The 72,089-nt window shown below is 37.9% G+C and overlaps 1 protein-coding gene and 4 non-coding genes across 5 annotated transcripts; all 5 read left to right on the forward strand.

Moving 5' to 3' along the window:
- Positions 1–16,431: 16,431 nt before the first annotated feature.
- Positions 16,432–28,299, forward strand: LOC143608886 (glycine-rich RNA-binding protein 3, mitochondrial-like). Its single transcript, XM_077083802.1, has 6 exons — positions 16,432–16,614; positions 17,714–17,791; positions 26,891–26,996; positions 27,542–27,610; positions 27,686–27,792; positions 27,916–28,299. Exons 1-6 carry the CDS (start codon positions 16,432–16,434, stop codon positions 28,027–28,029), a joined length of 657 nt encoding a protein of 218 aa, XP_076939917.1. The 3' UTR covers positions 28,030–28,299.
- LOC143608890 (U1 spliceosomal RNA) lies at positions 19,676–19,836 on the forward strand. The gene has a single exon (XR_013149342.1). It is a non-coding gene; the product is annotated as a U1 spliceosomal RNA (small nuclear RNA).
- On the forward strand, positions 23,838–23,998 carry LOC143608892 (U1 spliceosomal RNA). The gene has a single exon (XR_013149343.1). It is a non-coding gene; the product is annotated as a U1 spliceosomal RNA (small nuclear RNA).
- Positions 28,300–29,574: 1,275 nt separating the features above from the next.
- Positions 29,575–29,735, forward strand: LOC143608888 (U1 spliceosomal RNA). Its single transcript, XR_013149340.1, has one exon. It is a non-coding gene; the product is annotated as a U1 spliceosomal RNA (small nuclear RNA).
- A 4,003-nt stretch (positions 29,736–33,738) lies between these two features.
- Positions 33,739–33,899, forward strand: LOC143608889 (U1 spliceosomal RNA). Its single transcript, XR_013149341.1, has one exon. It is a non-coding gene; the product is annotated as a U1 spliceosomal RNA (small nuclear RNA).
- The last annotated feature ends 38,190 nt before the right edge of the window (positions 33,900–72,089 follow it).

Below are 72,089 nucleotides of genomic sequence, written 5' to 3' on the forward strand. Positions count from 1 at the left end.
TTGAGGATGTTTTGCACTTTCTCTTGGTGTACTTTGGTTTCTTACCTTAGATGCCATGTTTGTTTCTTTTGTATAGGCACTTTAGGCCTAGTATTATGTAATTTAGATTAGTATTTTGTATTTTGGGTTGAAAAGCAAAACTTATAGGTGCTAGGAATAGTGCACCAAATTTTGGTTGTAATTTTTGGAGCTTTTCACCTTAAAAATATTATTATTAATGTTATGGTTATGTTATGAATTTTCTTGCTATTATGTGATGTTAAGATAATAATCTAACCTTATGCTATCATTGTTGATATAAAAATAAAAGAAAAATGCCACCGAAGACAAGGAGAGCCGCCGCAAGTCTAGGGTCTGGATTACCATCCACCCAGGAGGAGTTAGATCAGCTCATTGCCCAACGCGTTAATTCAGCTCTTGAGCATCGAAACGATGATCGTGATGCTAACCCAAGACAGGATGCCCTTAATGTTGTCGAAACCGGAGCCGGAGCTAGAACCGAGAATCTTACCGGTAACCCGTCAGGTAGATATAAAAGAATAAAAATCATTTACAAAAATCCATAACTGTGACTAGTAAGATTCAATAATCGGTGATGATTTTTGAACAAACTATGTTAACAAGGAATCCAGTATCTAGTTGTACCTACGGTACATTTCAGAAATGTAATCCCAAGACTTTTATGGAGCTAAAGGACCCCTTGAAATAGTTCGTTGGATTTAGAAGATGGAGTTTGTCATGAAAATCAGTAACTGTAGCCCAGCTGAGAGAGTTAAATATGGAGTCTGCTCTTTTCAAGATGAATCACTCGAATGGTGGAACTCTCTAATTCAGAACATGGGTGAAGATGCAGCTTATGGTCTGACATGGTAAGAGTTGAAGGAGATGTTGATCAAGGAGTATTGTCCGAGGAATGAGTTACAGAAGATAGAGTTGGAATTCTGGAATTTGACCATGAAGGGTGCTGATATCGTTACATATACATCTCGATTTAATGCTTTAGCAAGACTAGTACCACGACTAGTCACGCCCGAATATGTTAAGATCGAGTGATATGTTTGGGGATTAGCACCGGAGATTCAAGGCATGGTCACATCTTCGAAACCTGACACGATTCAGTCTGCTAGAGAACTCGCGAGAACTCTGACCGAAGACTGTGTTCGTAAGGGAATATTGAAGGATACCGGAAAGAAAGTTAATTCAGCAGAACCCGAGAACAAGTCATGGGAGTTTAAGAGAAAATCGGTAGGAAATTCTGGAGGACAGTTTAAGAAAAACCAAAATTCGGGTCGCATGTTTTCTGCTAATGTAGGGAGAGATGGGGGAAGTTCGAATAAGATAAACCGATGTAACTCGTGTGGGAAGAATCATGGCGGGGAATGCAAGAAGTGCGACCGATGCCACCGAGTCGGCCACTTATCCCGCGACTGTTACGCAAAAATGATACCGCCAGCATCAGGTAACCAGAACCTGGGATGTTTTGAGTGTGGAGTAGTGGGGCATTATAAGAAAGACTACCCGAAGATCAAGAATCAGAATAAGGGAAGGGCATTCGAGATGAACGCGAAGAAGGCACACAAAGACTCATCCGTTTCTTTTAAATAATCATTACGCTTATGTACTTTTCGATACCGGAGCCGACTTAAGCTTTGTTTCCAAGCAATTTGAACCCCTCCTTGGTATTAAATCTATCGATCTAGACAATAAATACTTAATTGAACTAGCTAATGGAAAGTTAATAGAAACTAGTCAAGTTGTTCATAATTTTAGTATCACATTAAGAGATCATCAGTTCAGCATCGATCTGTTACCTGTTGAGCTCGGAAGTTTCGACGTTGTTGTGGGAATGGATTGGTTATCCAAAAACAAAGCTGAAATTGTTTATTCAGAAAAGATGGTTCGCTTACCCCTTCCAAGTGGTGGAGCGTTAGCTATTCAGGGTGATCAAAGCAATTCGGAGTTGCAGCTCACTAGTATTATGAAGACTCGAAAGATATTGCGGAAAGGTTATCCAGCATTTCTTGTTCATGTATTTGATTCGAAAGCTAAAGAAAAGAAAGTAGAAGATATTCCTATTGTCCGAGACTTCCCAGAAGTATTTCCTGAAGATTTACCTGGATTACCTCCACCAAGGCATGTTGAATTCAGAATCGATCTTGTGAGAGATGCAGCACCGGTAGCCCGATCTCCCTACAGATTGGCACCGTCTGAGATGTAGGAGTTGTCTAATCAACTGCAAGAGCTTTTGGAAAAAGGTTTTATTAGACCAAGCTTCTCACCGTGGGGAGCACCAGTCTTATTCGTAAATAAGAAAGACGATTCATTTCGTATGTGTATCGATTACCGCGAACTCAATAAGCTTTCCATCAAGAATCGGTACCCACTACTGAAAATTGATGATTTGTTTGATCAGTTGCAAGGATCTAGTTACTATTAAAAAATCGATCTATGATCTGGATACCACCAGCTGCGAGTTGCAGAAGAAGATGTTCACAAAACTGCCTTCAGAACCCGCTATGGCCATTATGAGTTCTTAGTCATGCCGTTTGGTCTAACTAATGCACCGGCTGTGTTTATGGACCTCATGAACCGAGTTTGTAAGCCATATTAGGATAAATTTGTGATCGTGTTTATTGATGATATACTTATTTTGCTCGCGAACCAAGAAAGAGCATGAGCAACATTTGAAGATAATTTTAGAGTTGTTAAAGGATGAGAAGTTGTACGCTAAGTTTTCTAAGTGTGAGTTTTGGCTTAGAGAAGTCCAGTTTCTTGGTCACATTATTAACGAAGACGGTATTTATGTTGATCCTTCAAAGATTGAAGCAATTAAGAACTGGGAGACACCAAGGTCACCCACTGAAGTGTGACAATTTTTAGGATTGGCAAGTTATTACCGACGATTCTTCGAAAATTTCTCCTCCATAGCTCAACCCCTAACCCAATTAACCCAGAAAGGAAGGAAATACGAGTAGACTGGGAAACAAGAAGAAGCTTTTCAGTTACTTAAGCAGAAGTTGTGTAGTGCACCTATCTTGTCACTTCCAGAAGGTACTGATGGGTTCATTGTCTATTGTGACGCCTCACGCCTAGGTCTTGGTTACGTGCCTATGCAACGAGACAAGGTTATAGCCTATGCTTCCCGACAGTTAAAAGTGCATGAGAAGAATTACACTACACATGATCTGGAATTAGGAGTTGTTGTTTTTGCCCTTAAGATTTGGAGACATTATCTCTATGGTACTAAATGTACAATCTTCACTGATCACAAGAGTCTCCAGCATATATTCGATCAAAAGGACCTTCATATGAGACAGCGTAGGTGGGTAGAATTACACAACGATTACGATTGTGACATTCAATACCACCCAGGTAAAGCGAATGTTGTGGCTGATGCATTGAGTAGAAAAGAAAGAGAAAAACCCTTGCGTGTTCGTGCATTGGGATTAATGATTCGATCAAAATGTAAAATCTTCACTTATCACAAGAGTCTCCAGCATATATTCGACCAAAAGGAACTTCATATGAGACAGCGTAGGTGGGTAGAATTACTCAACGATTACGACCATGACATTCGATACCACCCAGGTAAAGCGAATGTTGTAGCTGATGCATTGAGTAGAAAAGAAAGAGAAAAACCCTTGCGTGTTCGTGCATTGGGATTAAGGATTCACACGAGTCTTGCTACTCGAATGCGTGATGCCCAACGCGAAGCCTTGAAACCGCGAAACGTAAGAGCTAAAATATTGCTAGGTCTTGAATGCGAATTTGTGACAGAGTCTGATGGTACACTTTATTTGATCGACCGAATTTGGGTACCAAGATATGGGAATTTGAGAAATTTAGTGTTAGACAAAGCCCACAAGTCCAAGTATTCCATCCACCCAGGATCGACTAAGATGTATAAAGATCTCCAGGAAATTTATTGGTGGCCAAATTAAAAAGGTGATACAGCTGTCTATGTCAGCAAGTGTCTGACGTGTTCAAAAGATAAAGCTGAACACCAAAAGCCATCTGGATTGATATAACAACCCGAAATCCCTAAGTGGGAATGGGATAACATTACCATGGATTTTGTAACCAAACTACCACGTACCCCTAGAGATCATGATGCCATTTGGGTAGTAGTGGATAGACTGACAAAGTCTGCACACTTCATTCCTATCCGAGAGAAGGACAGTATGGAGAAACTAACTAGGCTTTATCTTAAGGAAGTCGTAGCAAAACACGGCGTGCCAGTTTCGATTATCTCCGACAGAGATGGTCGATTTTTTTCTCGATTTTGGAAATCTTTGCAGGAATCCTTAGGTACTCGTTCGGATATGAGCACTGCTTACCATCCTCAGACAGTGGTCAGAGCGAAAGAACTATTCTGACATTGGAGGATATGTTGCGAGCATGTGTTCTCGATTTCGGCAAAAGTTGGGACACTCATCTACCACTAGCTGAGTTTTCTTATAATAATAGCTATCACTATAGTATTAAAGCTGCTCCGTTTGAAGCTTTGTACGGGAGAAATTGTCAGTCCCCGCTTTGTTGGGCAGAAGTTGGAGAAAAGCAGCTGACGGGACCCGAAATTGTTCAGGAGACTTCTTACCAAATTTTTCAGATCAAAGACAGGTTAAAAGTTGCAGCCGATCGACAAAAGAGCTATGCTGACAATCGTAGAAGACCGTTGGAGTTTCAAGAAGGAGACCGAGTTTTGTTGAAAGTCTCGCCCTGGAAAGGAGTCGTCTGATTTGGCAAAAAGGGCAAGTTAAGTCCTCGTTATGTTGGACCATTTCCGGTCACTGAACGAGTTGGCACCGTAGCTTACCGACTCGAATTGCCGAAGGAGCTTAGCGGAATACACGATGTATTCCACGTGTCTAACTTGAAGAAAGAAATGCCTATCCGATGAGTCCTTGATTGTACCCGTTGAAGATATTCGCGTCGAAGATAAGCTTCGATTCATTAAAGAACCCGTAGAACTTACTGATTGGAAGATTCAGAAATTAAGGCAGTTGTGAATAAAGTTGGTCAAAGTTAGATGGAATTCAAAGCTTGGTCCCGAATTCACATGGGAAAGTCAGGACCGAATGAAGCAAAAGTACCCTCACCTTTTTTCCGGCAGAGTCTGACACCAGTACCACTTCCTAAATTTTGGGACGAAATTTCTAAAAGGAAGGGAGAATGTGAAACCCCGAAAAATTTAGCCTTAACCCGCGACTAATGTAACAGTGCTTATCTGAATAAAATATTGTAATAAATAAAATAATTATATTTTATTCCAAAGTCTTCAAAATATGTGTGTTATATATATTTAAATTCAAAAAGGTTAAATTTGTCGCTTAGCGAACACTACGCCTAATGAACACTGGCGATACCCCGAGAAGTTGAAAAGTCCAAAATAGTCGGGACCAACCCAGAAAATTTTATTATTAGTAAAAATAGTGGACATAAGTGATGAACTTATTTTTAGAATTTTTCGTTGCGCGAAAATCAATAAGTTTGTAGCTAAGAGCCAGTAGCGGACACCGTATGGACCCGAAACCCAACACCACCAAAAATTATGTTCTTAGGCTTGTTGCGTCAGGAATCTAAAATCAGATAAAGTCTGACAAAAATTATTGAAAACGGAACTCGTTTGATTAGTTAAATTATACAAAACGTTTAACTAGTAAATTAAAGACTTTGTTTATAATACCCAAAAACCACCAAATCTTTCCTTTTCCACACCTTTCCAGCCGAGATCCCCATCCTTCCTTTTCACTTTTAGCCAATCTCCATGAATGCAACTTAATTATGAAAAAATATTTTAGAAGGATCTTGTAGAAGCCACCAAATATTATCAAGCCTCCACATAGCCACTCTAGTTAACAACTCACCCTATCTACATTCTCTTTCCTTCAATATAACGACCCACCATCTTCTGATCTTCTCCATCCCTTCATCTTTCAAATTTTCTCAAGTATACCATAAGAAAAGCATCTATGGAGTTTGATAAAAGATAAGAACACCACCATCTCACCTCACCACTAACCAAACACCCTTTTCCCTACTACCACCACCACCAAGCCGTCGGCCACACTACCCCCACCCCCACTTCACCTTACATTTTTATTATTACTCTTATATCATCTTTCCAAGGTTTAAAATAGCTCTAAGGGTTGAAAAAAATCATAAGGGAACTAGGAAGCTTATTAAGGGTCTAGGAAGCTCAAGATTCATCTTTTATTTTCTTTATTATCTCACCCAAAAACCAAGGTATAATTTACTACTAAAGTATTGTTGATATAGTTTTGCAACTTAAGGTTTCACACATATAATCAAGGATTGACATTTAAAACTAAAAGGTGATATATATATATATATATATATATGCATGTTTGGTGTTAGCCATGGGATTTTATATGAGTGATGTGTGTAAACTGACTTTTTATGTGTGTGTGGTGGGTGTCGAGCCCAAACCATATACACACATGCATGTTGCTTTTCCTTTGGGTAATATGATGAAACATGCATAATTATTATTATCATTATTATTATAATGAGAATGAATGTGTATGTGTGCTGTGAATATGTGTGTGGGTGTGTGGGAATCCAAAACCACATGCATGCATACATACACATGAGTCTATGATTAATATGCTCGGCTTTGGTTTTTTAAAAGTTAAATACATGCATGCATATATAAAAAGATATGAATAAAGATTTATTATTGGACAATAAAAACATGCATTGAATCTTGATGATATAGTGTCAAACACTTATTGTTGTGATGTTAATATTAAACAAAGTGATGAAAAATTGATTAGAACATGTAGTTGGATTTTTGGGTAATGGAAGAAAGAGAAAATGAGAGAGAGAGTGAAAGAGAATAGGAGAAAGTATGTAAGTTACTTTTTAAATAATCAATGTAGGTAATATTGTTATGATTGGTATTGTGTGGTTGTAAAAAAATTCTCATTGTTATATTTTGATAAAATGATGATTTAGCCTTACACATGAATATAGGTGTACTTGAAAATTATTAATATTAATTAGATCCATGTTAGAACTCAATATTATGGTTATATATGATACGGAAATGGTCTTTTACTTTGAGTGAAATTATGGATAAAATATTGACTAGAAGATGATATGTTAAAAATAGAAACTTTATTTTTTAACAACTTGTAAACCTTTAGTTTTGTTTAATAATGTTGAGTGACTTAAACATATATGATTGAAGTATGACACTTTAATAAACATGCATGTTAACTTGATTGATAAGATGATTATTTGGAATAAATGTTACATGCTCACGAAAGAATCTTGGACAAATTGTTAAGTAGTTATGCTAGAAAATTTGTCACATGTAAAAAATATGAAAAAGTTAAAACTTGGATTATATGAGATTGATATAGACATGACAAAGTGGGAATAAAATCTGGAAATTTAAGTGAAATTAATATACATTGATTCATGAGTATTGGTTTGTTTATTCCTTACCACATTTAGTAAGTTAAAACATGTGCATGTTATACTTGAAATTGCTAAAAAGTGATGCTTTGTGCTAAGTTCTTAAATCTGGAATTTTGGTTCAAATTATACATTATAAATATGTGTATTAAGTATACAAAGTGTTTGGCATGTTTAATATTGCTTAAATTGCTTGTCGGTAGCAAAAACGGTCGAAAATGCGACTTTTAACGCGAACAGACAATGGTTTTGGGAACTATTTTAAAACAACCCGTAAACACATATAATATATATACCTTACATAAGTAAATGTATATATTAAGGTCAAGAATGAATAAGTTGATATTTGACAGTTCGTGGCGCGACAAAACCGACCCGAAGACGTCAAAATTGCTAGTTTTGTGAAATTTATATATAAAAAGAAATGAACTATGTTAATAAAATAACTTATAAAACTTTTGCATTAAAAATAGTTAAGAACTCAACTTTATAAGAAAAGTTAACCGGTTCACCGATTAACATAAAACCGACCGAACCGGAAAAACGATTTTTATAAATGTAATAAGTATAAAGATATGAAATATTAAATATTCCAGCAACAAAAATATAAATTTATAAAACTTAATATTAGTATATAATATTAAACAATATTAAATAATATAATAATACATTATTACTTGTTTATTTGCTAAATAGAATATTTATGCATAAAATGTGTCGTTAAAACTAAAATAAACACACAAACAAAAGAATAACATTTTTTTAAGAATAAGATGTGTGAAATATTTTAAGTTGAGCAAATAACTTAAAATATGAATGAATTATTAATCCTGTACTATATAATTAGGACACGAGTCGAGTTGGAATAACCGATCATCTACCGAAAACGGTGAGTTTTCTCGTAAATCCCCACTTTTAAGTGTTTTATTGATTTATAAATGTTTTTTTTTGGGGGTGGGGGTATGTAAATTAAAGAGATATATATTTACAAATTGTGTTAAATGGGATGAATCATTATAAAAGGAAAAACCATTAACCTAAAGAGAAAGGGAATAAAAATATTGGTAGATCTATCGGGGCTACGCCCCCCACTCTTCTAGTCGCTCTGGTTGAAAAGGTGGGAATATTTTGATTTTGGTATGTTTCGAGTTTATTATATTGATAGTCATACATGTGTTGTATTCTTTGCTCGTTAACAACTAACACGTTTTGTTTAAGAAATATATAACTATGTTTGGAAAAGTGGAAATTAAATTCTCATTGAAAAGAATGGTTAATAATAAAATTTATCATTGATAAGAAAGATAAGTAAATGGGTGTAAAAGTCGAGAGATGTTACATCCCGGTTTTAAATTGAGAAACTCACCAACATTCGTGTCGACAAAATTATTTTTAACTTACTTTTCAAGTAAATGAGAAATATGGAGGCATCGCGATGGATGGATGGGATGGAACCGAGAAAGCGTGTGTTTTGATGATGTGGAACTGTAGGCTTGTAATAATAATAAACTATGTAAAATAAGACATGTGCACTTTGATGAATAAACAAGCCTTTATATATATATTTAAGCGTTCTATTTCGTGATTTGGCTATTAGCATCTGTCATAACCCCAAATTAACTTAGTTAAGTCTTCCGCTGCTAAGATAAGATTTTCGGGGTGTGACATAAACGCTAGCTCAACATATTTCAAAATTCAGTTTTACTTAATAGTTCATTTGTGGTTTACACAACTCATCAACTCATTTCTTGAAAATCGTGTCATTATTAATCTTAAAAGGTTTTAAGTAAGAAATCTTTATACTAAAAATTAATCAACTGTTCTTCTATGGTCACTCACATAGTAATTTCAATTCAAAATGTTGAAAGCAATCAAATCCAATCTTGTGCGTTAAGCTAATTTTTGGAAATATTGACTCATTTACCCACTGCTTATCCTGACCACCAACATTGGCAAACATCGTTAAGCTATACTATTCATCGACAACCCACCCCAATCTTAGTGTCTTAAACGAGATGATTTTATGTCAAAATTCACCGATATGCTCCTTTTGTATCTACCATCATCCCATTTCATCTTATGTTATAAGATAGGTGGTTAGACGTAACGACCTAGTAGCATGCTTAGGGTCCCTATACGTGCACCGTACTTGTTTAAATTTTTGTACATAGCTTAGCATATTTATATTGTTCATCATATACAATTGTACACAAAAGCACACACCTAATCCGAGGCTATGCCTCACTCTCAAAATTGTTTTCAAACTTTATGACGATTAATTTAAAAATAGGAAATTCCTTAAGAAATCCCGTCTTTTCACTCCCCTCTTCTTGAGGAAGATTCGTGTAACGGATATGTAGTAAACTGTAAGAGTGACACACTAGTTTATCGAAAACTTGACACCAAGGCTGCGAGCCTAAGGAAGTGTAATGCGCATAAATCTCAATCAACTGCGAGACCCGGTTGCCTTCCTGGAGTGTTCGGTAAGGGTGTGAAACTTATTAAGCCAAAGCATATCACAACAAATGAAACCGAATCTACTACCCTCATTGTATCAAATGTGGTCATGTGACGATCACACTCTTGTATTTATAACCGAATTCACGGTGATTCGTGGCTAAACTCGGTTTTTCCCGTATTGTGTTTTGTTGAACTGATGGATGAAGTATGTAAATACGGGGTGATTCCCGAATTACTTCAACCGTCTACCTCAACACCCCCCCCCCCTAATTCGATTTTTAAATGATTTTATTTGAGTTTTCAATGTTTTTCATTTTGTTGGAAGGACCCATGGTGGTTCATGCAGCCCTAACCAACAAATGAATCCATTTACATTTTAAGATTTTGTTTCATAATATTATAAATGACAAGACTTGTATAATCACAACTTTCCCTAAGTAATGAAATCCTAACCTCAAACTACTATTATAATATACGAGTATCAATTTACATCAAATACTTATTTACTAAATCACTTTTGAATCAAGATCTATTGATTCGACCCATTCTTACACTTAGAAATATTTTTTTTTCGTCCACATAATTAGATACAAATTCCTCATTCATTGAGACTTGACTATCACGAGTCAATCCAACAATTTACACTCTATTATTGAGTTGATCTACATCTATTTATTTTATCACATTACTAAAACACCAACAATATTATTACATAATTTAATAATCGAATGACTTTCTCATACTCATGGTATCACACACATAAACTATTTTCAAGTATTCAACCTGAGATTTTTTTAAAATTTGTTAAAACTTATCAATTTATCAAACTTTGATAAAACCCATTCGTCAAAATTATCTGATTAGTTCTCAATATAGATTCTAACATATCCTTAAGTTATGAGTAAACGCTAGTTCAACATAATTAAATCGTGTCATTATTAATCATAAAAGGTTTTAAGCAAGAAATCCTTGTACTAAAAATTAATCAACTGTTCTTCTATGGTCACTCACATAATAACTTCAATTCAAAATGTTGAAAGCAATCAAACCCAATCTTGTGCGTTAAGCTAATTTTTGGAAATATTGACTCATTTACCCGCTGCTTACCTCACCACCAACATTGGCAAACATCGTTAAGCTATACTATTCATCGACAACCCACCCTAATCTTAGTGTCTTAAACGAGAAGATTTTATGTCAAAATTCACCGATATGCTCCTTTTGTATCTACCATCATCCCATTTCATCTTATGTTCTTATAAAATACCTTCACTAAGAAAACCAACGTTTCATCGTCGTTTGTCAGATTCGCGCAACCGCCTTATGGCTGCTATGATCACCAAAGAGCTTGCAGCTACTATACTAGCAATCGTGACACGAGTTCAGAGCCTCAACTCTAATTGTGTTGCTAAATCATTTGTTCCCAAAAAGACCAAAACCGACGCATCCGCTGACGCTAAAGCCGAACCAAAATCTTCTTCAATTAACAACAACCGCAACAACAAGCGTAAAGTCAATCGCCAAAATCATGTTGTTAATCAAACCAACCCTCAACCTTGACAACAACCAAATCGCATTCAAAAAGGAAACTGTACATCGGTACTCACCCGTCATCACCCTGCTCAATCCCCGTGCCAGCTATGCACATATTTCAATCACTATGGCCACTTTGCTAGCTTTTTCCGTGCCCCGCCCAGTGCACGAGCCATCCCACAACAACCTACCGCTCATACTCAAACCGGTGTTCTTGACACCCGCACTTGTTACCATTGTGGAGACCCAAATCATCTTTGTAATATGTGTCCCCAACTTGCCATTGCTCATCAAGTTCAAACATATCAACCCCGCATCCTTCAAGGTACTTTAGTCAATCAAGATCCTCATTACCTAATCCAACCCTACCAAATTCCATACCTGCAAGCTCAAGTTCACCGATTATACTCTATTGGAATTCCAAATTGCGCAACCCCTTCGAGCTCAACCTATTCAAGCTATTCCGAGATAACTAACCTACCCCGACTGCTCAAACTTTTATGGATTCAATTTCTCTTGGTGCTTAATGTCACATCAGCCTAGCAACTCAATAAATCCGAAGACTTGTGTTGTGTCCTTAGTCGGTCTTAGTTATTTTGGTCTTTTATTTAAGTTATGAACTAGTACCGCCTGTTTATGGCATCGAATTATTTCAGTTTGAACTAATGATCCTTCGCGTATCGTATAAATAAAGTTCCTTTTATTTAAGTAGATTGCTTATTAAAGCCTGCATTTTCCTTATTTTATCATCCTCAATCATCACAACCCATTTTATTGATCTCGACTACTAATAAGTTATATTTATAACTTTAAGTTAAATAATGTCTTAGAAACTTCTGTACTTTTTCCTAGTTTATAGTTAAACATTTTAAAACTTATGTTCCTTCACAAAATAATGTTTTCCAATGCTTGGTAACCCACACGATGGGGAGAATTATGCGGACCATCCGACAACCTAAGTAATTATGGATGCATACATAATTACCCAAGTCCTCGCATGGAAATCATAATACGTACAATCGTGTGTCATAATCCTAGAACCAATGGTAGTTTGGGATAACGGTATAATGTTGAGATGATAAGAACATGGTGGATACGCCGCTGGTACATCCTATATATAAGTGTTCTTATCGGATTGTCATTTGTAGCGTTATTTCTATTACTTTAAGTTCCGGGTTATGATAAATTTTAGATTTTAAAGTTTTTTCCTTCCATGTTACGATTAGTTTTAGATTTCAACTATTCAAAGTTCTATATTATTTTAAATCATAAGTTAAAAAAAAATTCTTTTACGGTGTAGATATAGTATTCCTTAATTTCGGGACTAGACGTAAAAGTCACATTAAATCCATTTTTGCTCAAACTGTGTCACCATCCAATCTGACCTTCAATATCGCATCCTCGATACACAACACGTCTCCGTCACCAAAGGTAACTTATACGACGAGATGTCGTGTGGCGCCGAACTCCAACTTGAAACCAAACGTAACGGTTTACTCTATTACTTGAACCGTTTATGGGTTCTTGATCGTGACGATCTTCGCATAATCATCCTTGATAATTCATAAATCACGATACACTATTGATCCCGATGCGGATAAGATGTATGCGGGTTTTCGTTCCTTATCGCGAGAAGTACCCTATGAGCAACTTAGCCCGGTTGTATGTCAAGAACATCATTTGCCGCTATGGAACGCCTTTGACCATTATTTCCGATCGTGATGGTCGGTTTACCTCTCATTTTTGGAAATCGTTGCAAACCGCCTTGGGTACCTGTATTGATCTAAGCACCGTTTATCACCCGCAACCCGATGGTCAATATGAGCGAACAATTCAAACTCTCGAATATATGCTCCGCTCTTGCATACTAGACTTTGGTGGAAATTGGGATACTCACTTACCACTAGTAGAGTTTTCCTACAATAATAGTTTTCACACTAGTATTGGCATGGCACCATTTGAAGCTCTCTACGGCCGAAAATGTCGTTCCCCGATTAGTTGGAACGAGGTTGGTGAATCGCAAATCACCGTTCCCGAGCTTGTTCAAGAAACTTCTGATCGAATCGCTCTTATTCATCAAAACCTTCTTGCCGCTCGTAGCCGTCAAAAGAGCTACGCCGATAAGCGCCGTAAACCTCTAGAGTTCAATGTTGGTGATCAAGTTCCCCTTAAAGTATCTCCTTGGAAAGGGGTAGTTCGTTTTGGCAAAAGGAATAACTATCTCCTCGTTTTGTTAGACCGTTTGAGATCGTTGAAAGGGTTGGTAAAGTTGCGTATCGTCTCAATCTCCCCGAAGAGCTCTCCAATGTTCATCCAACTTTTCACGTTTCCAATCTCAATAAATGTTTTTCCGAGGGGAACCTCCATATACCCCTCGATGAAGTGCAAATTGACGAATCTATGCGTGCTATCGAGAAACCTTTTGAAATCGTGGATCATATGGACAAAGAAACCAAGCGTAGCCGTATTCCGCTTGTCAAAGTTCGTTGGGAATCTAAACGTGGTCTCGAGTTCACTTGGGAACGTAAAGACCAAATGGAGTCCAAATACCCGCAACTTTTCGTTACGTCTTAATTTCTAATTTCGGGACGAAATTTCCTAAAGTAATGAATGTTGTAACATTTCTGGTTTTTCATTTTTGTATTCTTGTAATTTTACCCGACCCGTTTAAGGGTTCGGGTCACTCTTTTAATAAAAACGTCTCATTTATTCAGTATTTAGTTTGTTTTAGCTTTACTAAATTTTTTTAAATTTATTTAATAAACATACAAAACTTGACAATTTTCACCCAACTCCAACTTTAGCCCAAAATAGATTGCATCCTTACACTTCAGGGGCTAATCTTGTAACTATGGTATTATATTATTAATATTTAATAAAAACCAAACTCTAAACCCACCTAGTCCGACCCGCCAGTTGACCCAAACCCGACCCGACGACCCCAAACCATTTAAAAACCTTCAATTTCCCATTCGTTATGATCAATTAAGTTAGGCAATTGGCGTATTCCACCAAATAAACGCGTAACCGACACTTAATTATAGTAAACACGCGTTAATTCGTCCATAATTTGATCAATTAACCATTTTAAGCCAAACCGAAACCTAATTTTGTGATCTTATATAATCCCTTCGTTATGGATCAATTAAACTTGCAAGAACCTTCTCCTCCCTGTCGTCAACCTTTCCCCCATATCAGTTCAAGCTTACAATCTCATCCCGTCACCCAAATTAACCCACTTCTGGCCGCAACTTTCTTGATCAAGTTCACCATTTACCAGTTGTTATAATTCAATTAATAGGTATGGCTTGAATCGCGATATCCAGTAGATTGAAAGCCCCTTATTGAATTAACAAACATGGATCCAAAATCGCGATTGAATCCTAGGGTTCATATGCTCATATGTTATTGTGTTTATATTTTTTCCAAAACTGTTTAATAACTAAAGAATCACATAGTCCAGTTGGTTATGTGTGTGTGTGTGTGTGTCTCAAAATGTAAGGTCGCAGGTTCGAAACCCGACAGACCCTTTTTTTTATTTCTTATTCTTCTTGATGTTTATGTAATAAAATATTTTTTAATCATTTAAATAAATACTTAAACCTATAAAACCGACAACCTTAAGTCGTGTTCTCGTCATCTAAAACCTGGTTTTGATTAACTTTTATTAGTACTATTACTATTAATATTTATTATTATTATTATTGTTATTACTTAGTAATTATTATCATTATTATTACCACCATTATCATTATTATTAATAATAAAAGGGATGACAACAACAACAATAACATTAAGAAATACTCTTATAATTAACGAGAATGTATCTAGTAATATTTTGATGTTACACAACCATATCGAATCTCAAAACCCGTCATAAATCTTAGTATTTAGCTATGAGTATATTTAATTCTTGATATCATTATCATCTAGGAATATTTGTCGGTGAACCTCGGGGAGCTTGACCGCTTTCATTCTAGTTCTTTTATTATCTCGTTCTCACTTAGTCACTTGTTAAGGTAAGTAAATTCACATCCCTCTGTTTACCGCTTTACAAATTTTGGGGGCGTTATGCGTTCAAAATCAACTTATTGTTTTCACTACAATTCCGTTATATGCATAATTGTAATTGCTTGATTAGTTGTTATGTGCGAATATGACTATGTGTTTATTTTATGTTGGTTGGTACCTCATCCTCATCCTCATTAGTATGATCATACGCCGTCAGAGTAAACCCTTATCTATGTGATTTGGTTGAAAACACAACTTTTATTTATTGTTACACTAATTGTAGTGATTTACGATTATCGCATGGAATTGTCATTTTATTATTATATATACTCAAAACCGTGGTTTACTTGCTCAACTTTATGTTGACAAATATATATATTTTCACGCATGGCACAGGTAAGCTGTCTTGGATGATTTCAAGAATGTTGAAGTAGATGATACCATAGGTTGCTCGATGATTTGAAGAACATTAGTATATTTTAAGTTTAATCATGTCGAATGTTTTGTTTGAGAACAATGTATGATTGTGCTTTGATGTATGGTTTAATTGAAAGAATAATTTAGATAATGACACGTGTAATTACATAGTGTCTTATGAGTTATGATACAATCAATGTCGCGCCCCGGCATGTTCCGCCGTAGGTTGGGGTGTGACATATGTAATATCACAAATCTTGCTATTTGCAGTTAATATGTGACCCAGATAACATGACTGATGAAGACCTAAGCTATAGGAATCACAATGGTAAGTTTTTTTTTTCCTGTTATTAGACTTTATATTAACAATTAAAAAAGATTGGTGTTTACTTGCATAATTGATTATTAAGTGATAGCCTATATGGTGGTAAGGTTGTCGTATTTGGAGGAGACTTTAGACAAATACTTCCGGTTATTACTAATGGAAGCAGACACCAAATAGTGAATGCGTCACTAAGTTCGTCCTACATCTGGAAAAATTGCAAAGTGCTTATACTTACAAAAAACATGAGGTTAACTGTTGGAAGTAAAGATCCCAACATTAAGGAAACTAGATTGTTTGCTGAATGGCTTTTAAAAATCGGGGAAGGAAAACTTGGTGGTCCAAATCATGGTGAAGTGCAAATAGATATTCCTCGTGATATTCTTATTAAAGATTCTGTTGATCTGACTTCTGATTTAGTTGAATTTGTTTATCCGTCAATACTTCAAAATTATAAGAAGGCTTTTTTATCAAGAAAGAGCCATACTAGCACCAAAAAACGAAGTTGTTCAAGAGATCAATGATATATTACTAGCATGGTTTCCTGGAGAGCATATGGAATACCTAAATTCTGATAGTATTGATAAGTCGAAAACCGTAAATGAAGACTTTGATCCTGTTTTTTTCCCACGGGCAATTATTTGTTGCGTTACACGTGGTTTTCTTTACTCTTACACTCTTCTCTTTACTCTTGTAACTTTCTGACCGGAAATAACACTGCCATCACACCGGCGTTCAAGATCATCATTATCTGATTCGTCACTCTTCATCTCATTCCGGAGTCGTTTGCATCCTTCCGACGATGTGTGATCCTTTTCATCTATGTTCCGTTGATGGTTGCCGCTAAATTGCTGGTTTGATGTTATTTGACATTCCTTTTTCTTCGTATGCTGCTAATGCATGTATTCTCTACTGCCTGCTCGACTGGGTTTCTTTGTTTGTTTTTTTAACATATCAGTTTTTTGGGTGCCCACCAGGTGTTTGATCATTTGCTTATGTGTATTTGTAGTTTCCATTTCATATTTAGACATAAGATAAATTTTTTTGGGTGTCTGCCAGGTGTTCAATAGGTTAGATTTCCGAACTTGAAGAAATTAATTTTGTGGTTTTCATTATTCAATAGGATTGTAGTTGCAGTTTCTTCGTGTCCGTAGATCTATTTGCTATTTTAAATGGTTTTATTTGTTGTTGATCTTTTGATTTAGTGAGCAAAACCATCTACTAGACACCGATGTTCTTCTGACTTCACCGACTCACGGCGCTAGCGAAAATCAAAATACCTTCAACCGTGCTCCCCCAAAATTGAGTTACATTCAATATATCGGAAGGATATTGCAGGTTCGACGTTGATCCATCACCCATATAAAAAATTGAGTATTTAATACACACTTAATAATATCACAGGTTGTATTTCTCAAGTTGTACAAGCAATACATTATTTGATTATACTACATGTAAGTAATTTGCATTTGTTTAATCATATTGCTTGAATTTTGAAATCAAACTCATTGTTCCATCACTTTATAGGTTGTGATTGGAATGGATGTTTCTGCATCTGAGTTTTGTGAGAAGGACAAGAACTATGTTCTTAAATTCATGGAAAAGGTAAAAGTGGAACATATGAAATAAGTATAATTATTTTCTCATGTATATATTTTTTTAGTAATTTTTGCAAAACAACAATGACAAAACAAAGATTTCAGGAGAAGATGAGTGGGCCACTAGGAACACTATGGCAAGATGACTGCAGAATGTGGTGAGCATGTACAAACTGTGGGAGATGATCTTTTTGTCACTAATCCCATGGTTAGATTCATCTATCTTCCATTGACCTTTGAACGTTTTTTTCTTTCCAATTTTGATCCTCTTTTTACCTTTATTGAATGATTTCAAATTGTATATACAGAGTTAAGAAGGCAATTAATGAGAAGACATGCAATGCTCTTCTTATGGTATATAGTCATATCATTTTTAGTAATTGTTGGGCTTATATGTAAACATATATTTATATTTGTTACATTTGTTTAGTGAACGATGCATGAAAACAATATATTTATATGATTACATTTTTTTAGCATGCAATGAATGAAAATCTACAGTTTTGTCATGTTGCTGTGGAGAAAACACGGACACCTTCATTGTTGATCTTCAGCTGGTTTCCAAACGGCAGTTATTCGCTTTGATAGAAAGTTATATACAAGTAGCAGGTCCGTGGGTCGAGTAGCAAGTCAAAACAAATCACGTCAAGTAGCAAGTCCATCAAAGTATTTATCAATGATTTGGATGTTATGCGATTTGATAGAAAGTTATATAAGCGGGCCTGTTTGACCCAGTAAGGTACAATTTCATGATAAACCACTTACATATATGAATTAAATCATAAAGATTTTTATTCTATTTCATGTGTATCCCGCAAAATAGAATTTCTTGGTTATGAACAAATGTGTCACCACTAATTCCGTCACAGCTACAATGCTAAATTTCTTGATCATGAGAAAGAACAGCAATCATCAGAATGTACAGGCAATCCTTTCACCAACTTAAACCTGCGCCGCGAAGCGCGGGTAATAATACTAGTTAATATATAAATTAATAGTTGTCTATTCCATTCATTACTCCCAACCAAACATGATCTCATGTTCCTTCTCTAATCTTCTCATTCTCAGAAGATACACATCAACACCTTAAGGTCAGCCCTGCATATGGGCGAGTCTACATCATAATCTATGGTAGCAGGGTTTGCTACGTGCAACCGTACGTAATACTACGAGTTAGATTAGTTAAAGCATTTTTTTGTTTAAAACTTGTTTAGGACCCCTTGAACAAGTTAGCTTGGATCTATACCGAACCACACACGAGGTTTTGTTAAGTGAACTCTCATTGTTTGCAAACTTTAGGCTATATTTAATTATTGGTTAGCTTAAAGAGCAAGAGTTTTGAACATTACTTTCTTTATTGACAATACAATATGATATATCTCATTAATGGAAATAAATCTTATCTTATGCCCACATCAGTTATGTTAGCATCAAGTGATAAAACTATGACCCTAGCTCATAACGTCGATTAGCTGTTCAAAAAAAAGTCATAGGTTTTTTTTTTATTCTTCGAAATTGCTATATGTCTTGTTCTTCGTTCATTCGTGGGATGGACAAAAAGAACAATATGAATCCTCATTAAACCCCATGGATTCACAAGGACATCAATATGCTGTTGACTATGAATTACTTTCACGAAACCTTAAAAAGTCCGAAATTTTACACAATACCATTAATCCATGAATCGATTCGGGAATACTAACATCTAATTTGGATGAAGAAATATGGAAAACAAAACTTAATCCTAGGTTGGAATTACAAAGAGCTATAGCTAAAAGGATATGTGAAATTTGTGTAGTGCAATGATCATTTGAAAGTCATCACATTGGTATAGAGAAAAAAGAAAAGGGTTGGAAAGGTGAATAAAAGGTGAAAGATTGAACTGGATTAATCACTTACCTGGATGGGGTCAACGGGTGATCAAGAAGGTCCATGGCCTAGGTTAGTGACCTCCATTGCACGTAGGAGGGGTGCTACCCTAAGATCGGTCCAAGTGATCAAGTCTACATCATAATTTGTGGCAGTGGGGGCTTGCGTTCGCGCAGCCCCTGCACAATATAACAATTTAATAGAATTAAACCTACATAATATTTAATTAGTCACCATTGATATCGACACATTGACGGGTGGTCCATGGGACACCCTTAATTGATTTAAAGCCGTAATAATCATGTTTTGAATTGGTTTATTTGTTAGAATTAGATAACTAGGGCGTTGTTGATGAATTGTAGGTTCAAAGGAGGTTCCGGGGCTACTATGATGTATATTGAAGAAACTTAAGGAACCGGGTACGCGAGAGATGATAAAAAGAAGTGAAAACAAGAAAATGGGGCTGAAGTCCACCGTGACCCACGGTTGAGACCGTGGACCACGGTCCAATATTATCAAAACGGACAGAGGCCATCGTACCGTGGCCTCTGTTCCACCGTGACCCACGGTGGAGACCGTGGACCACGGTCCAATATTGCAAGAAGACCACCGTGACCCACGGTGGAGACCGTGGGCCACGGTCCAGATCGTAACTGCCGAATTATTTTTAGTTTATTACTTGTTTTTGGGCTGTCTTTTCAATATCTTTCATTCTAAACACTTGGGAGACGAATTCTGGAGAGCAATGACAAGACTTTGGTGATTTTAATCATTTGTTTGGGTTTATGATTCGTTCGATTAACCTAATTGATGTGATGATTAATCAAACAATGTGTGGCTAGTACTCTTATTGTTCTCTCCCGAATTGTAAGGTTTTCTAATTGGATATTTGTTAATCGTTTATGTTATTGGTGAGATAGTATTGTGATCATATGATTATTGTGCTATGGTATTGTGTGTTTGTTTTGTAATTGTTAGTATGGTATAGTTCGTGTTCTTAACTATCCGTTCTGGGTGCCATAGGCAATCGAGATTTAGTAGAAGAGAATTATGGTTTGCAATACTAAACTGATTATTGAGTGACAACCTTGCATTTTTGTAATCCAAGTACTTGACGTGAGGTCGAAGACTCACTAAAAAATAAACCAAATACAACTAATTAGATAGCGGTAAGTGGGTATCGAACACAGGGAGTTTGTGGAAAATGTGTTACTGAGTAGCTTTGTAATTTAACTATTTTAAACTAAATGCAGAAAATAACTTCAAAGATTTGTTTGATTGGTTTGATTAACAAAAAGAACTAAAAATACTTTAACGAGTTTTAAACAATATGAGAAAATATGTCTTCCCTCGGTTTCAGGTTTCTATGACTGTTAAAGTAAATGTTTAATCTGAGACGAACTATAAAGAAATAGTTCGTGCTTATACGAATGATTGTAATAATTGAATACTAAGTACTTGGATTAGAAACGCAAGGTAATCACTCAAATATCAATTAGTTTATCCAACCCCGAATCCCTCCCGATTAATCTAGATTGCTTAAAGCACCAAGAAATGACGGTTTAGAACACAAATTAAATAAACTAACAATCTATCAATCAATGCATAAACACCATAATAATGAAATCAATAAGATCAAACTATTATCTCAGAAATTGCATAAACATTCAATCAACATTCATAAAGAAACCTTAAAATCCGAGGGAAAAAACAAAGAGAATTAGCCAAGCATGATCTGGTTCATCATCCCTTCGATTATAGTAATCATACGAATTAAAAACACCAAATCAACAATTGGAATCACCAAACTATTGTTCTTGGACCCAAAAATCGCCCCTAGGTCGTTCCAAAGTGTTAGATATGTCAAAAGACAAAGAAAAACGGATTAAAAACAAAGAAAAACGTAAGTTACACCTCTCGGACCATGGCCCACGGTGGTCTCCACGGTCTCTCAAAGCTCATGGTACGGTGTAAACTGTCATTTTTTGTTAGTTGGACCGTGGCCCACGGTGGAGCTCTTTCTCATTTTCTTGTTTTCTTCATATCTTTCTCGTTTCAACTCCGTTTTCTTCGCCGTTTTCGCCCACGTTCTCGTGATTTCATCCTCTATCTCCTCATACCTGAAAATAACCACACAACAGTAGTTATCTTGTTCCCATGAAATTAACACTTAATACATAGATTTTTATATCATTTAAGCACACTTACGGGTCATCCTCCGATGCACCCGTCAGTACTTAGTTCTTGCTTATCACATCCAAACGCATTTTCACGAACTATAATTGTGTAGTTCATCTCACAAGTAAATATTAACTTTATCAACATTGGAAACCTGAAATCGAGAGAGAGCATTCTTTCTTATATTGTTTAAAACTCGTTTATTGTTTTAGTTATTTCTATTAATCAAAACCAAACAACCAACTCTTTGAATTTACTTTTGCACTTACTTTAATATAGTTTAATCATAAAGCTACTTAGTAATACATTTTCCACAAACTCCCTGTGTTCGATACCCGCTTATCGCTATCTAATAGTTGTAATCGGTTTATTTTTGAGTGAGTCTTCGACCTCACATCACACATCTCAGAAATGTTCGGGAGTTCCTCTATGTAATCGCCCACCGCTACAATTATGAGTAAAAGATAATGACATGGTGACAACATGATGCAGTGAATATTCAAATCCACCCAAGGGGCATCTAGTTTGGGCTGAGACCAGTAGCTGGCTAAGAGAATGTAAGTTGCGACTTGCGAGTATAACATCAAACGATAGCATCCTCATGATTATTTTAGGATAAGTTAACGTTGTGCACATGTTTTAAAATTTTTGCTAGTAGGGTTTTGTGTTCGTGCAGCCTCAACATATTACACCAGCTCAGTTGGTTAAACCAACGAGTAAACAGTTAACAAACTAATGGGTTGATGACGTATGTCACTATTGGGCTAACCATATGGAGCGTAAGTTTCATCTGTAGACACACACATAATGATAAACTCAATACATCAAATATACTATGTTTATCTTAATAATAGAAGTTAAGGAAATGTATCATGCGCGCAGCCCCACTGCCACATATTATGGTGTAGACTCAACCACTCGGGCCGATCTTAGAGTGGCGCCCCTCATTCTAGAACCATCTCGAGCAAGTTTCATTGGATCCATTTAAAAATGAAACTTAAAACTGAACCGTCAATGTCTGCTTAAGGAGTAAAGGTTCATTCTAGTTAATGACTACAAGGTAACAGAGGGTTAAAGGGTGATCAAGAAGAAGACCCATGACCTAGATTAAGGGTGGGGGCGTGTTTGTGTGGCCATGGTAAAGGACAACATTTCAATTAATTAAATCATTTTTGAAGGCGTTAACCTTGATATAGATTGTTTTAGTTAATTCAGTTATAATTATCAAGTTGTTAGATAATTATTTGTTTTTTTTAATTCTAAACAAGTTAGAATAAGTATGGCTCCTTTATTTAGTTTATTTAACAGATGTCGGGTCGGGTCGTAATAGGTTTAGGATTGGTTTATTATGAACAGGTTTGGGTATTTTTCCGGTTTATTCTTTGTTAATAAAGAGTCGATCAGGAGTTTTGGTCAGAATTGTGTTTGTGCCATTCGTGTTTAAATCAATTCTGTTTAAATCTTGATTAGAATCCTCTTGAACAAGTTAGCTTGAATTCACATATAATAAAAGCCCGACGCGTCGTAAAGTGAACTGTCATTGTTTGCTATATATGGGACGGGTCGATTACACATGGTTTGTTCTTTGTTCATTTAGTGGGGACTGGAAGGGATTCGAATGAACTAAAACAATATCAACAAGAAACTTGGTAACCCATTGTTGGCAGGATATAGGCAGAGATCTCTTTTTATTAGTCTTCTTTAAACACATGGATTCACAAGGACATCAATGTATGTTGTTGACAATGAACTACTTTCCCGAAACCTTAAAAAGTCAAGTTTTACAAATTGTCGCTTTACATTAAAAACCAATTTGGATTAAGAAATAGCTTTTCAAATAGAAAACAAACTCTTATTACTAGGCAGGAAAGCAAAAAGCTAAAGCTAAGAATGATGTAAAATTTGTCTAGTGGAATGAGCATTTTGAAGTCATCCCACATCGTTAAACAAGGAAAAAAGAATTAGAGTAGAGGCTGAATAAAAGATGAAAGATGGAACTGGATTAATCACTTACCTGGATGGGGTCAATGGATGATTAAGAAGGTCCATGGCCTAGGTTAGTGACATCCAATGCACACAGGAGGGGTGCCACCCTAAGATCGGTCCAAGTGATCGAGTCTACATCATAATTTGTGGCAGTGGGGGCTTGCGTTCGCGCAGCCCCTACACAGTACTTGAGTCTAAAATTTTAGCCGACTCTCTTATACAAGATACACAATACCTGCAGTGAACTGCCATTGCTTACTAAATGTTGGCCAACTTTATTGACTACTTAGTTCAAAGTGATAACTCTAAACAATTAGTTTTTCCATTAACAATACCAATACAAACACACAAATTAGAAATAATCTTATTTTTTTGCTGATTTTTGGAAATTAGTATTTATACTTATCGTCCATTTATTCACTTTTGAAGCAAACTTTATCTATACTATTAGATCCATGGCTAGGTTGTTGACCTCCATCGCACTATGGAGTTGTACTACCCTAAAGTTGGTCAAAGTGGTCGAGCCTACATCATAATATGTTTTAGCATGGGGATTGTGTTTGTACAACCAACACAACCCCGCTCATATAATTAGTGTTCAGATTTTCTATTTCTTGTGTTGGGTTAATACAATGTTTTCATGGTGGTTTATAATTTCCATCGTGTTAACTGTTGGTTACTTGAACTAGATTAAAGTTGTGCTATGGGTTTGCTTAGAACTATCAACTGTAACAAGCTTAGATATGGTATGCTAGAACTTTGATAAAAAGGTAACAGTTTGGGGAATTCACAAAAACGTTAGGTTAGTACAAGCCTAAATTTGTTAATATTCACGAGTTGACCCAATTTTGAAAATTAGTCAGCCGAAATAGCTAATGGTTATCACTTAATATTGATCAAAATGGCAGCCCCAAAACAAAGAAATTAATATAACTCAAGCCCATATATCCCTTAACCCACAAGCTAGGTAAACCACGTAATGATAAACTAATCAACTAAGTTAACTAACTGAATTAAGTAAACAAAATGACCCAAATATCCATCATTTAATCGATCAAGTCTTTAACCCACCACATCCATTGACATCAACCGATTAATTCCAGCAGTCACCTGCTATAATTGTCACCTCTATAATTATGAGTAGAAGATATATACTGATCGACATGGTGAAGACATTATACAAATATGTTTGGGCTGATGATACAAACTCGGTTATGGGTGATCTTCGCACGAAGGATACGAGTCAGACCCGAAACAATTAGAGATCGAATTCAAGCTAACTCAATTCCCGCCGCATCCTCTGGTTGAAGCAATTTTGTAGGCAATAGCGTAGTGGGGAAGTTGTTATCTGTTCTTTACCAAGTATTAATACCTTAATATCCATCTATCGATCTCTGGCTCCTAACAACGGATGCTTGTCATTAGTCATTATTAACCATCGCTATATAAAATTTTTTTCATCCGGTTCGATCATCGAGTCGGACCGAATTGCGTCGGTCATATATATATAGAAAAAAATGATAATCAAACAAAAAATTATATAACAAAAGAAAAGTACGAGAAACTTTATTATAAATGCATAATTATTGAACAATATATCTAGCTTTGTTATACGCGGGCTTTCATTTTCTGAAATATAACCAAAACATCATCTAGTTTGACATTTATAAGCAGGTTGTTTTTTAATGAAATAAATAAAGTCATCGTTTAAACTCTCATCACCCATATGATTACGTAAATTGGACTTCAGGTACTCCATCGCCGAAAAGCAAATTTCAACGCATACGGTTGCAATGAGTAATAATGATATGAGAGGTAATTTCAATTAACGAATAAACAATACACCAATGCAAATGAAGTAAGTGAGCAAAATAATGTATAGCTGAAACATTTTTTTAGATTAAAACACTTAAACCGTCATCATACTCCTTTTTTTTAATTAGCTTAAATGTAGATTAAATTGAGAGTTTGAGACTTGTGCTCATATATTGAGCATAGATTAATTGAGCATTTGAGCTTAAACTTGTATTTTAATTATTTCCTACTAAACTCAAATTTAGTTGGTATATTATTTATATACATTTATATAATTAAACTTGTAAATATGTCAAATAAATATTGTTGGGGTCGGTCTCAAATTTCATAAGGTTGTTCTCGAAATCCCAACAGGGTCATTGTGCCGTCCTCAAAATCACACAGGGGTCGGGGTCAAAATTATACAGGGGTCGGTCAGGATTTTAACACATATATACTAGTAAAAAAAAATTTTCACAGGGGACGGAGGACACCCCACCTCAAAGTGTGGCTACGCCACTGTTCATACGTATTGTCCCCACATCTTAGAACATTCTCAACACGTCCCCTATAATTACGTGAGAGAAATTTGCAAATTATAGGGTGAGGTTGTGAGTGTAAATTATAGGGTGAAGAGAGAAACTTAGTGACATTTTGTAAATTTGAGGAAACTTTGTTTGCCCCTATTTATTTTGTAATATTTGTTGAATTGTTTGTGAGTACATGAGAGAGAAAACTGTAATGATAAAAGTATAAAAAATATTATTCAATTGAATAGAAGATAGAAATGTAGTGCTTTTTAGTGTAATTATAGAAATAGAGGTGAGGGACATGCTGAGAACGCTCTTACGTCACCAATGTGTTTTGGGCTTAATGCTAGTGGAAGAGCGAAAAGCTCCACAGTTAAGTTTGCTAAGGAGAAATTAAATTGAATAAATAAATTAGAGCAAAAGGCTTGGATTTAGATTGAATAAATGAAGAAGGTTTGATTTGTAATTTTGATTTTGTAGTTTTTTAGCGCCCCTCTAACTAGCTTCTTGTTAGTCGGTTGGTGGCCTTGTTTTTGTTTAATGAAACATGAGTAGCAATAAGCTAATAATAATAGCTATAATAATGTTAATAAAAATAAATAAAATAATAAATAAACCGAAAAGATTAAAATACCCCTGACTCAAGGTTAAAAATTTAATGGTGTCGTTAACGAGTTGAACGAAATTTGGAAAAACATCCGAATGTAAAATAAAAAGGTTATTGGACTACATTTGGGTAATGGCCAAAGCTTAAGAGACTAAAAGTTAAAGAAATAAACACAGGATATCAATCCTTTGGACATCCGTCTTCTCTTATTTCACGTAGAGGCATTGCTTCCAGGCTTTATGTTGCTGGTTTGCCTCTTTCATAATTTTATTTAGCTTTAACTTCATTATCTTACTAATTAACTCTTCTCTAACTTCATCTAAGACTTGACTTGATTATTACTGGTTATATATAGACTCTGGCATTGTGCTTGTAGATATCTTAATCATTAATTTTATTCATAGTTGTTCTTATATAATTTATCTAAGACCCCATCATTATCTTAATGCTTAACTCTTCTCTAATTTTATGTGATTGTTTATTGAAGAACTTGATGTCTGGATAGGAATTAGAGACTCTGGTAGTATTGTGTTTGTGGGTATCTTTTTGATTCATATATTTATTTGGACTTACATGTTGCATTTCATTAGAGTAAAACTGAACCTACGGTTTGGTTTTGGGCTGGTTTATTCGGTTTGTTTTTGAAGTTATAAATAATATATCAGTTGGTCTATGATTTAGGTTATAGAACACTCACAGATGATAACCGAAATTGGTATATGATATAATATCTGATATGTTAAAAGACTTTTGTGCGTATTTGTTCACTTGCTCATCGTGTATTTACTTGCAGGATTATCCTTTTATACCACAGAAAAAGCATTACAAGATGCATTTTCTCAATATGGTCAAGTTGTTGAAGGTACGTACCCTAAGTGTATTTTTAACAATCTTTATTAATCAGACCGGTAAAATAACAGTAAACAATACCTTGCAGCCAATGTTATGATGGATAAAGTTTCAAGCAGATCAAAAGGATTCGGGTTTATTACTTATGCATCTGCAGATGAAGCTGAGAAAGCGATCACTGAAATGGATGGAAAGGTTCTAATTCTAAATTCTTTATATTTTTTTAATTAAATAACTATTACGCGTTTTTCATTTTATAGCTTATATTAACATAATCACTGCCTATTCTGATTTTGGAATGCATACGGTTTCTTGCAGACACTGCACGGTCGCATCATTACTGTTGAACTGGCAAAACCTTGTCGGGCACAATACAATAGTGGTATGCCAATAGCTAGAGGACCCCCTGAACCACCTACAGAGAAGCAGTAAGCACTTGTACGTTTTATTGGCAGATAGGGTCAATATCACAAGTACTCACAGCATGGATTTACAAGTGCTTTAAGATTACGATACTACCCTTGTTGCTGAGGTGATCTGATCTTATGTGTGTTTGCTACTTGTTGCGACAAACGGCGCTACAATATTAGTTTGCAACATATTATTGATAGCGGAATATGCTTCTTGCTTCTTTGTTTTGATTATTAAACATTCAAAATTTGAATTTAAACGTTTGTGTAATGTGGATATTAGTTTAAGAAACATTATTAGTCGCGAATACATGCATCAGTGAATCATATAAAGTGAGTATTTGGTGTTGAAGTTAAGCTAACCCAGTTAATTGAGGTATCATGCACATTCAATAACTGAAAAACCAAGGAACACATATAAAGATGATTAGGTTTGAAACCTTTTGATAGCATCCACATATCTGAATTAACCAGCCGAACGGGTCTACTTCTTTGAAGTAAAGAATTGAACCTGGTATCAGAAAGATTTTTTTTTTCCAAAATCAAAAGTTCATGCAAAAATGTATTTTGCCTTGATGGTTTTTATATCCATAAATCAAAAAATTCAAATCTGTATTAAATATCTGTTCAAAATAAAAAATTCATGCATCTGTTGCCTGCAAAATGAAATCCGGTGGTCCATGAGTTAATACTTGACCAATAATCCAAAACCGAAACTGACCCAACTGATAGTTTTCTGACAAGGTGATAACCGAAAGTTTTGATTATGGTTTAGTTATAAACAGAACTGAACTGAAACGAACTAAATCGTTCACAAACTTACATTGAATTATCGTCACGTGGATAACTGAATGGAACATTTTCTAGTTTCCACAACTTTCAATTTAATAATACCACAAGAAGTCCTGGTTTCACAACTGACTTGATTTAGCATCTGTTTGTTGGATCAAAGGTCACTAGTTTCGGACAACTTAAAACCCTCTAATTAAAATAAACTTGGAAGATTATAGTTTAACAAAATCGACATTACCAAATATGAACGCACTTTAGTAATGAATGCATTCCTATTCTGAAAAAAATCATCGAAGGCGAAATATCATACTTGAAGCATTTACTTAATAAAATGTCATCCTATTCCTGACAAGTCTTACACGAACGTTTAAAAATCTGAAATCTTACAAAATGTTGCTCTAATCCACAAAACGATTTGATTTGGATTAAGAAATAGCTTTTCAATTAGGGGGTGTTTGGCTAAGCCTTTTCTTTTTGCTTTTTTGCTTTTGGAGGGGTAAAATGTCCAAAATACCCCTCCAAAAGCACCAAATTAAAGCTTTTTTGCTTTATGGAGGGGTATTTTAGACATTTTACCCTTCTAAAAGCAAAAAAACAAAAACAAAAAACTTAGCCTTAGAAAATAAATTATTACTAAGTAGGAAAACAAAGAGCTGAATGATATGTGAAATCCGTGTAGTGGAATGAGCATTTTGAAGTCATCCCACATCGGTAGGCAACGAAAAAAGAACTGGAGCAGAGGCTGAATAAAAGATGAAAGATGGAACTGGATTAATCACTTACCTGGATGGGGTCAATGGACGATCAAGAAGGTCCATGGCCTAGGTTAGTGACCTCCATTGCACATAGGAGGGGTGCTACCCTAAGATCGGTCCAAGTGATCGAGTCTACATCATAATTTGTGGCAGTGGGGGCTTGCGTTCGCGCAGCCCCTGCATAATAACTGAGTTCAATGTTTTGGTGGTTTATTTAGGAAACCATTGTTATAGTTTTACCGAAGGAGACGCCCAATGTTGTGGTAACTACCGAGGAATCAAACTACTAAGTCATACTATGAAGCTATGGGAAAGAGTGATTGAGGTTAGACTTAGACGAGAAACTCAGGTTACGGTCAACCAATTTGGCTTCATGCCGGGGCGTTCCATCACAGAGGCAATACACCTTGTAAGAAGATTAACGGAAAAGTATAGGGAGAAGAAGCGTGATCTACATATGGTGTTTATTGACCTAGAAAAGGCCTACAACAGTGTGCCACGACAGGTGCTCTGGGAGTGCTTGGAGGGTAGAAGAGTGCCCAGGAATTACATAGAGATAATTATGGATATGTATACCAGGAGTGAAACAAGTGTCCGTGCGCCAGTGGGGGATACTGATTTCTTTCCTGTAGAGGTAGGTCTTCACCAGGGATCAGCGTTGAGCCCGTTTCTTTTTGCAGTAGTCTTGGATGAGTTGTCAAAGTCGATTCAGGGGACTCTCCCGTGGTGCATGATGTTCGCAGACGATATTGTGTTACTTGCTGAGAAAAAACAAGATCTAAACATGAGGCTTGAGGAGTGGCGAACAACCTTAGAGACAAAAGGTTTAAAGATTAGTCGATCTAAGACGGAGTACCTCCACTGTGATTTTGGTGGGATAAACGACAATGAAGACGCACAGATCACAATTCAAGGGCAGGTGGTCCCGCAGGTAACGAAGTTCAAGTATTTAGGATCATTTGTACAGAGCGATGGGGAATTAGACAGTGATGTGACCCACCGAGTTTAGGTAGGATGGTGTAGATGGAAAGCAGCCACAGGTATATTGTGCGACAAGAGTTTCCCGACTAAACTAAAGGGAAAATTCTATAGGGTGGCAGTTAGACCTGCAATGCTATATGGAACAGATTGTTGGGCCATCAAGAAGGCACAAGTGCGGAAGATGAAGGTAGCTGAAATGAGAATGCTACGTTGGATGTGTGGGCACACAAGGCTAGACCGAATAAGAAACGTTGTGTTTCGCGAGAGATTAGGGGTGGCGAACATAGCAGACAAGATAAGAGAGTGGAGATTGAGATGGTTTGGACATGTAAAGAGAAGACAGACGACGAATCCTGTTAGATCCGTAGAAAACATTACTATAGAGGGGAGGAGGGGTAGAGGACGACCGAAATTGACTTGGGATGAGAGGATTAGGCATGATTTGACAGACCTAAACCTCTCCGAGGACATGGTTGAAGATAGGAATTCGTGGAGAAGTAGAATTAAAGTTATGGATTTTTAGAGAGAATTGAATACCGGGCTTAGACTTAACTTATTTAGGTTACATACCATAATGGTATTTCCCTTACTTATAGTATTATTATTATTATAATTATTATTAGCTTTTATATAGCTGTTAAACTGTGATCTTATTATTAATATTATTATAATTAGTAGTAGTTTTTATATAACTGTTAAACTTTGATTTCCTTTATTTTGCTTCATACACATGTACTTAGAGCCGAGGGTCTCTCTGGAAGCCACCTCTTTATTCCTTTGGATAGAGGTACGGTGTGCCTACATCCCACCCTCCCCAGACCCTACTTATAGCTTTGCTGTCGGTGGGATTTTACTGGGCATGATTGATTGATTGATTGATTGTTATAGTTTTAAATCCGTAATTGTGTGCAGGCCTTGAAAAGCTTATTTCATACTGGTTTTGGTCTATTTGTTTTCAAATACACATTAGGAAAAAGTGAGCATATTCATTCGTTCTTTCGGCTTTTTTACCCCCTTCTATTGCTCGCCCCTGGTTTCCAGTTTCTGTTTCCTCAGTTTGGACTTAATGAAATAATAGTTAGTTAGGGAGTCTGACCTGTTCTTGACAGAAAAAATATTATTTTGATTATGATATGCAACGGTAAACTCATACCCATTAAACTTAGGGAGTCCAAAGTCCAAACATAGGATAAGAAAAAGGAAATATATCGAATGCCCATTTTAAAGCCGTAACACATAGAGGAAGGGAGAGGAAGAAAATTTTAATATAAGAGGCGAGAAATTAAGATTTAAGAGCATAGAATATTACAATGGGTAACAAGGAAAACCCATTCCCATTCTTAAGTTACTTCCATTGCACTTGGGACTTGGGCTGCTATTTTAAGGTCGGTTCAAGTGGTCGACCCAACATTATCAATTTTGGTAGTTGAAGCCTCGTTAACTAGCACGAATCCTATATAGTCTGCTGATGTGTTCAACCAACAATATTTTGATGTGTTCATCTGTTGCCATGAGCTGAAGAGACAAGTTTTGAGTTTTTAAACCACTTAAAAATAAATTTACACTCTGCGTAGGTGTGAGATTAAAACTCGACGAAGGTGTTTGACAACCATATTGGCTTGTTCTTTAGAAACATCTCCTAGGATAGTTCTCCCATAACTAAGCATCTTTTCATTCTGACTTTCATTTCATACATAATACTTACTAATATTGATTTTTCATTGCTTTTATTTTAAGCATCTCTTGTTCTACTAATCTACAAGAACACAAACCCATAAACTATGATACTTAACTACTAGCCCTCAATGCAGAAACTTTTAACCAATATCTCTTGATCGCTTCACTCATAAATTTTGGACGGAAGTTGAGAGTAGAGAAGTTCATTTATATTGTTATTGACATCGGACAAGTGGATACAACCTTGTGGTGCAGACAGTAGACTACCTGGCGTCTTGAAGACTCGACGTATGCTTTTATCAATTTTAGACACGTCATGCTTGAAATTTTAACATTTCATTTTATCATTGTAACACTATTAACACAACTGTCTCAGATAGATAAACTCCATAGTCATATTCTCTTCCTAATTCTATTTACCATCATTGGCCACTATACGCTCATATTCGAATGAAGAAACACCTAGGGAGTTTAATGCCGGCCCAATAGTAATACTAGGTGAAGCTAGGGCTTTAGGCCTCCAAAAAAATAGGGCCTCCGTTTAAACGTTTAGGTATTTATGTATATGCATAATCGCATATTTAATACATTTAACTGATATAGTAACAAATCTTGTTTGTTAGCCTGGTGGTTGAAGTCCATATCTTCTTTCTACTAAAGGTTATCCACGCAAGTTCGATGCTCAATATCAGAATTCCTTTTTCATTTGATTGTTTCATTTGGTACTTGTTAATTATTTTGTTTCTAAAATTCTTTTTCATTTGATTGTTTCATTTGGTACTTGTTAATTATTTTGTTTCTAAAATTCTTTTTCATTTGATTGTTTCATTTGGTACTTGTTAATTATTTTGTTTCTAAAATTCTTTTTCATTTGATTGTTTCATTTGGTACTTGTTAATTATTTTGTTTCTAAAATTTTTCCAGGGATATATATATATACCTTGAACTTGTATTAAAAGATAAATTCCATTCAACTTTTATAGTAAAATGAGTTCTAAACTTTATAATTTATATACGGAACACGTTGCTCGGTAAATTTTAAGTAGAAGTATGTAGGTATATAGATTCCCTTGATATTTGTATTTTCTTATACGAAACACGACAATCGATTAGTAAATTTTAAAAATAAAAGATATATGTTTTTAATTTCATTTCTCTAACTCTCGGTCAGGGCCCCAAGCTTTTCATCCGCTTTAGGCCACCAAAATGGTTGGGCCGGCAAGTTTATGACTAATGAGCATTTTACGACCAACTAAATTTTGCTTTTATCTTGTGCACCATTTATCTTTGTTATGAGCCACATCTGATTTGGATAAAGAAATAGTTATTCAATTAGAAAATGGTAAACTCAATGCCAAAATATGAGATTATTATTAAAGAGAAAAAAAAAGTAGGAAAACAAAGTTATGTGAAATCTGTCTGGTAAAATCGTAAAATGAGCAATTTTAAACGATCCAACATCGGTAGACAGATAAAATGAAAACAGGATGAGAACGAATAAAAGGTGAAAGAGGGAACTGTTCAAATCACTTACCTGGATGGGGTCAATGAGCGATCAAAAAGGTCCATGGCCTAGGTTAGTGACCTCCATTGCACACAGGAGGGGTGCTACACTAAGATCGGTCCCAAGTGATCGAGTCTACATCATAATTTGTGGCGGTGGAGGCTTGTGTTCGCGCAGCCTTTGCACAATACTTGAGTTTCAAGTTTTATTCTACAGTTTTAAAAACCTAGCAATGCTGTTTAAATCTTTAACCATAAGAAGTTCACTTAGTTCCCATGCCATTTTTAGCTTTACCCAACAATTTAGTTTGTGGGACACTTTAACTCACCGTTGTTGCTATGGTCATCTCTCTTTTGTTTGCTTGCTATTCATATTAGGCAAAAGTGGCAACCATTGGTTGCTATTAAGGGTGTTCATTGGGATCGGGTAACGATTTATTCGGTTTGGATTGTTCGAATCTGAAAATTTTAGAACCTATCCGAATTATGGACATTCGTATCCGATTCGAATTAAATTCGGATCGGATCCGAATAATCCGAATAATCCGTATAACACATAAACAAACTTAAGTTTTACTAAATAAACATACAATACTGGAAAATAGATATAAAACACTACAAGAACATGGAAGTTGGGTAGTGTTAGAGAGTACAACGACGGAGTGTTACGACATTTTTGTCAATGGAGCGTTAGGTTGATTGAACGAATAATGAAGTTATGGTTATAAGGTTATTGTAAATGTTAATGGACCTGGCTATATACACTAATAACATTTTATATATTTGGATATCCCAACTATCAGGAATTTTTGAAATCCATATCCGAATTAGTTATTCGGATATTGATCGATCCGATCCAAATATCCGAATAAAAATTCGGATTGGATTATTTGGGTTTTGGTTCCGGTTCGGCTTTCCCTAGTTGCTATACAATAAAGGACTGCTTGTACATATTGATTTTGAGGTTGAATTTGTTTCACCCAATTAATTGATGTTCATTGCCCATTCAATCAAGATAAGCCCTCAAAATGAAACCCACTCGTCAATGACTTAGGTGAACAAGTTTGTATATTTAACCAATGATCATTTTCGAAATTAGTCGAACTCATAGTTCTCCAATAACCGAAACTTTTGAATACGATGTTGGAAAACTTGTATTATAAATTCCAGAAAATTAAATGAAAATAAACGAGACAGTAAAACAATTCCCTTAAACAGATTCTCGGTCTGTTCCCAGGGTACTCCGGTTCGAAACAGAATCGGTGCTCTGCCGGACTCAGACACTTGCCTGAAACGCAATCGGAAATAATATTGCTGTAGAGAAGTAGAAGAAGAAGTGTGTTTGATTTTGGTGTGTCTATGTTGGTGTATGATGTCAGTAGTTCAGTGTCTAGTGTCTGTAATCGAGTTTGTAATGTTTTGTATTTGATGTAAGCGAAGTTAGCTAACAAGTTCGCTTATATAGGCGAACTTGTTAGACAAGCGAAGTTAGGGACAACTTCGCCTGAACATGCCAGGCGAAGTTGTCGTGTTATATATTGATTAGGTTACGGCTTAATCAAAAAACAACAAACATTAAGAAGTTTTATTATTCGAGTTTACGAGTCAGAGAGTCCTGTAATCAGTGATTGATATCACGTGTTTAAGGTTGCAATATAACGAGTATTTGTTTATTGTAACATGTGTTCGATTGTGTTAACTCGTATCGTCTTCTACGCTCGTAACGTCTTACGTAGGGATTCCGCACCTACGTAGAACGAGATATCTCGTGTAGATCCGACTGGGAACCTACAATTGGTATCAGAGCTTTTGCTCGATTGTGTGGTTCGGGATTATCACGCGGGTGTAGAATCCGTTCCGTTCGACTATTCGCGGGACGAGTTTTCTGAGTTTTTTTTGTTATACTCACCTCCTACAATCATAAACAACCCATAACACCTTCACAGACCTCGTAAAATCCAGAAATCTAACCTGCATATTCATCGTGTTCATCAGGCGAAGTTGCCGTCACTGTTCGTAGGGTTTCAGCGAAGATATAAGGTTAAACGAAGTTATCCACAACTTCGCCTACCTTCTCAAGTTCGCCTGTATCAGCGAAGTTACCCACAACTTCGCCTACTTCACAAGTTCGCTTACCTTAAGCGAAGTTATATACAACTTCGCCAAATCAGGCGAATTTAAAAAGAAAGCGAAGTTCAGAATCAGCGAAGTTCAGACTTAAGCGAAGTTATCCACAACTTCGCCTACAGTACTGTTAAAAATAAAATTTTTATTTTTCGGGTTTCTGTGTGTTTCGTGAAAGATGTCTTCAATCAACATTACGGAACTAGTTAAGATGGAAGTGGAAGCGGGTTCGGCTACAAAGGCACCGAAGATGCTTAAGAAAACCGATTATGTAGCGTGGAAAGATCGTTTTGAACAATATGTCAAGTACCAAGATGCTAAGATGTGGGTATGCATACAAGATGGTTACATTCCACCTACTGCTGAGTATGAGGGTCGTGATCAGATAAAGAAATACAAAGAGATGGAAGAAGAAGAGAAGAAAATGTATGAGCCTGAAAGCAAAGCTCATGCTGCGATTACTATGGCTCTTCCACAAGAGATTCTACACACCTTCAGAAAGTATAAGACTTCTAGAGAGCTTTGGGAAGCTCTTGAAAACCGTTTTGAGGGTAATGTGGGAATTCGTGCTTCAAAGATTAAACTACTTAAAACCCAATTCTCGGTCTTCAAGTACTTGAAGAATGAATCACTTGATGATATCATCACTAGATATTATCATCTGATGACTGAACTCAACAATTATTCAATTGCTTACAAAGAAGATGAAATTGTTGAAAAGCTTCTGGATGCTCTCCCACCGAAATGGGAGATGTACACTGTGTTGATGAGAGAAGACAAAGACTTTGCTGACTATGACCTGGAAACAACAGTTAACAAGCTACGAACTTTTGAACTAAACATGGTTCGAAAAGAGACACCTACTGATCAGGTTCAAGATCCAGGAATGTATGGTGCAAAGGTTAATACAAGTTCAAGTTCGAAGTCTGATTCGTCTGCTTACTACTCAAAGGGAGAGCCGGGCGCTAACTCAACACATGAAGGTCATGTATCTCTCAACATGAATGGTGATGTATGCTTTGTAGCTGGAGGATCAAATGCTTCTAACCCTCAAGCAACCAAGAGTAGTTTTACCCCAAGTGTTTCGAACAACAACTACTCAAGGATGCCCATGAGTGTTAAATCTGCTGAACAACAGTTTGCTCTCTATGCATCCTTTATTGCTTCGTATGAAAATTACATTCAGGGTAAGATTGTTGATCCAGCAATATTGGAGGAAGACTATGATCAGATCGATGCTGATAATCTGGAAGAGATGGATCTGCAGTGGCAGATGGCAATGATTGTGAGAAGGGTTAAGAGGTTTATGAAGAAGACATGAAGGAAGTTTGTTGGTGAGAGACCGGGTTTTGACAAGTCAAAGGTGCGCTGTTACAACTGTCAACAGAATGGCCACTTTGCGAAGGAGTGCACGAATGAGACAGTTGAACGTAGTCAGAACAGGTCGACACACCAGAATGGGGGTGGTAATGATAATAGGGCCATGATTTCCAGACAGAATAGGGAATATAACTGGAATCTGCATGTTGAAGAAGTGTTCGAACATGCCAATATGGCGAACATCGAAACTGCAGATACTGAGGAAGTGACTGGCGAAAGTGAAGCTTACATGGCAGAGGATCAAAATGAAGCTTGTATGGCAGATGTGAAAGATCAGCTCACCGAGGTAAGTACTAAACTCCCTTGCACTAAGTGTGAAAATCTGTCTGAACAATTGACAACTATAACTGATCAGTATGTTAGTTTGGATGCTCAATTTAAAACCTTAAAAGAAGAACATCATTTCACTAAAGCTAGAGAAAATAGTTATAAAGTAAAAATAAATGCTAGTGAAAAAGATATTAGAAGTCTTAAAGCAAATCTAGCTGAAAAAATTAAAGTAATTGATCTGAGCGATGAAGTGTTAGAAGAAAAAACCAAACTAATAGCTGAAAAGGATAAACAGATAGCTGATCACCAGGTGAAAGTGGTGGAACTTAACAGGAAACTTGAGAAATTTAGAAATTCCACCGCTATACTTGATCACCTCGTTAGTGATCAAGGTTCCCCAGTTAAAAGGGGAGGAATTGGATATCATGAAGTTCCGCCACCGTACAATCATAATTACACTTATGATCCTAGTAATCAGAAATCTGTTGATGTTGATTATAGTCAGACAGTTCCGGTTAAGGTAACTAGTAAAGAACCAGAAGTTAGTAAAGGCGAAACAAGTAAGCCTGTTTCAAATGTTAAGATTTCTGCTCCAAGTCCTGTCTCATCAAACTCGGACAAGTCATCTGAGTCGTGTGAGACAAAAGAAAAGGCAGTGTTACCAAAAAGTGGAGAGAAACATAAAACAACTGTAAAGAAATCTCCACTAAACCCGTATGTCCCACCATATGTGAGACAAACGGGCAGTAATGCAGCCTCATCATCTAAAACAACTGTTGAAAAGAAAGTTGAACACAGGAGTTGTTTCAGATGTAATCAATTAGGACACCTAATTGCTGATTGCCCTCTGAAGCAGAGATTCAGAGGTGTGAGGCCTTCAAAAACTGAAAACAGATCTAACAGTAACTATAATAGTGGTAAAACTGAAAACTCATCAAAGTTCAGAAATTGGACTAATTCAGGTTTTCAAAGAAAAAGATCTCAGTTTTTCACTGCTAACAACCAAACCATAAGTAATAATTCACTTAATTCTAGAAGGTTTGGATGGCCTCATAGTCAATCTCCAAGAAGGTATCCTTTCAGGACTTACAGAAACTATTCTGATACTAACTTTGGACAGCCAAGGTATGGGATGTATCGACCCAAGACCAATAGGTCTTGGGTCCCCAGATTTTAATCATTTGCTTTAATCGTGCAGGAACAGTTGAACAGGGCTGCAAACAATCAATGGGTTGTGGATAGCGGCTGTTCCGGCACATGACGGGTAACAAGAAATTGTTACACGATTGGAAACCTGTTCAGGGAGGAAGAGTGAGTTTCGCTGGAGAGAGCGGTGGAAGGATTACAGGAATTGGGACGGTGACTAACGGAAAGATGACGTTAGAGAAAGTAAATTTTGTTGAAGAACTGAAGCACAATTTGCTGAGTGTTTCGCAGATTTGTGACAAAGACTACACCGTGCATTTCACCAAGAATGAAGCGATCGTGCTATATCCTGGTTTCAAGATACCAGAGGATTGGATTGTTATGAAGGCTCCAAGAAAAAAGAATACGTATATAATGGACATGAGGTCGACTGAGATGACCACAGAAGAATCGTGTCTTCTGTTGAAAGCAACTGAATCGGAGTCCGAATTATGGCATAGGAGAATGGGGCATATTCATCTTCGAAAAATGAACTACCTTGTCAAGAATGGGCTTGTGCTGGGTGTTCCCTTGAAGAATTTCAACTTTGAAGATCAATGCTTATCGTGCAAAAAGGGAAAGCAACACAAGAAATCCCATCTCACCAAGAAGGTTAACTCAATTGTCAGTACCCTAGACTTACTTCACATGGATCTCTTTGGTCCCGTGAATGCAAAAAGCCTAGGAGGATCATCTTACCGCTTGGTGATCACTGATGATTTCTCTCGATACTCTTGGGTATATTTCCTGAAGTCAAAGGATGAAACGGTTCAGATGGTGATAAATTTGATTACCAAAGTTGAGAACATTATGGGAAAAAGAGTTAAATACATCAGAGTGATAATGGGACTGAGTTCAAGAACTATCAGATGGAGCTCTTCTGCTTACAGAAAGGAATCGAACATCAGTTCAGCGCTCCGTATACTCCGCAGCAAAATGGAGTGGCTGAGAGGAAGAACAGAACGTTAATTGAAGGAGTCAGAACCATGCTGGCTGATTCGAAACTTCTTGTGGTGTTCTGGGCTGAAGCTGTTGCAACAGCCTGTTATATCCTTAATCGAGTGTTAACCGTTAAAAGATTAAATAAAACATGTTATGAACTTATGCATGGGAAAAAGCCCAACTTGAGTGGTCTTGAACCATTCGGGTCCCCGTGTTCGATATTAAAGACAAATTCTAAATTTGGTGAAGTAGCCGACGAAGGAATCTTAGTCGGATACGTTGTTGGGACTCCCAACAGACGAGTCTTTAATACATCGACCAGTAAGGTTGAGGTGGTCTGTAACACTGATATCACAAGTTACAAATCACCAAAACCAAGCACGGGACCCGCTGGGGTTTTCGACTATGATAGACTTTTCAAATCTTTTAATATACCTTATTTGGATTGTGCAGAAGTAGATGAAAGAATTGCTTCGAAGATGATTTTTGATGAGGAAGACAATTATGTGCAAAGACCGAAGTATGATGAATGTCAGCCTTCCTCATCAAATGCTGTCAATACCCCTGCTGCCTATACTGAAGAGGAATTTATCAATCCGTTTCACTCTCAACAACAATCACCCACTGATGAGCTACCTTCGAACCTGGAAGACAATCTAGATGTCAGTGCGGTTCCGACTACGAGAGTTCACAAAAATCTCCCATTGGAGAATGTGATAGGTGATTTGTCCGATGGTGTACAAACAAGACAAAGCTTGAATGAGCACACCTGTGTTTATACAAGCATTAAAGATTCAGGCATAATCAACGAATGCTTGTACACCTGCTTCTTCAGCCAGATTGAACCAAAGAACTATCAAATGGCTCTCAAGGACAACTCGTGGGTCGAAGCCATGCAAGAAGAATTAGCCCAGTTTAAAAAGATGGAGGTATGGAACTTGGTTGCAAAACCAAAGAATGTGCATGCGATTGGCACAAAATGGGTCTTCAAATGCAAGAGAGATGAGAAAGGGATTATTATCAGAAATAAGGCGAGGCTGGTTGTAAAAGGTTTTAATCAGCAAGAGGGGATTGATTAAAATGAGGTGTTTGCTCCTGTGGCAAGATTGGAGGCCATTCGTTTGTTTTTGGCATTTGCTGCACATAAGGAGATGAAGGTTTTTCAGTTGGACGTGAAGAGTGCTTTCCTTAACGGTAAAGTCGATGAGGTTGTGTACGTTGAGCAACCTCCGGGTTTTCCTGACCCAGACTTTCCTGATCACGTATACAAGCTAAGTAAAGCACTGTATGGACTACATCAGGCACCTCGTGCCTGGTACTCAACGTTATCCGACTACTTGCTTGAGAATGGTTTTGAACGGGGAAAGATTGATAGCACTTTGTTCTTTAAAAGAAAAGGGAGCGACTTTCTACTGGTGCAAGTCTACGTGGACGACATCATCTTTGCTGCATCAAAAGTCGCCATGTGTTAGGAGTTTGAGGCCGTCATGAAGAAGAGATTTGAAATGAGTGCTATGGGTGAACTAACATTCTTTTTAGGACTGCAGGTTGATCAGAAGAAAGATGGGATGTTCATTCATCAGAGTAAGTATGTCCATGATGTTCTCAAACGCTTCAAGATGGAGGACAACACTCCATACGATACTCCAGTCTGCGTCAACCACAAATTGGGTGCTGATTCAGACAACGATGCAGACTTGGACCCAACTCAATATCGGGCAATAATAGGTTCTTTAATGTACTTAACTGCTTCTAGGCCTGATATAATGTTTGCTGTTTGTCTTTGTGCTCGCTTTCAGGCAAACCCAAAGGAATCTCACTTGAAGGGTGCGAAGAGGATTCTACGATATATCAAAGGCAAGCCTAAGCTGGGGTTGTGGTACACGAGAGGAGGAGACTTGGAGTTGGTCGCCTATACAGATTCAGATTATGGAGGGTGCAATCAGAGTCGGAAGTCAACTATAGGTGGATGTCAGTTTCTTGGTGGCAGATTAGTGTCATGGCAATGCAAGAAGCAGACCTCAGTCGCGATTTCAACCTGTGAAGCAGAATACATGGCAGCATCTAACTGCTGCTCCCAGGTTCTTTGGATTCAACAACAGTTGCGCGATTATGGTCTGAATTTCACCCATACTCCTATTTGCATTGATAATACTGCTGCTATCTCAGTAACTAACAATCCCGTAAAACACAGTAAAACTAAACATATTGACATCCGTCATCATTTTATACGGGATTGTGCTGAGAAGAAACTGATTGTGCTCGAAAAGGTTGATACGCTAGATAATTTCGCTGACATGTTTACGAAAGCGTTTGACAAAACTAGATTTCAAAACCTTGTTGAACTGAATGGGATGATCAATCCCGAGTAACCCTGCTTTTTGTTAAAAAAAAAAAAAAGGTCACTATCGCTTAAAATTATGTCGGTTGCCTCAGTTTGAAGGACATATCTTCGGATATGTTTGGTCCTCATTTCTACTTGTTGAATATAAGGATAGCCATTAACCAGATGACTGAAAGTGATTGGGGCGGTTTATGATGTGTTTTTATTCTTTCGCTGAAAATTAGTCGATCCTACTTAGTTAGAGGGATACATACTCGTATGTGGTCAGTCCAGCTGATCCATTGGATCTTCAGGATAGCCGTTTACCTGAAGACTTTGACTTGATCAGGACGATAGAAGTTAAAAATTTTTTGGGAGATGAATTATTTTTCAAGTCTACTACTTCGTAAGAAGTTCCTTTACTATGTTTAACAGAAAATTGATCCAACCTTGGAAAGTGATAGATATACTGATTCTGTGTGCTTAACTAGTGAAGTTATTAGGCCTAAAAGACTTTAGAACAGTCATTGTATGTCATGGTAGCTTTTTATGGTGCGTAAAAGAGAAGTGATACTAACTAAATCTACTCGATTTTACGTGGAAACTTCTTAACAATTGTGCATGTCTCCATATATATCTTTCCGAATGATAGGCAGAAAAGCGATTACCCAGTCATACACGAGCCCGTGAATGTTCTGATTCCCGTGAAGATAGCGTGTCAAGAAACTGCAGTGATCCAGATTCGGGACTTGCAGTAGTTTATCTGAAGTTTGTGTAAATACTTAAAAAAAAAATGTGTGAGTTATTGAGACATTATAGAGTTCATAATGATAAGACTTCTCAATCAAGATGCAAGATAGAGAACGGGAAGAAGAGTCTGACGATCGAAGAGCATTTACTATTTAATCAGACACTACGGGTCGAGGTCAACTCGGGGTGACTTGGGGAAAGCCAAATACGCTTTGAGAATAGATAGGAGGTATCATAATCTCTGAGTTGTTGCCCACTTAAGTTTTGAGCTTAATTGAACCTAACCCGTATCACAGAAACGATGAAAACCATTTTAAGTTAATTACCTGCTTACAACCTGTCTCTTTATGTCATAATAAAGCTGAACACGGATCTGTGTGACAGTCACGTAGTTAGTATGATTCCTGTTCGGATCTTTTCTAAAACATGGTAGTCCCTATCAAGACTGAAATTTGATCCCGTGTACTTTAAATTTTAAAATTTTTCTACTTATGTAGTTGTATGATTTTATATCTGGTTACTTGGTCTTGATCGTATCAGTTAACACATTAAAGGTTGTTTTTAAAACTTAATTGCAAATTGTTCAAATTATAGGGGTTTTTTTTGAAAATTTTAATACCGGCGAAGTTGTCCATAACTTCGCCTGCATTAGGCGAAGTTATCCATAACTTCGCCTGCATTAGGCGAAGTTATCCACAACTTCGCCTGTATAATTTTGACCATATATAAAGGAAATTAAAGGTCAAACTGGTTCATTATTTTCAAAACTCAGCGAACTTAACCTCTAAACCCACAGCGAACTTATCGATCTTTCTGTGTTCTCTCTTCCTTCGATTCTAATCCGTGTTTAAAGGTGTGTAGGGTAATCGAATCGATTAATCATGTTCATTAACGTTTATCATCGGTCGATTCGAACCGATTCACGTCCTCGTTTTTTCGAACCCTTAACAACCGATTTTCAAACGTATCTTTACATGTTCATAATCAATCTAATCGTCTAAATCGTCATTAAATCAAGTTTTACGAGATCCGCAAGCTCAAAATTGACCAAATCACGTCGTTCGATAAACCTAACTGATGCCGTTTCATATTCGGCGAAGTTACAGTTTAGGCGAAGTTGTCCGTAACATCGCCTGAGGTTTAACTTCGCCTGATAATTATTTTTGAAACAGTTTATGAGGCGATGTTGTGGTTAGGCGAAGTTACCATTAACTTTGCCTGGACTTTTTTACTTAACAGTTAACAGACGAAGTTAAAGTTGAAGCGAAGTTGTTTCCCAACTTCGCCCCACCTTTAACTTCGCCTATACTGAAAAGATCACAACTTCGCTCATGGTAACAGGCGAACTTGTGATTTGCTTTGTCGCTTATCTAACTTAGTCTGTTTGGTGCAGATATGGCTGCTATAGGTGGTGCAGGCGGTGATGACGGTGGTGATAACCAGAGACAGTTCTTCCCGGGTCACAACATGTATATAACATTAGACCCGGAGGCGAGCGGAGTTGATGATTTCCGTGAAATCATCACGTTCCTATTACGCTCGCGTATATTCCACGCGATTACGACAACTCTGCCGATATCCTTACCCAACATTGAGGATTTTTGGCAGACCGTGGAATATGATTGTAGGGTCGAGCCCCCGGTGATGCGAGCAACAGTCAACAATAACATTGTTCAGTTCTCATTTGAACAGATCCGGGCGGCTTTACGTTTTGGAGATGAGACTAGGGATGACCCGACAGACTTTGTAGCTCCTTTCCGTGATGGAGCGTTTTTGAGGATGGGATACTCAGGTCCATTGGGAGATACCCAGAGAAGGAAGGGATTTTTGCTTGACCAGTGGCGCTTTCTCATGCATGTCATGATTGTTTGCATGTCAGGGAGAAAGGCGGGCACTGATGGCATGGGAGCGACCATGCAGTCGGCAATGACTGCTCTGACTTATAATAAGCGTTACAGCTTTAGTCAGATGGTCTTCTACGAGATCGATCGACAAAGAAGAGCGGTGGCGCGTGAGAGATTTATCATGTATCCAAGATTTCTCCAAATGATCTTGAATCATGTTGCTCCAACGCTACCTCAGCTCCGACCAATCCGATACGTAGAAAGTGTGAGCAAAAGGATCTTTGCCCAATGCAGATCCTCCAGTGCGAGGAGCAAACCTGAGCTCCGTCCTCGACATACTCCACTATTCGGGTACTTAATCAACCCGGGGTATGTGCCTGCTCGTGGGGACGAGTTTCGGGACCCGACACCACAACAGGCAGGAGCACCTCAAGCTTTACCTGCTGCTCCTGTTGTGTCACCGGAGGAGAATGTTGACCTTGACGCAGAGTTTGGCGGTCAAGGATTTTTTGACATGGAGAGGGTTGATCCAGAGGAGATTGTGCAAGTCTCTGTTGCACATGCTTCGGGTGTGAATGTTACTAGGGCAGCTACAACGGTGGCTGGCTCATATTCTGATTATGAAGTGGCCGAAGCAAGACGGATTTTGGTAACACATGAACGGACTCATGGGAAAAGGAAGAGAACTGATGATGATAGCGAGTCAGACTATGAAGAAGAAGTTCAACAGTTGATTCGCAGATCAAGAAGGGAACGGGCAGGTGCAGGATCGGGAGCTGGTGAGAGCTCGAGGGTGGTACGTTTCACCCCACCCGCACTGTCCGGTATGACAATGGTTCCCTCATCATTACAGGTTACAAGGCCAAGCGCCACGGACATTCCCGTGGTGGCTACCTCATCCTCATTTTGCCTCCCACTCACTTCATTTCAACTATCGGCTCCGGAGATTGTCTCGTTGCCACCTCCAACTCTTACTCCAACGGAGGTTGTGGCACATTTTATTGAGTCGACGGTTGTGGCCACTGCAGGGTTATCGGTGACGATACCAACTGCGGTTACGTCTACTTCTGAGGTCCCGGTTACATCGGAAATCCCTCCTCAGTACACTCAAGATATATCACATCTGAGGTTTGATTTCGATGCAACCTTATCAGACTCAGAACGTATAGAAGCACTTGAACAGGCCGTGGCAGAACAGTCAAGGATTAATCTTATCCAGACCCAGGCTATTCAACGCCTAGTTGCAGAGAATCAGATGCAGTCGTCCCTGCTGGTAGAACATGGAAAAATCATAGATGCTCTGAAGGAGTTCTTGGCATCTCAGGGGGAGACAAGCTGTAAAGGCGATGAGTTGAGGACCAAGAGGAGAAATGATCGAGACGATGATCTCAATGCATCGAAAGGTGCAGGTGGTGAGTTGCCAAGAACTGTACAAGCTCTTGGGACTTCCACAACTCAGGGGGAGTCGACAACTGCAGCTGGTGGTGATGATTTGGTGGTAGTGGAGGTTGAGGAGATGGATGATGACTTTATGTGTGATGATGATGTATTACCGAGTGATGAGATAGAGAAGATTGGTGAACAGATTGTGATTGATGATGAGATAGAAGAGGGAGAGATAGTAAAAGAGAATGTAGAGCATGAGATTCCAGAAGTCGATAACGCAGATATGAGTAAAGAGATGGGAAATGATGAGACTGAATGGGAAGAGCAGCCTAGATGGAAAGAAGGCTATGCTCAGTGGTTCGTCAAAACGAAGAAACCAGCGGTCCCTACTATGTTTAAGAAGACTTACAACATTAGAGGCTATGCTGAAGCGAGAAAAGGGATTATTTGCTGGATATACGATGAGCAGTTGAGGCTCTTCGTGATTAAGAGATATGATGGTATTCAGTACTTCAAAAGAATGTTGAGATCGTTGAACACACTGCCAGAATGTGAAGTGAAAGACTTAGCCAGATTGGGATTGATAAATCGAAGTGATGATAATATGGCTAGGGTCATCGGGAAGATAGTATGGAAGGAGAGTATAAAGGAAAAGAAGTTCGAGCTGCTGAAACCACAGAAGGGTAAACTTATCAAAGATAAAGATAGAGGGTTGAGAGCAGATGGCAAGCCTTGGATGATTACGAAGTATAAACCGATCCGGTGTTTGAAAGAAGTGTCGATGAAACAAATGCCCAAGGATGTGCTCAAAGAGTTGAAGTGGTGGTATGTAGATTGTGAGACAGCTGAAGCAGTGATGGAAGATGAAGATGAACAAGAGCTGCTGAGAGTCTATGATCCGATGCATCTAGTGAACCTGTCTCGAGCTGATCTGCAGGTGCTGAATGAGAAGAAAATCTTTTATATTCCTGCTTGGAAAGACGAAGCGAGGAAATATCAAAGAGTTGTGTCGGTATGTGTACGAGATGGAGTGAATGCTTAAAGATGAAGATTCAAGATTGTTGAAGATTACAAGACACGTGCTTGAAGATAAAGAGATGAAGCTACTGCCAAGGGGGAGTCTGTTGGTGCATGATGTCAGTAGTTCAGTGTCTAGTGTCTGTAATCGAGTTTGTAATGTTTTGTATTTGATGTAAGCGAAGTTAGCTAACAAGTTCGCTTATATAGGCGAACTTGTTAGACAAGCGAAGTTAGGGACAACTTCGCCTGAACATGCCAGGCGAAGTTGTTGTGTTATATATTGATTAGGTTACGGCTTAATCAAAAAACAACAAACATTAAGAAGTTTTATTATTCGAGTTTACGAGTCAGAGAGTCCTGTAATCAGTGATTGATATCACGTGTTTAAGGTTGCAATATAACGAGTATTTGTTTATTGTAACGTGTGTTCGATTGTGTTAACTCGTATCGTCTTCTACGCTCGTAACGTCTTACGTAGGGATTCCGCACCTACGTAGAATGAGATATCTCGTGTAGATCCGGCTGGGAACCTACAGTCTACAAATGAAGAATGGCCATGGTATTTATAACCAAAACTCATAACGAGATAAATTCTAATTTATGGCCATTCAAGACTATTAAAGAATAATAATATTCTTATAATGACCACCATTATTACAGAATAATAATAATCATAATCATTAATGGTATTGACCAGACCAACCGATTTGAATTTCAAAAAATCGTCTCACGCGGGCTCGGGTTTTTGGAGTTGCATTCGTGTCCGCAGGACGTGCGGGCACGCCCGAGTTCGATGAATTTCTAGTCTAGAAACCCAAATTTGCACCCCCCTGCGCGCGCGTAGAACTTGTGGTAAAATATGTCACAAAGAATTCAAATGGGTGTAAGGGTTCTACATTATAAACCATTAATTATTTTGTTCCCAATCCGATGTGGGACAAACATGTTACCACTTCCTTCATTCACACACTTAAACTTCCAACAATCCCCCACATGAAAGGAGGTCGAAATAACAAAATTATTCCGATTAGATTTTAGCAGTTGAATCTTGCATACAATAGGTAGGTGTTATCCTTTGAACATTTGCTTATGAAGCATACTTAGCCCACTGGCTCTGAGTAGACTGTGATGTCTCTGAACTCGTCTGCCGTTTGTGTAGACGACAACACACTTCACACAAGACTCTCCCTGACAAAGTCAAGTCCTCATAGTTATGTTCGTTATGGTCATGAACATGCGCTTGGTTCTGCAAGAGCTATTAAGTATTGTGCCCAACAACACCCTTCGAAGCGACCCCACTTCTCTCTCACATAGGTGATTCACCATGTATGACTACCTTGGTCGAATCATTAAAAGCCATTTGCTTAGCCTCACACTTGTCACTTTTAGGAATGGACTAGGAATGTTACCTTGCCACGTGGTAAACTCCCTCTTAAAATTGTAGGGTTATCCCCCCCACAGTGACCACACTAATTCATACAAGTAGGTTTTCCTATTGAACTCAACTTTTGGGATCTCCAGTCTGTTGAGTTAGGTTTCCTTCGCATGAACTTTAACTTTTTCAAGGGCTTCAGTCCCATTCCCATGGACGACTTCTGAACTAACTCTCTACTTAGGCCTTTTGTTAGGGGATCCTCAATATTATCCTTTGACTTCACGTAGTCAACAGTGATAATTCCAGTAGATATTAGTTGTCGTACCGTATTATGTCTACGTCTAATATGTCTATTCTTACCATTATACATTGTGCTCTGAGCTCTGCCAATTTCCGATTGGCTATCACAATGTATACAGATGGCCGATGCCGGCTTAGGCCATCTTGGTATATCCTCAACAAATTGACGTAGCCATTCTGCCTCTTCGCCCGCTTTATCTAGGGCGATGAATTCTGATTCCATCATGGATCTAGCTATAACCGTTTGTTTAGACGATTTCCACGATATAGCAACACCTCCAAGTGTGAATACATACCCACTTGTTGCTCTGGAATCATTCGTGTCATATATCCAATTTGCATCACAATATCCTTCGACAACTGCTGGATATCTGTTATAATGTAACCCGTTTTCTCTAGTGTATCTTAGGTACCGAAGCAATCGAATCACACAGTTCCAATGACTTGAACTTGGGTTGCTTGTGTATCTACTTAGCTTGCTCACAGCATATGCTAAGTCGGGTCTAGTGCAACTCATAAGATACATCAAGCTGCCAATAATTCTTGAGTATTCCAACTGGTTAACGGGTTCACCTCTATTCTTAGCTAGATGTTGACTCGTGTCAATGGGAGTTCTAGCTACATTAGAGTCATTCGCATTAAACTTCTCAAGACTTTTGCTCACGTAATGGGATTGACTTAAAACAAGTCCATTTTGGGTTCATGTGATTTTAACTCCCAAAATCACATCCGCAAGACCCATGTCCTTCATGTCAAATCTTGCTTTTAACATGTTCTTAGTGGACGTTATGATTTTGTCATCACTACCAGCAATGAGCATATCATCTACGTATAGACACAAAATGACATATCCATAGGATGTGTCCTTCACGTACACACATTTGTCACATTTATTGATTTTGAACCCAGCATAAAGCATGACATGATCAAACTTTTGGTGCCTAACCAAAGTGTTGAAAGAGTTTAAGTTGTCGGATTTGCCGGGTTGTGAGTACACGCAAACTGATAGGCACCATGTTCTTGTGTGTGATAAGGTGAGATGGAGAGTAGCAAGAGAGGATGTTGAAGTGGAGGATGATGATGAAATTGAGCAGGAGGAAGAGGTAGGTGAGCCCGATTACATGGATGTGGGCGGTGGTAGTAGTTCCCAACACGGGGGTTGGGATTATTCGGAAGGTTATAATTCTTATGGTAACAATTAGGCCCATGAGGTTTTAGTGATCAGATTTTGAGGAAAGATTTGAAGATCGAGGCAAAATTATTGATGTCTATCTGCTTGCACAACGTGATGCCTCATCGGGGGGCATTTCGGTTGTAAGGAACAGTGATATTCCTGTTTTGTATGCATTGATGTGTGGAAAGACCCTTATTTCTTACCGATAGCTTGTCATGCAAAATATAAAGCAATAAGCGGAAGTTAATTCCGCATTGTCGACTGATCACAGCATTGTTAAAGAATCACGGTGTGATAACTGACGAGTCGGTGGGAATGACCAAAGTGTTGAAAGAGTTTAAGTTGTCGGATTTGTCGGGTTGTGAGTACACGCAAACTGATAGGCACCATGTTCTTATGTGTGATAAGGTGAGATGGAGAGTAGCAAGAGAAGATGTTGAAGTGGAGGATGATGACTTTAGAAAACCCATATATAATGGCCTTTACAAAAAAAAATCCCTGCCTTACATTATCCCTTAGGAGCCATTTGTTGCATTTTTCCATTTTTCTTTGCTCTTTTTAACCCACATTATAAGCCGTGTTAGCCTTGGTCTTTTGTTTTAACCCTGTGGATGAAACCTGGTATGTTAAAAGTTGTATATAAGTTGTTTGTCGAGCATAGTACACAATGTACGTATGTCTCGGGTCAGTTGTTTGTATATATTAATGTTAGTATTTGTGTAAAAAAAAGTTGGAAAATCAAATAAAAGCTCAAAAAGAGTCGATGTTTGAGTAGTATCGTTTGTAAATAATTGTGAGTGAGTTGTTTGTTTGTTGAATAAATTGGGTTTCATCCACCATAAGTCACTAAATAAATCCGCTTCCACACCCTAACCTAAGCCACAACAAAACCCTTAGTTCTATTCTCTATGCAACCGGTGGGTAATGGGTGGAGTTATGACTTGCTTCCAAGCTTATTACATTGTGTTCATACTTGGAATTGAGGGCAGAGAGATACTAGCACATTTTATGCTGGTCCAGATATTAAACCAAGAGGAGAGATGTTATATTATGAGGGGTGTAATCATGTGTGCCCTAACCGGAAACAAAGTACACTCGTTTGGGCGGTTCCATAGTTTTAAATTGTAATATCAAATTATTTAGTGGGTTATCAAGTGAACTAGTGCACCTAATAAAAATAAGGGAATAGGGTATGACTTGGGACCTTAACTGAACCGGTTTTGCGGTAAGATTGGTGGATACAAGTTGAATGAAATAAAAAGTTTGTGTCGAGATGTTGCTTGAGGACAAGCAACGATTAAGTGTGGGAATGTGACAGGTGATCCATGGGACAACCCTTAATTGATTTAAAGCCGTAATTATCATGTTTTGTCAAATATTACATGAGGTCGAAGACTCACTCAAAAATAAACCAATTACAACTAGTTAGATAGCGGTAAGCGGGTTTTGAACACATAGAGTTTGTGGAAAATGCGTTGCTAAGTCGCCTTGTAATTAATCTATATTAAACTAAGCGCATAAAATAAATTCAATGATTTGGTTGGTTGATGTGATTAACGAAAATAACTAAAACAATTAAACGAGTTTTAATCAATAAGAGAAACAATGCTCTCTCCCGATTTCAGGTTTTCAATATTGATAATGTTAATGTTTACTTTTGTGAAGAACTACATAAACATAATTCATGAAAGTGAGTTTGAAAGTGATCAAAGAGGACGGAGTACTTGGATTATAAAAACGCAAGGTTATCACTCAATAATCAATATAGTATAGCTAACCCTAATTCTCTTCTACTAAATCTCGATTGCCTATGGCACCAAGAACGGATAGTCAAGAACACGAATTTATACCACACTAACAATTACAAACAAGTACATAATCACCATAGCACAATAATCATATGATCAAAATACTATCTCACCAATAACATAAACAATTAACAGTTATTCGATTAGAAAACCTTACAATTCGGGAGAGAACATAAAGAGTACTAGCCACTCATAATTCGGTTCATCATAGCATAAATCAATGTATGTAGATGAATCTCCAATCCAATTCAATGATTACAGTTGCCCAAATAAAGTACTTGCACTCCCAAAATCGTCCAAGAGGTGTTTAGAATGAAGGATAACTCAAAAGACAGCCCAAAAACGAATAATAAACTAAAAGAATTCGGCAGTTACGACCCGCACGGTGGCCCACGGTTGACACTGTGGGTCACGGTGCATTTCATCTTCAGCTGGACCGTGGCCCACGGTCTCCACCGTGGGTCACGATGGTGTTCACGGTGGGACAGAGTGCCACGGTACGGTGGCCTCTGTCCATTTGATCTTCTTTGGACCGTGGCCCACGGTCTGAACCGTGGGTCACGGTGGACACCGACCATGCACCCTCGCTTTCACCTATTTTTGACTTTTTTTCGCATCTCCAGTTCCTTGGGTTTCTTCGTTATACGTATTAATAGCTCCGGGACCTCCTTTGTACCTACAATTCATCAATAATACCGTAGTCATCTAATTCCACCAAATAAACCAATACAAAACATGATAATTACGGCTTTAAATCAATTAAGGGTTGTCCCATGGACCACCCGTCACATTCCCACACTTAATCGTTGCTTGTCCTCAAGCAACATCTCGACACAAACTTTTTATTTCAATCAACTTGTATCCACCAATCTTACCATAAAACCGGTTCAGTTAAGGTCCCAAGTCATACCCTATTCCCTTATTTTTATCAGGTGCACTATTTCACTTGATAACCCACCAAATAATTTGATATTACAATTTAAAACTATGGAACCGCCCAAACGAGTGTACTTTGTTTCCGGTTAGGGCACACATGATCACACCCCTCATAATATAACATCTCTCCTCTTGGTTTAATATCTGGACCAACATAAAATGTGCTAGTATCTCTCTGCCCTCAATACCAAGTATGAACACAATGTAATAAGCTTGGAAGAAAGTTATATCTCCACCCATTACCCACCGGTTGCATAGAGAATAGAACTAAGGGTTTTGTTGTGGCTTAGGTTAGGGTGTGGAAGCGGATTTATTTAGTGACTTATGGTGGATGAAACCCAACTTATTCAACAAACAAACAACTCACTCACAATTATTTACAAACGATACTACTCAAACATCGACTCTTTTTGAGCTTTTCTTTAATTTTCCAACTTTTTTTTTACCCAAATACTAACATTAATATATACAAACAACTGACCCGAGACATACGTACATTGTGTACTATGGTCGAAAAACAACTTATATACAACTCTTAACATACCGGGTTTCATCCACAGGGTTAAAACAAAAGGCCAAGGCTAACACGGCTTGTAATGTTTTTTTTGTACTGGAGGAATTAGGCTGCCGATATGAAACATGTGTACCCGTACCCATGACTCGTTATCCCCATCTAAACGGTCTATTTTAATTTTCCTTTTTTTTAAAACAACTAGGCACATGTTACTTAAGAAATTGTGACCATGAAAAAGGACCCAAAAATTCACCCCGCCATCTTACCGCTTTCCGGTTTCATTAAAACATTTTAAATTTTTTTTTATTTTTCTGATTTTTTAATTTTTTCTGATTTTATTTTATTTTATTTTTTTTTTCAATTTTTTCAAAACAAACGAAAATTTTTTTTCCTTATCCCCACACTTGGGAGACATTGTCCCCAATGTACGGTTTTAAGAAAAATAAAACAACCCACTTGCTAAACACCACCTTCATTCCAACATATTCCCATAATACTTAATCAAAAGTATTTTATCCGCCACCCATCCACCCAAAAACACAAAAAGACACACAAAAAAAATAACAACTATACAATAATATACAGAACAATGTTCACCTGGAATCAAGCGGCTCGATTAGTTTTTAGGCGGGTGGGCCGGCCCGAAGATAGATGTCACAAACTCTGAGAACTAGCCGAAGTTAAACGCCCCATTGCCGCCGCTGCTTCCTTCTTCTGGTGGTGGTGGTGGTGCCATTGATTGCATCGGGTTGATCCACATGGAGTGATGAAGTGGTGGTTCGGGATATCGTACCGAACCGTCATACGGGGGTAGAGTTGTGTAATCTACCATTTGTGGGTCCGACATGATCGGTTCACCTGCATGCCACTGATCATGCATCCTCCGATTACGATCATCCAAGTACCTCATGTTCATCTCATGTTCTCGCCCATATACATTGGGACGGTTCCACATTTCCCACCGGCCGTGCCTCTCTTTTTCGGCCCGTTCAGCATAGGCCCCTATAAACGCCTGGTGGACGAATAATGCGCGTGACTCTTCCGACTAATTCCCATATGTGGAGGGCCTATGCCTCTCCACCACCTCATTCATGGACCCCTCATGGGCCTAATTGTTACCATAAGAATTATAACCTTCCGAATAATCCCAACCCCCGTGTTGGGAACTACTACCACCGCCCACATCCATGTAATCGGGCTCACCTACCTCTTCCTCCTGCTCAATTTCATCATCATCATCATCCTCCACTTCAACATCTTCTCTTGCTACTCTCCATCTCACCTTATCACACATAAGAACATGGTGCCTATCAGTTTGCGTGTACTCACAACCCGACAAATCCGACAACTTAAACTCTTTCAACACTTTGGTCATTCCCACCGACTCGTCAGTTATCACACTGTGATTCTTTAACAATGCTGTGATCAGTCGACAATGCGGAATTAACTTCCGCTTATTGCTTTATATTTTGCATGACAAGCTATCGGTAAGAAATAAGGGTCTTTCCACACATCAATGCATACAAAACAGGAATATCACTGTTCCTTACAACCGAAATGCCCCCCGATGAGGCATCATGTTGTGCAAGCAGATAGACATCAATAATTTTGCCTCGATCTTCAAATCTTTCCTCAAAATCTGATCACTAAAACCTGATCTTGCTTTAATCACCTTTTCTAACATGTTGTACCATTGGGGGTGCTTGTCGGGGCAATCAAATAAGTCTTTGGCAGAGGGGTATACGTATGAGTTGCTTGGATTAGTGTCAAAAAGCGCGATCTAATTAAATGAGTCAAATGACATCACCACTTCTTGACCTCCTACCGTCCCAATTAACTTCATATCGTGCCCCTTGTTGTAGGGAGGACATCTCAATGTGGACACCCATTCTTCAATTTCTCTATCATACAACGTGTTAATCTCGTTATCATAACATTTTACCACTGTTTCCCAACCCAAAGCTTCAAACTTGTCAACTATCCCAAACACCTCAAAACCTGGATCGTTTACCTCCTTCTCACACATATATCCATCAATTCGTTTGTTCAACGTAGCCATTTTGTCAACAAATAGCTCCGCTTTCCATTCCAATGGGTACTTTGACAATCCCCCACCTTTCCACGTGGGTTTTACCATTTGTACTTGCACGTATGCTTGCTCTTCCTGTAGTATAGTGGTAAGTATTCCCGCCTGTCACGCGGGTGACCCGGGTTCATTCCCCGGCAACGACGCCAAAATTTGACGTGAGGTCAAAGACTCACTCAAAGATAAACCGATTACAACTAGTTAGATAGCGGTAAGCAGGTGTCGAACACAGAGAGTTTGTGGAAAATGCGTTGCTAAGTAGCCTTGTAATTAATCTATATTAAACTAAGCGCAGAAAATAAATTCAATGATTTGGTTGGTTGATGTGATTAACGAAAATAACTAAAACAATTAAATGAGTTTTAATCAATAAGAGAAACAATGCTCTCTCCTGATTTCAGGTTTTCAATATTGATAATGTTAATGTTTACTTTTGTGAAGAACTACATAAACATAATTCATGACAGTGAGTTTGAAAGTGATCAAAGAGGACGAAGTACTTGGATTATAAAAACGTAAGGTTATCACTCAATAATCAATATAGTATAGCTAACCCTAATTCTCTTCTACTAAATCTCGATTGCCTATGGCACCAAGAACGGATAGTCAAGAACACGAATTTATACCACACTAACAATTACAAACAAATACATAATCACCATAGCACAATAATCATATGATCAAAATACTATCTCACCAATAACATAAACAATTAACAGTTATTCGATTAGAAAACCTTACAATTCGGGAAAGAACATAAAGAGTACTAGCCACTCATAATTCGGTTCATCATAGCATAAATCAGTGTATGTAGATGAATCTCCAATCCAATTCAATGATTACAATTGCCCAAATAAAGTACTTGCACTCCCAAAATCGTCCAAGAGGTGTTTAGAATGAAGGATAACTCAAAAGACAGCCCAAAAACGAATAATAAACTAAAAGAATTCGGCAGTTACGACCCGCCCCGTGGCCCACGGTTCACACTGTGGGTCACGGTGCATTTCATCTTCAGCTGGACCGTGGCCCACGGTCTCCACCGTGGGTCACGATGGTGTTCACGGTGGGACAGAGTGCCACGGTACGGTGGCCTCTGTCCATTTGATCTTTTTTGGACCGTGGCCCACGGTCTGAACCGTGGGTCACGGTGGACACCAACCATGCACCCTCGCTTTCACCTATTTTTGACTTCTTTCGCATCTCCGGTTCCTTGGGTTTCTTCGTTATACGTATTAATAGCTCCGGAACCTCCTTTGTACCTACAATTCATCAATAATACCGTAGTCATCTAATTCCACCAAATAAACCAATACAAAACATGATAATTACGGCTTTAAATCAATTAAGGGTTGTCCCATGGAACACCCGTCAGTGCCATTGTTTAGGAGCTTGTTTCAATCCATACAAGGATTTCACAAGTTTACATACTTTCTTTTCTTGCCCAACGGCTATGAAGCCTTCGGGTTGTTCCATGTAAATCTCTTCCTCTAGATTTCCATTCAAGAAAGCCGTTTTTACATCCATTTGGTGAACTTCCAAGTTTCTAATGGCGGCAATGGCAAGCACCAACCTTATAGATGTTATTCGCGTAACCGGCGAATATGTATCAAAGTAATCTAAAACTTCTCGTTGTTTATATCCTTTGATCACCAACCTTGCCTTATACTTATCGATGGTGCCATCTAGTTTCATCTTCTTCTTGAAGATCCATCGATATCCTAGTGGTTTACACCCTTGAGGAAAATACACTAGTTCCCACGTATGATTTTGTAAGATAGAATCTATCTCACATTTGATGGCCTCCCTCCACTGAGGTCCTTCAGCGGAGTTCACCGCTTGTTGATACGTTTGAGGTTCCTCTTCTACCATGTAGGTAAGGAAATCACGACGAAGGATTTTTCAGTCCTTTGCCGTTTACTTTTTCTGATTTCAACCTCCTCTGTCTCAGATTGTTCCCGAGGTTCATCTCCAGTACTCTCGTTTTGAATACTTTCCTAAACCGGTCTAGAATAGCTCGGTTTTCCTTTATCCAAACATGGGAACTTATATTCAAACCATGATGCATCCTTTGCTTCTATTATGGTGCCATTGTTTATTCCGGGATTCTTGGAATCATGCACAAGAAATCGATATGCACCACCGGGAAGGGTATATCCTATAAACACACAATCCACGAATTTTGGGTCCTATTAGTAGGCGTTTTGGTGGAGTCACCACTACCTTGGCTAGGCACCCCCATACTCGCAAGTATTATATGGTGGTTTAATTCTCGTCCATAACTCATATGGAGTTAGATCTTTCTTCTTATTCGGTATCATGTTTAAGACATAATTAGCCGATAAGATTGCTTCCCCCCACATGTCCGGGCTTACCCCAGAACTTATCATCATGGCATTCATCATTTCTTTCAAGGTTCGGTTCTTACGTTCCGCTATGCCATTTGATTGAGGGGAGTAAGGAGGCGTGACTTCATGTATGATTCCTTCTTTTTCACACAAGTCAATGAAAGGTGAAACATATTCACCTCCTCGGTTACTCCTTACTCTTTTAATTTTCCGATTTAGTTGATTCTCAACTTCGGCTTTAAATAAGATAAACTTATCAATAGCCTCGTCCTTACTTTTAAGTAAGTAAACATAGCAATATCTTGTACTATCATCAATGAACGTGATGAAGTACTTGTTCCAACCACGAGTAGGATTTGCTTTTAGATTACACACATCTGTGTGAATCATCTCGAGGGGTCCGGTGAATATTCAATGATGAATATCCAAGGATTTAAATATCTCGTTACCATATATTAATTCATATGTTACAATTCAGACTTAGTGAATTTCCAAGGAGTTAATCCATCATTAACATATATTAATTCATATGTTACAATCCACACTTAGTGAATTTCCAAGGAGTTAATACTTCATTAACATATATTAATTCATATGTTATAATTCACACTTAGTGAATTTCCAAAGAGTTAATACGTCATTTATGTTACAATTCACACTTAGTGAATTTGTCATTAACATATATTAAATCATATGTTACAGTTCACACTCAATGAATTTCCAAGGAATTACATATCACTTTTTTTTCATCTTAGTATATTCACCTCGTTATTCTATTACCATCTCATGATGTGATTATATATTTGATGTGTTGTCTTAGACTTTAATCTTCGCAACAACTCACAAGTTGTTTATTGTACGAAATTATTTTGATGACACTTACACATCAAATCTCCAAGTGTTATTATCTTCAACACTTTCGTCATCCGACGTGAATCATCTCAGTGATATCGTTTTATATTATGTATACAAGTATTCCCTCAAATAGAAATCCATGCACACATATCCTCATATCCTCGTTTCACTTTTGAAACCATACTATTGAACAAATATGTTCAAATAACATCAACTTGCTACAATTACTACACTTAAGTAGCAAAGCTTGAATTTTCTAACACATCCATTAAAAATTAACGTTTACACAAAACGTTATAAATAAATCGTAACTTACACGCATGTTAGATATTTAACGTTTACAAGAAACGAATGGTTTAATCAAAACCATTTCTAACACAATTGTTAGACACAAACGATTGCAAAAATCGTCAAACAAAACTAATAAAATCCCAACGGTTTACAAGATCAGTTCTAACACTATAGTTAGAACACAAACGATTACACAAAACGTTTTCTAAAACCAAATATTACACTATAGTTGATCAAAGATTACATTTTGTAACACTGTATAGGATTTAAGATTGCATCATGATCTCTAAAATCTAAACACACGAAGTTGTACTACGCACATAATTTCCCAAAAGAAAATATTTATAAGATTATAATATCTAAAATACTTTTATTTTAAACCATTTCGTGAACCCAAAATCCTTATAAATAAGGTTTTAAGATTGTAGCAACAATCTCAAGAACTCTTTTTATACAAGAATAATAATAAGTAATATGTTTAAGTTTGTTGGAAAACTTGTATTATAAATTCCAGGAAATTAAATGAAAATAAATAAGACAGTAAACCGGGCTTTTGTTTAACACAATTCCCTTAAACAGATTCTCGGTCTATTCCCAGGGTACCTCGGTTCGAAACAGAATCGGTGCTCTGCTGGACTCGGGCACTTGCCTGAAACGCAATCGGAAATAATACTGCTGTAGAGAAGTAGAAGAAGAAGTGTGTTTGATTTTGGTGTGTCTACAAATGAAGAATGGTCATGGTATTTATAACCAAAACTCATAACCAGATAAATTCTGATTTATGGCCATTCAAGGCTATTAAAGAATAATAATATTCTTATAATGACCACCATTATTACAGAATAGAAAACTGAATAATAATAATCATAATCATTAATGGTATTGACCAGAAGTCTATTTGATGTGAGGTCGAAGACTCACTCAAAAATAAACCAAATACAACTAAATCGATAGTAGTAAGTGGGTATCGAACACAGGGAGTTGGTGGAAAATGCGTTACTGAGTAGCTATAAAATTAATCTAAATTAATCTAAGTGAAAAATGTAAATTCAATGATTTGGTTGTTTGGTTTTAATTAAAAAATAGCTAAAACAATTAAACAAGTTTTAAACAATATAAGAAACAATGCTCTCTCCCGATTTCAGGTTTTCAATATTGATAATGTTAATGTTTACTTTTGGGATGAACTACATAGACATAATTCATGAAAGTGAGTTTGAAAGTGATCAAAGAGGACGAAGTACTTGGATTATAAAAAATGCAAGGTTATCATTCAATAATCAATATAATATAGCTAACCCTAATTCTCTTATACTAAATCTCGATTGCCTATGGCACCAAGAACGGATAGTCAATAACACGAATTTATACTATACTACAATTACAAGGAAAACTCATAATCACCATAGCAATACAATTGATCAAATTACTATCCCACAAATAACATAAACAATTCACAAATAGTCAATTGAAACCTTACAATTCGGGAGAGAACACAAAGGGTACTAGCCACTCATCATTCGGTTCATCATAGCATAAATCAACGTATGTAGATGAATCTACAATCCAATTCAATGATTACAGTCACCCAAATAAAGTACTTGCCTTCCCAAAATCGTCCAAGAGGTGTTTTGAAAAAAAGATAATGAAAAGACTTGCAAACACCGATTAAAATAATGCAGGGGAAAATGGAAGTTACGACTTGAACCGTGGCCCACGGCCTACACCGTGGGTCACAGTGGATTCTTGAAAAACTGGACCGTGACCCATGGTGGAACCTTGGGTCACGGTGGTCCTCACGATGTTCTCAGAGGCCACGGTACGGTGGCCTCTGTTCCGTTTTGCACATCTGGACCGTGGCTCACGGTCTGGACCGTGGGCCATGGTGGACTTCCACCGCGCCTTCTCGTTTTCACTTCTTTTGACCACTCGCACGTCTTCGGCTCATGCGGTTGCCTCGGTATACTCCATAATAGCCCCGGAACCTCCTTTAAGCCTACAATTCACCAATAATACCGTAGTTATCTAATTCCACAAAATAAACAAATTCAAATCATGATTATTACGACTTTAAATCAATTAAGGCTTGTCCCATGGAACACCCGTCACATTCCCACACTTAATCGTTGCTTGCCCTCAAGCAACATCTCGACACAAACTTTTTTATTCAACTTGTATCCACCAATCTTACCACAAAACCGGTTCATTTAAGGTCCCAAGTCATACCCTATTCCTAAGAACTGACACTGTCAAAGTTGATAACCCATCAAATAATTTGATGTTACAATTTAATAAGCTTGGACGAAAGTCATATCTCCACCCATTACCCACCGGTTGCATAGAGAATAGAACTAAGGGTTTTGTTGTGGCTTAGTTTAGGGTGTGGAAGCGGATTTATTTAGTGACTTATGGTGGATGAAACCCAATTTATTCAACAAACAAACAACTCACTCACAATTATTTACAAACGATACTACTCAAACATCGACTCTTTTTGAGCTTTTCTTTGATTTTCCAACTTTTTTTTTACATAAATACTAACATTAATATATACAAACAACTGACCCGATACATACGTACATTGTGTACTATGCTCGACAAACAACTTATATACAACTCTTAACATACCGGGTTTCATCCACAGGGTTAAAACAAAAGGCCAAGGCTAACACGGCTTGTAATATGGGTTAAAAAGAGCAAAGAAAAATGGAAAAAAGGCAACAAATGGCTACTAAGGGATAATGTAAGGCAGGGACTTTTTTTTTTTTTTTTTTTGTAAAGGCCATTATATATGGGTTTTCTAAAGTCATATTTCTCCAAACAGGTGGTGGTATTAAGATCTCGAAATGCATGAGACAACCAAGTTCTAGATATCATGTGCATACCGGTTACTCTCTATAATGGCACTCATATGACATGTGTATATACTATATATTACTTGTGTATATACGATATATTATATGTGTATTAAACGCCCCATCGCCGCCGCTGCTTCCTTTTTCATGTGGTGGTGGTGGTGCCATTGATTGCATCGGGTTGATCCACTTTGAGTGATGAAGTGGTGGTTCGGGATATCGTACCGAACCGTCATAAGGGGGTAGAGTTGTGTAATCTACCATTTGTGGGTCTGACACGATCGGTTCACCTGCATGCCACTGATCATGCATCCTCCGATTACGATCATCCAAGTACCTCATGTTCATCTCATGTTCTCGCCCATATACATTGGGACGGTTCCACATTTCCAACCGGTTGTGCCTTTCTTTTTCGGCCCGTTCAGCATAGGCCCCCATAAATGTCTGGTGGTCGAATAATGCGCGTGACTCTTCCGACCAATTCCCATATGTGGAGCGCCTATGCCTCTCCACCACCTCATTCATGGACCCCTCATGGGCCTAATTGTTACCATAAGAATTATAACCTTCCGAATAATCCCAACCCCCGTGTTGGGAACTACTACCACCGCCCACATCCATGTAATCGGGCTCACCTACCTCTTCCTCCTGTTCTCTCTCCTCATCCTCCTCCACTTCAACATCCTCTCTTACTACACTCCACCTCACCTTATCACTCACAAGCACATGATGCCTATCGGTTCGTGTGTAATTCCAACCCGGCAAATCCAACAACTTAAATTCCTTGAACACTTTGGTTATTCCCATCGACTCATCAGTTATCACACCATGATTCTTCAGCAATGCTGTAATCAGTCGACAATGCGGAATTAACTTCCGCTTGTTACTTTCTCGACTGTTCCAAATGTTGTGCATTACTAAATATTGGAAAGAAATGAGAGGCTTTCCACACATCAATGCGTACAAAACTGGTATATCACTGTTCCTCACTACCGAATTGTCCCCCCGACGAGGCACCACATTATATAAGCAAATGGACATCAACAACTTCGCCTCAATCTTCAGATCTTTTCTCCTAATCTGATCACTAAAACCTTCTCTTGGTCTAACCACCTTTGTTAACATGTTGTACCATTGGGGGTGCTTGTTAGGACATTCAAACAATTCTTTGCCAGAAGGGTAAATATATGAGGTGCTTGTTTACTGTCAAAAAGAGCGATTTGATTGAATGTGTCAAAGGACATCACGACTTCCTGTCCGTCCACTGTTCCAATTAATTTCATCTCGTGTCCCTTCTTCTAGGGAGGACATCTCAATGTGGACACCCATTCTTCAATTTCTCTATCATACGATGTGTTAACTTCCTCATCGTAACACTTAAGGGCTGTTTCCCAACCCATAGCTTTAAATTTGTCAACTATCCCAAAAGCCTCAAAACCGGGATCGTTTACCTCCTTCTCACACATATATCCTTCAATTCGTTTATGCAAGGTGGCCATCTTATCAATGAACAGCTCCGGTTGCCATTCCAACGCGTACTTTGACAATCCCCCACCTCTTCGAGTGGGTTTTATCGTTTGTACTTGCACATTTGCTTGCTCTTCCTGCATTCTTTGCCTCTTTAATTGGGCTACTCGACCACTAGAAGTTGATGCCTTTGACTTTCCTTTGTCAGCAGTTCTACCCATCTACACACATCAAACAACCCAACAAACCAAGTTTAGTCAACATAAACTTCCCCACACTTGCTTGTTACTATGGTTGTGGACAATCACTTGTTAATAAATTGACCAAAAATTTCAACACTTACTTCAACAAATAATTTCCAATTAATCAATTAAACAACCATAAGTTATAACATTTATTCACTAGCCACAACCATAATGAATAATCATTATGCTCATTACTCAAACAAGCAAGTGGGTTCATAGAAACAATCATGACACACTTACAACTTCAATCCAATATACCATCTATAATGAAAAGAGATTCCATACCTTAGTGTTGTAGAAGATGTAGGTGAATAAAGCTTCAAACTAAACCAAAAAAAACCCAAAAATTTCGGACTTGTTTGTCCAAAATCGACCAACAAAACAGAGGATTCTCTCAAATGCAATGGTATAATTGTAATCCTTGTGGAATTCTAGCCAATTTAGACTCAAAAATCAGTTTAACTGATGGAGATATGAGATAGATATGAAGGTTTGAAGTTGAGAGTTAGGGTTTGTAAAGATGGGCTTTTGAGGAAGAAGAAGGTGAAAATTGGTGGTTTGTGGTGAAAATAATGAAGGTAGGTAGTTTGTGTGGTTTAGAATTGATGTAAACTTAATTTTTTTTTATGTTTATCAATACCAAAACCCGGCCCTTAGTGTGCAGTCGCGATAGAACCGTGGCTCACAGTCCAACCGTGGGTCACGGTTGCATCAGATATGTTTGTTGATTCGAAGTGGACCGTGGCCCACGGTCTACACCTTGGGTCACAGTTGAGTTGTGCAAAAACAAACAGAGGGCACCGTACCGTGGTGCTCCCCATAACCGTGTCACACGATAACCACCGTGGTCCACGGTTCACTAATTTTTTATTACAAAATAAGGAACCAAGAAGAACAAAATAAATAAAACTTATTTACCAAATTAAAATAAAAATAAAAATTACCCTACCCCGTGAAAAACCCGAGTTGTCCTCAACACGGTAAAAAAAATCACAAGGACTTCCCCTCACTTGATTTGGACAACTCCAAAGCGAAGAAGGTAATTTTTGAAAACCAATTTTTAAATAAAAACTAAATTAACCTATACTAAATTATACAACATACCTTGGCCCTTTAATTCGTTTCCTCATCCGGTGAGTGTAATAAAAAACTCACCCGGTCCACATCGAGCATATTGATGTCCTTTCCATCCAAGTACGGTTTAAGTCTTTGACCATTCACCACCTGTTTTGTTTGCTCTTGAACATCTTCAATCTCCACATCACCAAATTGACCCACTTTTGTGATGACATATGGGCCCATCCACTTACTCTTTAACTTACCCGGAAATAACTTTAGCCTTGAATTATACAACCACACCTTTTGACCCACTTCAAAAGTCCGTTTTCTCAACTTTGCATCATGGACTTTCTTTAGTTTGTCTTTGTACGCGGAAGCACATTCATACGCTTCATCCCGAATTTCCTCAATCTCATTCAACTTCAACTTTCTCAATTCACCCGCTTCCTTATAATCCGCGTTGACATTCTTGATCGCCCAAAACGCCTTATGTGCCAACTCCATTGGTAAATGACACCCTTTCCCATAAACTAACCGATAAGGAGTTGTGCCAATAGGAGTTTTTTGACCGCTAAAATGACCTCCACACGCCGATGCATGTACATGAGTCAAAATCTCCCACACCTCGGAATCGGGAATACATCTCCTTATCATTTGATCCGAACCAATCTTTAACAAGTCCCGTTCATCCCAAATATATTGTTTCACTTGGGCCATGAACCGTTGTCTTCTTTTCTTCATCCAATGACTTGGAATAGACCCCGTTGCTAAATAGTTCACAAAGTGGGCATACCAAGGTGCGGTTGACACGGCTAACAATTGTTCGTCGGGAAACCGTTTGTTTATCTCCATCGGGTCATCGACACCCTCCAATGGTATTCGGGATAGGTGATCTGCCACAACATTTTCACACTCCTTTTTATCCCGAACTTCTAAATCGAACTCTTGCAAAAGCAATACCCAACGAATTAAACGAGCTTTCGCATCCTTCTTCTCCATCAAATATCGAACCGCGCTATGGTCTGAATAAAAAATCACCTTACTCCCCCATATATACGAGCGAAACTTATCTAAAGCATACACCACCGCAAGCAATTCTTTTTCGGTGGTTGTATAACTAAGTTGCGCTTCGGATAACGTTTTACTCGCATAACAAATGACCACCGGTTTTTTATAACTCGTTGACCCAACACCGCTCTGATAGTGGTATCACTAGCATCACACATGATATCAAACGGCTTTGACCAAGCCGGTGGTTGTAGAATAGGAGCTTTCACCAACTGTTCCTTCAAAACATCAAACGCTTGCAAACATTCATTAGTAAAATCAAAAGGTGCATCTTTTAACAATAAATTACATAAAGGTTTTGTGATCACACTAAAGCCTTTAATAAATCTTCTATAAAAACCCGCATGCCCCAAAAATGACCATACCCCTTTAATGTTTTTAGGTGGAGGTAAAGATGATATTACCCGAACCTTTGCCTTATCCACTTCCATTCCCCTTTCCGATATCACATGACCCAACACGATACCCTCTTGCACCATGAAGTGACTTTTCTCCCAACTTAGAACTAAATTTGTCTCAACACACCTTTTTAAAACCTTTTCTAATTCATTGAGACAATTTTCATAAGTTGGGCCAAAAATGGAAAAGTCATCCATAAATACCTCGAGTGACTCCCCGACCATATCCGAAAAATACACATCATACAATGTTGGAATGTGGTCGGGGCATTACACAATCCGAATGGCATTCGCCGAAAAGAAAAAGTGCCATACGGACAGGTGAAAGTGGTCTTGTGTTGGTCATCCGGGTGAATAGCAATTTGGTTATAACCCGAGTACCCATCCAAAAACAGTAATACTTTTGACCCTATAATTTTTCAATAATTTGGTCAATAAAAGGTAATGGAAAATGGTCTTTAGATGTAGCGGCATTTAATTTACGATAATCAATGCAAACTCGCCACCCGGTGACCGGTCGGGTGGCGATTTGTTCACCGCTTTCATCTTTAATTACCTGTATACCTGGTTTTTTCGGTACCACGTGTGTAGGACTTACCCATGCGCTATCCGAGATGGGATAGATGATTCCCGCATGCAACCACTTTATTACCTCTTTCTTCACAACTTCTCTCAGATTGGGATTCAACCTTCTTTGAGTCTCTCGGGTTGGTTTTGCCTCTTCATTGGTGATGATTTTGTGCATAACTATAGATGGACTAATGCCTTTTAAGTCGGCAATTGTCCAACCTATGGCCGCCTTGTTTGTCTTCAACACCTTCAACAATTGTTGTTCTTGGGCCTCTTCCAAGTTAGATGCAATAATGACCGGTAATGTGTCATTATCCCCCAAAAATGCATACTTCAAGTGGCTTGGTAAATCCTTCAATTCCAGCTTTGGTGGACTTTCCAATGACGGTTTTGTACCCGAATCAATCACAGCTGGCAGACTTTCAATTTGATGAGTCCATGGTGGTCGTCCTTCTTTAACCGCCAACACATCTTGATTTTTCTCTTCCATCCTCAATGCACAAAGATGTACCTGTTCAGAAAAATCACAAACACATGCTTCCAAAGCATCGTCCTCATAATCGTGCGGTTTACACGTGTCAACAATATCTGCCATGAAACAATCATCACCACATAAAGCATTAGATCCGTTAGTGAACACCTTTAATCTCATTTTTCTATTTCCAAAAGCCATATCAATTGTGCCCAATCGACAGTCAATAATATCATGAGCGGTGTTTAAAAACTGTCGACTCAATATAACATTTTGTTGTTGGGTCGAATCAACCGATGAGTAGTCTAAGACCAGAAAGTCAACCGGATAGTAAAATTCTTCAACTTTTACTATCACATCCTGCACAATTCCTCGGGGAAGTTTATGGGACAAATCGGCTAACACAACCGTTGTCTCAACTCATCTTAAAGGACCAAAATCATATTGGTCGTATAAACCCCCCGGAAGAATACTTACTCCGGCCCCAAGATCTAGTAACGCCTTAGACATTTGAAAATCGCCTACTTGAATGTTAATTAAGGGCGTCCCCGGATCTTGAAGCTTAGGATGGAGATGTCTTTCACCTCATTTCCACTCGATGAACTTTGACCCGTTGACCCGCTTTGACCGCCACCCCCTTGACCTTGAAATCCTTGAATATTTATCACCCCAAAGTTCATCGAGTGGAAATGAGGTGATAGACATATTGAAGTTGATGCAACAAGACATGCAACGAAGAAATCAACTTGATGAGGTTAGAATGCAAAAGTATGAAGTAAGAGATAAAGCCATCCAATCGTTGACCACACAAATGGGTTAAATCGTAGCTGAAGTGTCCGAGTTGAAGAAGAATAAAGGTCAATTGCCAAGCGACACACAGGTAAATCCTTCTCATAACTCTTCTCGTAATGTTCCTATTAATCACGTTAGTGTTTTAAGAAGTGGTAAAGAATATAAAAAAGATTTATCACCGGGTGTGGTTGATGGGGAAGTTGAGGATATTACGGGTAATGAAAGTGATGATGAAATAGTAACAAATAAACCCACTAAACATGTCACTTTTGAAAAACAATTACAAAATCCGGGTCAAATTTCAAATTGAAATGATAGAAATAAGGAAGTAGAACCAAAGGTGGTTCCATTTCCTTCGGCTTTACTTGACCCGGGTAAGAAAAATATTATTTCAATAAGGGGTCCTCAAAAAGAAGAGATGTGGGAAGTTTTAAGCAAGTAAAAGTGAATTTACCGTTACTTGAGGCAATCAAGCAAGTACCCGCATATGCAAAATTTTTGAAAGAATTGTGCACTCAAAAGAGGCAATAAAAAGTGCATCTACGAGTGGATTTAACTGAGCGGGTGGGTGCTGTTTTAAAAGGAGATCTTCCTCCTAAGCTTCAAGATCCGGGGACGCCCTTAACTAACATTCAAGTAGGCGATTTTCAAATGTCTAAGGCGTTACTAGATCTTGGGGCCGGAGTAAGTATTCTTCCGGGGGGTTTATACGACCAATATGATTTTGGTCCTTTAAGATGAGTTGAGACAACGGTTGTGTTAGCCGATTTGTCCCATAAACTTCCCCGAGGAATTGTGCGGGATGTGATAGTAAAAGTTGAAGAATTTTACTATCCGGTTGACTTTCTGGTCTTAGACTACTCATCGGTTGATTCGACCCAACAACAAAATGTTATATTGAGTCGACAGTTTTTAAACACCGCTCATGATATTATTGACTGTCGATTGGGCACAATTGATATGGCTTTTGGAAATAGAAAAATGAGATTAAAGGTGTTCACTAACGGATCTAATGCTTTATGTGGTGATGAGTGTTTCATGGCAGATATTGTTGACACGTGTAAACCGCACGATTATGAGGACGATGCTTTGGAAGCATGTGTTTGTGATTTTTCTGAACAGGTACATCTTTGTGCATTGAGGATGGAAGAGAAAAATCAAGATGTGTTGGCGGTTAAAGAAGGACGACCACCATGGACTCATCAAATTGAAAGTCTGCCAGCTGTGATTGATTCGGGTACAAAACCGTCATTGGAAAGTCCACCAAAGCTGGAATTGAAGGATTTACCAAGCCACTTGAAGTATGCATTTTTGGGGGATAATGACACATTACCGGTCATTATTGCATCTAACTTGGAAGAGGCCCAAGAACAACAATTGTTGAAGGTGTTGAAGACAAACAAGGCGGCCATAGGTTGGACAATTGCCGACTTAAAAGGCATTAGTCCATCTATAGTTATGCACAAAATCATCACCAATGAAGAGGCAAAACCAACCCGAGAGACTCAAAGAAGGTTGAATCCCAATCTGAGAGAAGTTGTGAAGAAAGAGGTAATAAAGTGGTTGCATGCGGGAATCATCTATCCCATCTCGGATAGCGCATGGGTAAGTCCTACACACGTGGTACCGAAAAAACCAGGTATACAGGTAATTAAAGATGAAAGCGGTGAACAAATCGCCACCCGACCGGTCACCGGGTGGCGAGTTTGCATTGATTATCGTAAATTAAATGCCGCTACATCTAAAGACCATTTTCCATTACCTTTTATTGACCAAATTATTGAAAAATTATAGGGTCAAAAGTATTACTGTTTTTGGATGGGTACTCGGGTTATAACCAAATTGCTATTCACCCGGATGACCAACACAAGACCACTTTCACCTGTCCGTATGGCACTTTTTCTTTTCGGCGAATGCCATTCGGATTGTGTAATGCCCCGACCACATTCCAACGTTGTATGATGTGTATTTTTCGGATATGGTCGGGGAGTCACTCGAGGTATTTATGGATGACTTTTCCATTTTTGGCCCAACTTATGAAAATTGTTTCAATGAATTAGAAAAGGTTTTAAAAAGGTGTGTTGAGACAAATTTAGTTCTAAGTTGGGAGAAAAGTCACTTCATGGTGCAAGAGGGTATCGTGTTGGGTCATGTGATATCGGAAAGGGGAATGGAAGTGGATAAGGCAAAGGTTCGGGTAATATCATCTTTACCTCCACCTAAAAACATTAAAGGGGTATGGTCATTTTTGGGGCATGCGGGTTTTTATAGAAGATTTATTAAAGGCTTTAGTGTGATCACAAAACCTTTATGTAATTTATTGTTAAAAGATGCACCTTTTGTTTTTACTAATGAATGTTTGCAAGCGTTTGATGTTTTGAAGGAACAGTCAGTGAAAGCTCCCATTCTACAACCACCGGCTTGGTCAAAGCCGTTTGATATCATGTGTGATGCTAGTGATACCACTATCAGAGCGGTGTTGGGTCAACGAGTTATAAAAAACCGGTGGTCATTTGTTATGCGAGTAAAACGTTATCCGAAGCGCAACTTAGTTATACAACCACCGAAAAAGAATTGCTTGCGGTGGTGTATGCTTTAGATAAGTTTCGCTCGTATATATGGGGGAGTAAGGTGATTGTTTATTCGAACCATAGCGCGGTTCGATATTTGATGGAGAAGAAGGATGCGAAAGCTCGTTTAATTCGTTGGGTATTGCTTTTGCAAGAGTTCGATTTAGAAGTTCGGGATAAAAAGGAGTGTGAAAATGTTGTGGCAGATCACCTATCCCGAATTCAATTGGAGGGTGTCGATGACCCGATGGAGATAAACGGACGGTTTCCCAACGAACAATCGTTAGCCGTGTCAACCGCACCTTGGTATGCCCATTTTGTGAATTATCTAGCAACGGGGTCTATTCCAAATCCTTGGGTGAAGAAAAGAAGGCAACGGTTCATGGCCCAAGTGAAACAATATATTTGGGATGAACGGGATTTTTTAAGATTGGTTCGGATCAAATGATAAGGAGGTGTATTCCCGATTCCGAGGTGTGGGAAGTTTTAACTCATGCGCATGCATCGGCGTGTGGAGGTCATTTTAGTGGTCAAAATACGGGTTACCGGGTGCTCCAACTTGGGTTTTATTGGCCCACGATTTTCAAAGATGCAAGTGAGTATGCCCGACATTGTTTGAATTGCCAAAAGTTGGGTAGTATCTCGAAACGGGATGAAATGTTATTGCAACCGATTTTGGTGTTAGAGATTTTTGATGTATGGGGAATTGACTTTATGGGCCCGTTTCCAAACTCGAATGGATTTTTACATATCTTGGTTTCGGTTGATTATGTGTCCAAGTGGGTAGAAGCGGTAGCAACAAGAACCAATGGCCATTCGGTAGTTTGCAAATTCGTTCAATCAAACATCTTTGCTTGGTTTGGTATCCCGCGGGTTATTATAAGTGATGGTGGGTCACATTTCAAGAATTTCAACTTTGGGAAACTTTTATAAAGGTACAATGTGAATCACCGAATTGCTACTCCTTATCATCCACAAACAAGTGGACAAGTTGAAGTGTCCAATCGCCAAATTAAAGAAATCTTGATGAAGACGGTGCGGGTCGATAGGAAGGATTGGTCTTCTAAGTTAAATGATGCATTGTGGGCGTATCGGACCGCCTACAAAAATCCTATTAGCACAACTCCTTATCGGTTAGTTTATGGGAAATGGTGTCATTTACCAATGGAGTTGGCACATAAGGCGTTTTGGGCAATAAAGAATGTCAACGCGGATTATAAGGAAGCGGGTGAATTGAGAAAGTTGAAGTTGAATGAGATTGAGGAAATCCAGGATGAAGCGTATGAATGTGCTTCCGCATAAAAAGATAAACTAAAAAAGTTCCATGATGCAAAGTTGTGAAAAAGGACTTTTGAAGTGGGTCAAAAGGTGTGGTTGTATAATTCAAGGCTAAAGTTATTTCCGGGTAAGTTAAAGAGCAAGTGGATGGGCCCATATGTCATCACAAAAGTGGGACATTTTGATGAAGTGGAGATAGAATATGTTCAAGAGCAAACAAAACAAGTGGTGAACGGTCAAAGACTTATACCTTACTTGGAAGGAAAGTACATCAAAATGCTCGATGTGGACCGGGTGAGTTACTTGTTACACTCACCGGATGAGGAAACGAATTAAGAGGCCAAGGTATGTTGTATATTTTAGTATAGGTTAATTTAGTTTTTATTTAAAATTGTTTTTAAAAAAATTACCTTCTTCACTTTGGAGTTGTCCAAATCAAGTGTGGGGAAGTCTTTTTGATTTTTATACCGTGTTGAGGACAACTCGGGTTTTTCATGGGGGTAGGGTAATTTTATTTTTAGTTTTTATTTTTATTTTAATTTGGTAAATAAGTTTTAATTATTTTGGTTTTTCTTGGTTCCATATTTTGATAAAAAAAAATTTAATTAAGAAGAGGTGAACCGTGAACCACGGTCCAGACCGTGACCCACGGTCAGTTCCATGGTAGAGGGGGTACCACGGTACGGTGCCTT

Source organism: Bidens hawaiensis, unplaced genomic scaffold (genome assembly GCF_021521415.1).
Source record: "Bidens hawaiensis isolate Kalapana, Puna unplaced genomic scaffold, B.hawaiensis_p1.1 tig00419442_1, whole genome shotgun sequence".
Taxonomy (NCBI): domain Eukaryota; kingdom Viridiplantae; phylum Streptophyta; class Magnoliopsida; order Asterales; family Asteraceae; genus Bidens; species Bidens hawaiensis.

What these genes read in the sequence shown, in the direction of transcription:
- LOC143608886 (XM_077083802.1), top strand. Translation starts at nt 16,432, where the DNA reads ATGAGGTTAACTGTTGGAAGTAAAGATCCCAACATTAAGGAAACTAGA. An exon ending in CTTCTGATTTAGTTGAATTT is followed by an intron (nt 16,615 to 17,713) that starts GTTTATCCGTCA and finishes ATCACTTTATAG; the next exon opens with GTTGTGATTGGAATGGATGT. An exon ending in TTCCAGGCTTTATGTTGCTG is followed by an intron (nt 26,997 to 27,541) that starts GTTTGCCTCTTT and finishes ATTTACTTGCAG; the next exon opens with GATTATCCTTTTATACCACA.